Genomic DNA, 72,089 nt, shown 5'->3' with positions numbered 1-72,089 from the left:
GCTGTACGTGCAAGAAACCCCTCAAACATCTCACAGCTGAAAAAGTTCTGCATTGAGGAGTGGGGTAAAATTTCCTCAGACCGATGTTGAAGACTGGTAGATGGCTACAAGAACCGTCTCACTGCAGTTATTTCAGCCAAAGGAGGTAACACTCGCTATTAGGGGCAAGGGTGTCCTATCTTTTTCCTCAGTTAGAATAGGCATTTTTGTAGAATGACATTTACAGAAGATCTTGAAAAGACTTTTCTTCAGTTTTCTTTGTTTAGTTGGATTACTTTAATCTCTCTGTATTGTTGAAACGGAGATGAAATAACCTTTTATTAAAAATGTTACAAAAAACCACATGCTTTCAAAGGGTGTCCTAATTTTTTCACATGACTGTATGTTGGGGGACTTCTGGGGTCGTTTTCTTCTTTTTCTGATTTAACTTATACTGTGTCTTTTTCACAGATCTCTTTGACCCGCATAAAAATGGATTACAAAGCCAGGGAACTTTCTTGGTTATCCCAACTCGATGCTGTTTTCAGGGATGAGGGAGCAGCGGGTGGTCCCGGCGGTGGCACGATTAAGGAGACCCAGGGTTCACTCCAGCGGCTGCTACACAAGAGGGCACGGACGTGGTGGAACAAGGCCTTCCTGGAAAGGTACCTCCAGAGAGGCCTCATACCACGCGGCCTAAGGATACAGGTCTTCCCGTCTTTTCCCATTGAGGATGACACCTTCTCCTCTAAATGGGAGGAGATCTGCAATCAAAGCTCTTTCAAATTTATTGAGCTTTTGATTGGCCATGACAAAAAGAGCCTTGAACAAATAGATAATGACATTGATTCCCTCCAGGCGAGTCTATCCAGTAACTGTAGTGCTGAAAATTTGAAAAGCTTTCAAGAACACCTAAACATACAATACCCGATTTGGGAAAAGGAGATACAGGGAACTAAAATACTGAAATTTTCCAGGGATAACAACAATTTACAACAAAACCGTGTCTATAAATGGAAAAATAAGGAAGCTGGCAATCATAGATACAAGAACCGGTCACGCAGCAGATCTTCTTCAATGTCCTCCGTATCTTCTGCTGGGGATTCCCAGACACAGGACATCAACCCCACTCGCCTTACCCGCAATAAAAGAAAAATGGAGCATGGAAATGGTCCCGGTGGAAAGAGACAACCGGAATCTACCGCGATTACGAAACTACCTGATAACGAGCCTAAGGTAATTAACCTATCCGATCATGTGTTTTCTAGGACAGATGTCTCTCTTTTGGAGAAGGGCTTGTCATACGCACCCAGTTGCGGTTTTGACAGCTTCACTGCCGTCAAGGATTTACACCTTTTTGGGCGGTCCCTAATGATGAAGAGGTGGCATGCTAGAGGTGACTCTACGGGAATATTTAATACTGAGGACGAGCAACGGGCTTTACGTGTGTTGGAGGATTTATTGGCAGAACAAGAGGGACCAACTGCCAACGTCACTGATTTGATACCCTCTGAGATCAGAAAAAGATCTACCAAGTTTCCCCCCTTGTCTTTATGCCCGGCTATAGACCTTTTTGTCAAGGCTGTTAGTAGAGATTTCAAACAGATACCCTTGTCAATACAATATGACAACTTGAATAAGGATCAACGACACAGCCTTGGCAGGATAAAAAACATCAAAGACGTGGTCTACAAGCCGGCTGACAAGGGGGGAAATCTGGTGGTCTGGCCTCGGAGGATGTATCTGGCGGAGGCTTATCGACAGCTGAATGACCCAGTCTGTTACCAAAAATTAACATTTAACCCCTCCATCTCTTACAGAAATGAACTGATGAGACTCCTGGATATGGGTCTAGAGAAGAACATCATCTCCAAAAAATTATACGAGGCTCTCATTATCCAGGAACCCACCATTCCTACCTTATACCTTCTGCCGAAGGTTCATAAGAACATATCTGTGCCCCCAGGTAGGCCCATTATTTCTGGGTGTAACAGTATGGTAGAGGGGGTGTGTAAGTTGCTGGATTTTCACTTGAAGCCCCTTGTAGAGACCTTACCATCTCATGTTAGGGACACATCTGATTTCCTTAAAAGGATACAGGGAATCACACTTGAGGATGACAATATCATGGTGACATGTGATGTTGAATCTCTTTATACCAGCATTCAACATGTGGATGGGTTAAGGGCAGTGGAATTTTTTCTATCGACCAGCAACCTATCCAAGGAATTTTCCTCATTTTTGCTGCAGCTTTTAAGGTTTGTACTCACACGGAACTTTTTCTCCTTCAATGGGTCCTTCTTCCTACAGCTCCAGGGAACAGCAATGGGTGCAGCCTGCGCACCCGCATATGCCAACCTGTTCCTGGGGCTGTGGGAGAGGGACCTTTTCCTGTCAGACGGACACGTCGTCATGGACCGCGCCATTTTATGGGCGCGGTACATTGACGACGTCTTCATGATCTGGCAGGGCACGGAAGAACAACTCCATGACTTCTTCAGGCTCCTTAATACAAACTCCAGGAATATCAAATTAACATATACACACCATAAGTATAGGGTGGATTTTCTGGATGTGTCCGTCTTCAGAAACCATGATGGACAGATCGGAACTGATGTCTTCCGCAAGGAGACAGCCGTGAATGCCTACCTGCATGCAACCTCCCTACACCCTAGGAATACCATCTCCGCCATTCCCATCGGCCAATTTTTACGCATCCGCCGGATATGCTCCGACGATGCAACTTTTGAGAGGCGAGCCTGTGAGCTGAAAGATCGTTTCCTCAAGAGAGGCTATAGTCATCGCTCTATTAAAAAGGCATATCGGCGGGCAAAGCTGCAGGGACAGGCCCAACTTCTCCAAATAAAGGGAGATAAGACACCTGACAATAGGATCCGCTTTATAAGCAAATATCACTCCCAGTGGGACGAAATGAGGAACTGCTTGGCCTCTCATTGGCCGATCCTATTAACTGACCCGGTCTTGGAAAGACTTTTACCTCCACGACCTTTGGTCACAGCTCGCAGGGCTAACACCCTGCGTGATAATTTGGTCAGAGGTTACCTTCAACCAACTCTTCCTCCCCTGTTCTTTGGACAGGGTAGTCCCAAGACCGGCTTCAGACCGTGTGGCAAATGTTCTGCGTGCCCCAATATGGAGCGGTCTCTAGACTTCACAGACTCCTCGGGCACTAAGACATTCAGGATTAACCATGCTCTTACATGCTCCAGCACACGAGTGGTCTATTACGCCCATTGTCCCTGTCCCAAGATCTATGTGGGCCTCACGACGCGAGAACTTCGTGTCCGTGTGAGGGAGCATGTGAGGGATATCCTAAATGCACAAGAACAAAAGGATGGTGAGGTTCTTAAACCGATTGCAAGACATTTCAGGGAATTCCACTCTTGCAACCCGAAACTCCTCAAAATAAAGGGGATTGATTGTATTCAGGTGGACCTCCGTGCAGGATGTGTATCTAAAAGGCTAGCCCAGTGTGAAAGCCGCTGGATTTGGACCCTGGGGACACTACGTCCCGAGGGTCTAAATGAAAACCTGGGATTCTCTGCTTTTCTGTAGCCGTTGGGCCCACGACTGTGGACCCGATTTTTTCTTTTAACAGCATGTGTGTTATTTACCTTTAAATTTTATCATTTTTATTAACTTTCTTATCTCTTTATTTATTTTCTTGTCTTCCTCCACAGCACTTTTACATCGCTCTGTAGGGACGTCTGCTCTATTATTTTTCTACTTGAAGCAATTTTAGATTCCGCTATTGTGGTTGTCCACTTTTCCAGAAGCCTAGTTACGCCATTGTCGACTAACCCATTTGACATGATATTTTTGATATTTTTGATTATGGATGTTAATTGAGCATTATCACGTGTTTATGGATCTTGGATCGACTATCTATTGATTATCATCATCCTCTAGCACCTTATTCCTTTTCACCTTTTTCCTCCGCACTTTTTATTCTTTCCATCACTCTTCTCACCATCTCTCACCCCCTCACATTTATGCACTAGCACTTTAACTGCACCTTTGTCTTTATCGCCATTCATGAATTTCCTAAATGGCATGTCAACTTTTCCGTCACTTTATTATCCCTTTTTTTATTGAATCCTTTGATTGGTCCATTGGGTCTTGTACCCTGTTTCATTTTGTATATAGATTTTTATTGCATATCTAATATTCATATCTGTATATCTATTTATGTCATTATCATGCATCTTATTTTGGGTATTAATATGATTGTCATTTCTAACTTCATTGTTTATTTTTAATCATGGTTGACCCATCACACATGGCTTCTGCCGGAATCCACTCTATATTTGATTCATGTATTTTTTGTCATCTTCTATTTAATCATTGTTGGCATTATCTTAAATTGTGACGTGTCTTTCGCTGCCCATACCTTAACTCTGTTTATCATGCTAATGAATTGTACATTTATATATTTATATGTGATGTGTCTTTCGCTGCCCATACCTCAACTCTGTTTATCATGCTAATGAATTGTACATTTATATATTTATATGTTTATGCTATGCCACAGCATGATGAAATTGTATATATATGTGCTTATTATGTATATAATATACCCAGTGTCTATATTATCATATATCCATTCATACGTCACTATGAGATTTACATTATGTTATTTATTTGTAAAAATGTATGTCGTCACCTTCATATGTGCATACCTATGATGAGCGAATGTAGGGCTGTCCATATAATTGTAAAATTTGATATGCCAGCACATATGTTGCCTTTAAATTCATATACTACATTTTCTTTTGAGACACAGACGTCCCGTTCCTCCTCCCCTTCTGTGTTGCGTGCGCGCGCCGTCCGTCACCACCCACGGCATCTCGCGCTCGAGCGTCCGTACGTCACGCTGCCCGATCATGTGACTTGTCATGTGGTGTGGGCGTGTCGGCGGGACGCCGGCTGTGGGATTGCCGGAAGTGACAGTGCGGATTGCGCGCGCCATTCCACCAACACACCAGGAGATGAGTAAGTGCTGCTTTATTTCTATTGGTTGAAGGAGACATAAATACCTGGTCCGCAGTGATGGCGCTACCCCCTGACGAAGGCACGCCGAAACGCGCGTTGGGGTAGCGCCATCCTGGTTTGTCTGTTCACATCTGGTCCCATATCGGTGAGTCCTTGATCATAGGTTTCCAGCCATGGCTATGTGTTGCTAACGTTGAGCTATTTTGCCTGGTCCATTACTGCTGATCCATTTGGTACACTGTTTATACATAGTATTATCTATGTTGCTTGCACCATATACTATGCACTATAGCCATGGCGGTTAGACCATGTTTTGATCTCCACTCACCCTCTATAACAAATTATTCTTAAAGGTCTGCACCTATGGGTTGGTCATTGTACCATACTTTACTAGTTGTTTTTCCCACATCTGCAGTTACCCTACTGATAGGCCATTATATGTTGTGACCAGTGTGTCCATCTAGGATGGCGCTCGTTCTCTTTTCCCCTACTCCCTTACCCTGTCTTTGGCATTCACTATATGTGTGTTTTTTATCATGAATTTAATAAAAACGTATATTTTTCTAACTTATGGTACCCTAAGCTCTTTTTTTCTCCTGTTTTCTGCCGTCATGCTCGGAGCTTGTACCGAGTCATTTTCTTTCGGGTGTCCCCCTATATTTGGTTATTATACGGGCACTGCCCTTGCTATATATGTTGGGGGACTTCTGGGGTCGTTTTCTTCTTTTTCCTATATATCAATCTGTTCAGCTCCTTCTACTCTGTTTATGGGTTGATTTTAGAGGACCTTTTCATGAAGCCTTATCTGCAGGAATCATACTTTAAGACTTATTTCACACAAGCGATATGGAGTCAGGGTCTGTTCAGGGAAAAACCTGATGGTTTTGTGCACAAGTTTAAAGGTGTATTCCAGTTATAAAAAGTTATCCCCTATCCACAAGATGGGATCCACAACTATCAGATCAGTGGGGTTTCAACACTGGGACCCCCACTAATCACGAGAAAGTGGTCCCTCTACCTTGTGGAGCCCCCCTGAAATGGACGTAGAGGCTGGTCAGTAGTGTTGAGCGCAAATATTCAAATTACAAATTTTAAATCGCGAATATCAGCACTTTGAGAATTTGCGAATATTTCAAATACAGTGCTATCTATTCGTTTTTCGAATATTCATAATTTTTTCTATCTGAACACATTATTCCTCCCTGCTTCTTGCTTGTGGGCCAATGAGTCAATGGCCAACAAGCAACTTAAGCAGGGAGGAATCATGACTTCAAAAAGAAGAAAATGACGAATATTCGAAAAAACAAATATATAGCACCATATTGAATATAGTGCTATATAATAGTTTTTTTAGAATATTCGTCATTTTTTTCCATCTGAAGTCATGATTCCTCCCTGCTTAAGTTGCTTGACAAGCAACTTAAGCAGGGAGGAATCATAACTTCAGATGGAAAAAAAAATGCCAAATATTCAAAAAAAACCAAATATATAGCACTATATTCTTTAGTGCTATATATTTGTTTTTTAACCACGCCTGTATCGATCGTGTAAAATTCACATATTACGCGATCATTACCTTGCCGATTTTTGAGTAAAAAAAAAAAAGAATGTAGAATATAACGAATATTTTAATTCATATTCTACAAATATTCTACAAAATATCACATATTCGAATGACCCCTGCAGCTCATCACTACTGGTCAGAAAAGCACACTGTAGCCCCATTTATTTATTTTGTTATCATGATCGGTGGGGGTCCCAGTGGTAGGACCAACACTGATCTGATAGTTTATCCCCTATTCTGTGGATAGGGGATAACTTGTTATAGCCATAACACTAATTTAATAATTTTTGTCTGAAATTGCGCACAGTGTTTCAGTTTTTTACACTTGGATGCAATCAGTTTTGATGTGTTTTTCACATGTGTGACAAAAACCTGAAGAGTAATACTAATTTATTAGCAACCATAAGTGGAAAAACACATTGCATCTGGATGCCTCCAGTTATTCATGCAAGCCCCATTTACTTCTATGGGGCCAGGGCTGCAATTTTTCCTGAACGCAGAGATGGAAAGGAGGACTTCTACTAAAGGAAATGTGTCCAGGAACTGTACCACAATTTTAAAGTCAGTTGCACTATAGCTGTACCGTACAGTTGCCCTTGTCCCTTTCACATGCTCAATGACATTACCATATAATAGAAACTTTTATCTCTTTTCAGCAGGTCCCTTCTAAAAAAAAAAAAAAAAAAAAAATCACTCAATGAGGAACCTCATAAAATCTTCCCAACCATGACACACCAATAAAATGAGGCTATGCTTCAGCAATGGTGAATGCCAATAAAATAAATCACTCTTCTAATCAAAGTTTTGGCTCACAAAATGATATCTCTCTGGATGTTTAACAAGCTTCTTATACTGTATAAGCAGGGCACACAAAATACCTTTATGTTAGAATGTTAGACTGCAAGAAGCACTGCACTTTGAGGCCCTGTTTATGTGCCATATACATACAGTACCTAAATAACATTAGCAGGCAATAAAGACTCTGGATAATATCAGCATATGTTTTCCATACAGTTGTGTGAAAAGTGTGTTTCTGACATAAAATGGTGGTGTTCATTTTGGACACAAACTGAGGATAATGATAAACCAACAAACTATCTCTTCTTAATAAAACATACTAAAAATACTTTTTATTGGTGAAGATTGGAAACAATACAAATGACAAAAGTACAAAGACTAACATAAATACATAATAATGAAGAACAAGCGACCCAAAACGGATCAGTTCAGAATTCATCAATTTGGCTGCGTTTGGTCTCCGTACTGTTTTTTAGACAGTCACTAAAACGCAGCTTGCAGAGTTTTGGTGACGGTCTGACTATGCAGAGCCAAACGGATCCATCCTGACTTACAATGTAAGTCAATGGAGAAGGCTCTGTATTTCACTGACACAATATGGTGCAAATGAAAATGGATCCGTCCCCCATTGACGGATCCGTTTTGACTTAGACTTTTTTTTTATGAATAATGCAAACTGATCCGTTATTAATGGATACAAGCGTTTGCATTATTGGTGCGGATCCGTCTGTGCAGATACAAAACGGATCTGCACCAAATGAGAGTGTGAAAGTAGCCTTAGATGCCGGTTTTTATATCCCTGTGCTAACGCTTGATGGGCCAAAGCTATGTAGAGGCGTCGTCCTCTACATAAATTAGGCACTGACCATTAGACTTGCTTGCTGGCATAGATTTAAGTAATTTTCTAAGCTCAAAAGAGGCGTAGAAAATTATAAATGAGACGGGCCGGCCATCCTGCCCACTCCACGCCCCTTTTCTCCGCCACCTTGAAAAAGTTGCAGATTCGTCCGCAAATCCTCTTTATGACCAAATCTGCAACAAAAGTACGGCAAAATGTGGCATACTTCAGATCAAAAATGACCCCCCCCCCCCATTTCCCTAAATTAGAAACACATTCATACTTAAAGGGCAACTAAATCCTGAAAAATTAAGCAAAAGCTCTTCTGGAAAGTTTATCCTTTTTTCCTGGACATCTGCAAACTGCTGCATAAAGCAGTTAAACAGATATCCTGCAATCCGTAAAGGGTTTATTTGCTTCATGTTTGGCTGGAGATTGAACCGGAGCACTCTTATCTTCAATTCTGTGGAATTTATTTCACCAGCCAAAAATGTGACGTTTCGACCGTAATGATCTTTCTCAAGCAACATACAAAGTGAATAGTAACAAACATATATACACATCCGACCCCTCCCAGTAAGTCACATATCCCAATTACACATGCAAATGAAGTGAAAAATACACCAGTATTGTGGATCCTCTATCATCCACCCACCTGTGATTTAATCCAATAATACAATCCCCATCTCTATCAACACAGTGACACAATTGTATACCATTAAAATGGTGCTTACTCACAAACAATCATGGCAAAGTCTGGCTGGCAAATCATGGCGGGAACTTGCTTCAGCTTCCTGTGTAGTGTGATAAGTGCGCGCATCCCAGCATCCCCATGGATAAGGTGCGCATGCGCCATGAGCACATGCAGGCTCATGGAGGACGCAAACTGTCTAGCGCTCCTGCATGGTTAGTGCGCCTGCGCATCGAGTACAGAGCCGGACTCCCTATGCTGACGTGTTCCTCCTGCTGTTCTGGTGACGCCTCTATTCAAATCAGGTAGGCGTGCCACAGCTAGACTCCGGAGCAGTGATTCAGCACCCCTAAGTGTATCCAGTGCTGCCTATGTGTAGCGATTGTCTCTGCCAAGTAGAGAGTGCTTCAGCCTTAACCCTGTCAAGTCTATCTATTGGAGTTTTAACCCCTGCTGGTTGTCTGTGTTGTACTGGGCATTCCTTGGCCTCAATTTCTACCACAAAGTGTGTCCATTTTTATGGCCATGTTAGTTAGGCTCCATAAATACCATTCTAGTGCAAATATGCAAAATCACTTATTGTGGTTTAGTGCCAAAAGGGGCTTCACAGTGGTCAACATAAAGACAGAATTCAGCAGTATGTGTTTCACCGCTATTTCTGTATCCTTATTGCCAGGGTTACGCAAAAGTCCTCTCTCATCAAACGGCAGGATTGTAGGTCCAGTTATAATGCCACGTTTGAGGGCTCAGTCAGCCATTTGGGAGTCCCCATACCCCCAATCTTTTTTAAGAAAGAAGGGTTTATGTTGGGGTCTTCTCTTTAAAACACTTATGCTCAAGGTCTCCGTGTGGGATACACTCCCCCAGATACCATGTGGGGGAGGTCTCCACCCTCTCAGGACCCTCTGCATTCATTAGGCATGGGGCACATCCCCCATAAATGTGGAAGAGTCGCCACCACCTACAACACAGTCTCTTGATTCACTCAATAGGACTAGGGGGTCACCTGTTCCCAAACTCACCCCTCTTAATACTGGTGTAACGTCCCTATTGAGGTCAACCCATTCATGCCAGCCCATAGTTCAACTGTGGATAACATGGACCCTACAGTATTAAGTTAATAAGGGCCATTAATCAAGAGGAGGCTATCCATCACATGGCAGAGTTACAAAAAGAGGCAGTGAAAAAACGCACCATGAACATCATCTAGGCAACCATTGGTTCCCCCCTGACCCTGAGCCGTGAAGACATGTAGGCCTATAAACACACACACACACACACACACACACACACACACACACTACAAGGTAGTAGAGGGGTATACGTTACTCAGATGCTATTAATGTGGTAATCCCGCTGTCTGTATTCTCCCGGAGCAGAGGTCCCCTTGCTGATTGTGCCCCCAGACTTCACCAATAGTGCAAATTTCTGTGAAAATAAAGTTGAAGTTAAAAGAATGTATAAATTAGAAATTCATACATACATCTCAACCAACTATGTTTGGGTACATTACTTCACTAAAACAAATACTAGGATTATGTATAATAGTCCTATCTCAGTGTAGAGGAAAAACAAGTCTCTGTTCAGTTCAGTATAGTGTGCCTATTTTGAATTCCCTGTTGAGGCCTTTGGGTTCAAGTGTTTGTAGTTCAAATATCCACCTTAATTCCAACTTTTTCAATAGTCTCTCTCTATCACCTCATCTTCTTTGTGGTAATATCCCATCAATCACCCGGAACCGAAGTTGGAAAACATTGTGTCTATGCTTTAGGAAATGTTCTGGTACTGGCTGTTCATTTTTCGGGGTGTCCTCCAATCTCTCTCCTGAGAGTAGTTTACTTATACGGTAGTGATGTTGACACTGTAGTGTGTAAATAACGTATTCTGACCTGCATGTATAATAGCCCTTTATATGGTATACCTTACCTGTTCTAGGGTGTGTAAAGCTGCTACCATTTAACATATTATTGCAGTTGCAACAGCTCAAACAGGGGAATCAGCCCACTCTATATGATGCATCCAAGGGGGAACTTCTGACTGGCTCCTAACACGGCTGGCACCACCACAAGATAAGGCTTTAATTTTTTGTTGTGCTGCTATACGCAATTTTTTTCATGGCTGGAGATTGACTCTTTGCACCAGCAGAGCTCACAGAAATGCTGAGACTCGTAGCTCTCTCTTCATGTAATAACTATAATAACAGTCTGGACGTGCTGGGGATTGTAGTTCTCTACTATTATACTCCTCTCCATGTAATAATTAATTTTCTGGACATGCTGGGAGTTGTAGTTCTCTCCTCTTATACCTCCTCCCTGTAATGTAATCTAATATCACATAATAGCTTGGACATGCTGGGAATTGTAGTTCTCTCCTCTTCTATCTCCTCTGTCTTGTCCTCTGCTATCACATAGTAACAGCCTGGACATGCTGGGATTTGCAGTTCTTTTCTTGTATATCTCCTCCCTGTATTGTTCTCTGATATCAAATAATAAACACATGGATATGCTGGGAGCTTTAGTACTCTACGCTTATACCTCTTCCTGTAATTTCCTCTGATATCATATAATAACAGGTAAGGCTAGGTTCACATCACTGTTTCTTTTTCTGTTCTTCTAATCTATCAGAACAGAAAAAATAAATAGGATTCTGTAAAAAAATAAAACAATGGATCCTTTGCATCAGTTATGCACATTTGGCATTCATTTGAGCCATTTCCATCTCAGATACAATTTTTTGGATGAAAATAAAGTACTGCATGAAAAACTGCATAAACGACTATGATACTTTCAGCAAAGAACACTTACTGTCTGCAGGCTTGGGCAGCAGAATGAGGGGCATGAGCTGCTTTAACCACTAATATTTCTGGGGATTGGAAGCAGCTATGATTCTGATCTTATTTTAAAGCCTAAACTGTCAGCTTTCAAACAAGACCAGAACCACAAGCTCATGACCTTCTTTTGACACACTGATATCAGAAATGAATGTGTCTCATGGATTTATGCCCTTGGATATGTTGCAGGGAAATGATGAAAATTGAGATTTGATCAAATCCCTAAGGGAGATTTGATCAAATCATAGAAGATGTTTAAAATAACATCTCTGTGGGGTGATTTCCATAGAAAAAGTAAGTGATTTGGTTCAAATCCCTTAATTGTTATAGTGAAAAGATGAAATTAACAAGTAAGGAGTCCTGGAAAAAAAAAAAGCCGTCAAAGGACCTTTGATTACCTCATAGACATGTGACCAGTAATGTGACCAGTAAAATTGCTATGTTACTGGTCACATGGTGATGATGTCATCAAAGGTCCTTTATCCCATAGCTCTCACAGTTTGCTGATAAAAGGCCCTAGTGACGCCCCTGATTCTAGGTATATACTATTCTGGCAGGGGGAACTCCTGGCCATTGGTTCAGATATAGAAAAAAAAAAAAAAAAAAAAACTCTGACCGAAGTAGTATCAGAAGAACAGTTCATTGAAACTATCAGGACATTTTTTAACAAGCGGAATGATAAAGAAAAATCCTTGTGGACTCGCAAAAGGATAGAATAAGCTATCACAGTCATTGAGCAATTTAAATTAGCACCGCTACTTAAACTACAATGGACACATAAACAGTACTATTATGGAAAAAAAATATGATGTTATGGACTCTGATCCAAATATCTAAACAATATTATTTCATATTATTATTATTATAATAGCAAAAATATTAAACTTTTCACTAAAACAGTTAAGGGATTTGATGACCAAATCACTCACTTTCTTTAGGGAACATCATCTTCTGTGAATTGATCATTTCCCTTAGGGATTTGATCAAATCTCCATTTTCATCTTAGGGATTGGATCAAATCTCCTTTTTCATCATTTCCCTGCGACAGATACATTGCATTCATGGACTGGGTGTCATGTCTCCATACAGCTTCTCTCAAATGTGTGCTAATTAATTAATTCATATAGGGTTTGTCCTGTATTAAAACATTGTCAATTAGCGCCATCTTCTGACCACTTCCATATTGTTCTCTGTGTATGTTCAGCCTCTTTGTTACTCCTCCCCTTTGTGACCTCACTTATCTACAAGAAGGGGAGTAGTCTTCTAGAAGTTGCCATCTTTCTTCACATGCTCTGCTGTACAAGATTATCTAAACTTCTACTATAGGCTGCATAGCCGGTAAGGCATTATTTCTTGCTGTTCTTTCATGCCTATGTGATTATTACTAGCTATAGACATGCATTATGTGTATTTCTGTGTAGGCAGCTAGTTAGCAGTTCAGATGTAAAGTAAGGGCCTAGTCAGCTACCCCTTGCAGACATGTTGTATGCTGTTCTATGATATGTATCAGACATGTTGTATGCTATTCTATGATATGTATATTTGCAGTTCATGTACTTATTGCATTCTTTATGTTACTGGTTCACAGTTTCACACCAACTTACTTCGGCTCATTAAAGCTACAGATCATTACCTGGTCTCAATTTACTGAGTAGTAGGAGGGTGTTTATCTGCCTGCCAAGTCCATACACACCCCCAGGGGTACACGTGGTAACGAGGACAGGACAGTGAAACGGCTGCGACCTAGCCAGTGAAACGGCTGCGACCTGGCGAGTGGAAAATAACATACAGACTTCAGAGGCCGCTATCCCACCACGCAGCTACCTGCATATGAGAACACAGCAGTCTCTTCACAGTCAAGATCCTGAACAGCAGCATCATGTCACAAAGCCAAACTTCTTACAAGACAAGGTCTAAGGCCAGTCGCTCTGCAAGATCCTCAGCAGTCAGCAATGCCACCGCCATTGCACGTGCAGAAGCGGAGGCGGCAAAAGCACGCGCTGCCTTTGCAGAGCAAGAGATGCAACTAAAGCTACGTCAAGCAACATTTGAAGCTGAAAAGGCAAGTCAGCAAGCGGCACTGGAGAAGCTCTCAGCGCAGAAGGAAGCTGCCGCAGCCATTGCCAAAGCAGAGGCCCTGGAAGCACTCTTTTACCCAGACGACGAAAGATGCAGCGGTCCAGCCAACCTAGATCTCATCCATCAAGATTCCCTGCAGCGCACTTCAGAGTATGTCCATCGACATTCCAGAATGATCGACACTCTCCAGCCGACAGAAGATCTTCAACAAGACCTCATCGACGGATTTCATCGAACTCGCCTCACAGCAACCCCGGAAGTCCAGGATAAGTCTCTAACCCGCAGGCCAGAGGACAATCCAGGAAATGAACTAAGTAGGGACCACCCGCCTTCTCATCAGGAGTTCCAGCCTGCGCATAATGTTCCAGAAACATCCTTTTTCGTGCCTAGAAGGTATGATACAGTCCAACCTAAAAGAGAGACTACTGACAGGTATGATTATACACCATTTTCTCACTATCGCAACACACTGCCAGCTTACTCTCCTCCTGATCAAACCAGCATGGACATTGTTAAGTTCCTCACAAGGCGTGAGCTGGTTGCCAAGGGACTTGGGAAGTTTGATGATCACCCTGAGAGTTATAGGGCCTGGCGTTCTTCCTTTAAGAACACAATCAAAGACGTTGGACTATCCCCCAGCGAAGAGATAGACCTCTTAGCTAAGTGGCTAGGGACTGCATCTGCTGAGCATGTAAAAAGAATCAAGTCCATTAATATAAGAAACCCAGATATCGGACTAAAAATGGTTTGGGACAGACTTGACGAATGTTATGGTTCAGCAGAGGCAATAGAAAACTCTTTCTTTAAAAGGATAGAAGATTTCCCTAGAATAGCTCCTAAAGGCTTCCAGAAACTTAGGGAACTTAGTGACATTAATGGAACTACAAGTAGCCAAATCTGAAGGTGATCTGTCGGGACTCACATTCTTTGACACTGCCAGGGGTGTTAACCTCATAGTACAAAAGTTAACCCCCGGCTTACAAAATGAGTGGGTCAAATGTGGTTCTAACTATAAGAAAAAACACAATGTTTCATTTCCTCCATTTTCTGTGTTTGTAGACTTCATACGTGACCAGGCTAAGATAAGAAATGATCCTAGTTTTGATTTTACACTGGCATGTACTTCTGTTCCAGGTCTTCCTTCACGTAGGAGCTTCAGTGGCGGTTCACAAGACTGAACTGTTCCCTTCAGACTCTCTCCACAGGTCTGCTGGTTCCTACCATGCTACAAACAAAGTTAAAAACCCTGGTAAGCAGTGTCCTATACACCGAAAACCACATTCTCTTCTGACATGTAGGGGCTTTAGAGAAAAACCCATCGAGGAGTGTAAAGCCTTCCTTAGAGAAAATAACATCTGCTACAAGTGCTGTTCTTCAACCACTCATTTAGCCAAAGACTGCAAGGTTAGTGAAAAGTGTAAAGAATGTGATAGCACAGACCATAGTACAGCATTACATCCTGGACCAGCTCCATGGACTTTACAACACGCTTACAGTACTGTTCAGCATGGTGGAGAGGAGGGTAACACTGCTGTCGCTACCCTGGAGGTCACTCCACAGTGCACTGAGATCTGCAAAGGATCCATAAGTGGAAGATCCTGTTCCAAAATATGTCTAGTCCAAGTCTACCCGACAGGACAAAGAGACAAAGCAGTCAAAATGTATGCCATTCTAGATGACCAGAGCAATAGGTCTCTAGCCACCTCAACCTATTTTGACATATTCAACATTAAAAGCCCCAGCTTCCCATACTCACTAAGGACTTGTGCAGGATTTGTGGAGACGGCGGGGAGAAGAGCATCCGGTTTCCAAGTTGAAGCGATGAACGGCGAGATCAGCTTGCCCTTACCAACTCTAATAGAGTGCAATCAAATCCCTGATCACAGATTTGAAATTCCTACTCCAGATGTCGCAATGCATCATGCACACCTAAAGCATATAGCCCACCTGATCCCAGAACTTGACCCACAGGCTAAGATAATATTGCTACTCGGGAGAGACATTCTACGAGTCCATAAAGTGAGACAGCACATAAATGGTCCTGGCAACGCTCCTTATGCTCAAAGGCTGGATCTAGGATGGGTCTTAATAGGAGAAGTCTGCCTTGGGAGTGTGCACAAGCCAGAGTCAGTTCATAATATGTTTACAAGCACACTAGCCAGTGAACGCCCCTCACTTTTCCAACCATGTGTCAACAACTTCCTCAAAGGAGCTACCGTGTGCTTCGCATCTACCTTGTTCCTTTACAGATGTCTCTAGTGACAGCGACCAAGACCACTTAGGATGCACTGTCTTCCAAAGGACAAAAGATGACAATCAGGTGGCACTATCTATCGAAGACAAGCTGTTCTTGGAAATAATGGAACAAGATTTCGTGAAGGACAGCACTAACAGTTGGGTTGCGCCTCTTCCCTTCAGAACTCCAAGGCCACGCCTACCTAACAACAAGGTACAAGTACTTAAACGTTTCTCTTCTCTTAGACGTAACTTCCAAAGAAGGCCGGAGATGAGAGAACACTTCTTTTCTTTCATGCAGAGAATATTTGAGAACAATCATGCAGAGATTGCACCACCCCTTGAAGCTCATGAAGAATGCTGGCACCTCCCAATTTTCGGAGTATATCATCCCAAAAAACCAGGTCAGATCAGAGTCGTGTTTGACTCTAGTGCTAAATATGAAGGCATCTCCTTAAACGATGTACTCCTGACTGGCCCTGACCTAAATAGCAAACTGCTAGGGGTACTCCTCCGTTTCCGCAAGGATTCTGTCGGTCTGATTGCTGATATCCAACAGATGTTTCACTGCTTCCTTGTTAGAGAGAAGGATAGAAACTTCCTCAGATTCTTCTGGTTTAAAGACAATGACCCTTTAAAAGATGTCATAGAGTACCGCATGAGAGTACACATTTTCGGGAACAGCCCCTGACCTGCTGTTGCTATTTACGGACTCAGACGTTCTGCTCAGGAAGGAGAAAGAGAATATGGGTCCGATACAAGACAGTTTGTAGAAAAAGACTTCTACGTAGATGACTGTTTGAAATCTTTACCTTCCAGTGATTCTGCAATCAGTCTCCTCAAAAGAGCCCAGGACATGCTCGCCTGTTCCAATTTGAGACTCCACAAGATTGCTTCAAACCGCAAAGAGGTTATGGAAGCCTTCCCCACTGAAGACCATTCCAATGACCAAGAGATTTGGACCTGGGGTCAGATACTTTACCTGTCCAACGCAGCCTTGGACTTCTATGGGACTTGAAATCTGATACCTTCACCTTTCAAGTTAGCAAGGAAGAAAAGCCTTTCACCCGCAGAGGCGTCCTGTCTGCAATCAACAGCCTGTATGATCCTTTGGGTTTTGTAGCTCCTGTCACTATCCAAGGTAAGGCCTTGCTTAGAGATTTAATCCGTGAAACTACTGACTGGGATGTTCCATTATCCCCTGAAAAGAAGAATATGTGGGTAGAATGGAGAAACTCCCTGACAGCTCTGTCTAGCCTTAATGTCTCACGCCCATATGCTCCTGTGCCATCTACTGATGTCCAAGACCATACACTCTGCGTATTTTCCGATGCTTCTGTTAAAGCTATATCTGCTGTAGCTTATCTCAGAACCGTGGACACTAACGGACAATACCACGTTGGGTTTATCATGGGCAAGGCAAAACTCGCACCACAACCTGAACACACTATACCCAGACTTGAACTTTGTGCTGCAGTCTTGGCCGTCGAGATAGCCGAGCTAATCACGTCTGAGATAGACATTGATCTTAAAAAGGTTGAATTCTACACAGACAGCAAGGTGGTCTTGGGTTATATCTATAATGAATCCAGACGATTCTATGTTTATGTCAATAACAGGGTGCTTCGGATTAGGAAATCCACCTGTCCAGAACAATGGCATTATGTGCCTACTGACAATAATCCTGCAGACCATGCTACAACAGCTGTTGCAGCAAGCCGTCTCAAAAACACAACCTGGCTCACTGGTCCTGCATTCTTACGTAATCCAGGTTCAGCTGTTCACCAGAACAACATATGCGAACTAGTGGACGAAGACTCGGACATTGAGATCGTCCCAAAGTGTCTGCACTTCACACAGTGACATCATTCGACTCCCTTGGTTCTCATCGCTTTAAAAGATTCTCTACTTGGAAATCGCTTGTACGAGCCATTACTTGTCTAGCCCACATAGCTCGTGCCTTTAAAGAGACCAATTGTAATGATGTTAGGCAGTGTAAAGGCTGGCACCACTGCCAAGAGGTTTACACTGTGACAGAATTCCAGCAGTCAAAGAAAATCATCAATGCTAGACCTTTGACTCCAGTTCTGAGCGATCCAGAGGAACCATTCCTTCTCACTCCTGCAACCCTCCTTACCCAGAAGATTGGGAAAGTGAGTACTCCTCCTGGTGAGTTCAGCACCAAAGATCTTTATAAACGTCAATGGAGACAAGTACAGTGCCTTGCCAATACATTTTGGGACAGGTGGAAGAAACAGTACATATCCACTTTACAACCACGGACCAAATGGCAAACTGTCAGGCCCAACCTGAAACTTGGGGATGTTGTTCTTCTAAAGGACAGTCAGTTGCAAAGAAATGAGTGGCCCCTAGGACTTGTCACAAAGACATTTCCAAGCGAGGATGGGAATGTCCGTAAAGTGGAAGTAAAGGTCTGCAGATCACAAGAGACCAAGCTGTTCCTTAGACCAGTGTGTGAACTCATTCTCCTGTTATCTCCTGATGACTGATAGTGGTATTAATCAATACCAGACGGGGAGTGTCATGTCTCCATACAGCTTCTCTCAAATGTGTGCTAATTAATTCATATAGGGTTTGTCCTGTATTAAAACATTGTCAATTAGCGCCATCTTCTGACCACTTCCATATTGTTCTCTGTGTATGTTCAGCCTCTTTGTTACTCCTCCCCTTTGTGACCTCACTTATCTACAAGAAGGGGAGTAGTCTTCTAGAAGTTGCCATCTTTCTTCACATGCTCTGCTGTACAAGATTATCTAAACTTCTACTATAGGCTGCATAGCCGGTAAGGCATTATTTCTTGCTGTTTTTTCATGCCTATGTGATTATTACTAGCTATAGACATGCATTATGTGTATTTCTGTGTAGGCAGCTAGTTAGCAGTTCAGATGTAAAGTAAGGGCCTAGTCAGCTACCCCTTGCAGACATGTTGTATGCTGTTCTATGATATGTATCAGACATGTTGTATGCTATTCTATGATATGTATATTTGCAGTTCATGTACTTATTGCATTCTTTATGTTACTGGTTCACAGTTTCACACCAACTTACTTCGGCTCATTAAAGCTACAGATCATTACCTGGTCTCAATTTACTGAGTAGTAGGAGGGTGTTTATCTGCCTGCCAAGTCCATACACACCCCAGGGGTACACGTGGTAACGAGGACAGGACACTGGGTATTTGTTAGAGGACCGTAAAACTTTCACACTCCTTATCTATAATTTCTACAACAATTTACTGCTACAACTGTTTGTTTACTCCTCTAATCATATTGATCTGATTTACACCACTTGTCCTATCTACCTCATTATTTCTATGTACTTTGGTGTAAAAATATCTGAATCTTCATATATTGTGTTAAAAAATACCTGAGAAAGAGTAGTCAGGCATCTTTGAAGTAATCAATAGTGGTAGTGAGGTACTACTATTATAAGCAGTGATTATACACCTTTGTACATATAAATACTTATATACAGTTGCAAGAAAAATTTTGTGAACCCTTTGGAATTATATGGATTTCTGCACAAATTGGTCATAAAGTGTGATCCGATCTTCATCTAGGTCACAACAATAGACAATCACAGTCTGCTTAAACAAATAACACACAAATTATTAAATGTTACCATCAGTGGAGTAGCGTGGGTTGCCAGCACCCGGGGCAAGCCACGCTACGCCCCACAAGAATGTATATCATGGGAGGATACTACAGAGGAAGCCACTGCTGTCCAAAAAAAAAGACATTGCTGCATGTTTACAGTTTGCACAAGAGCACCTGGATGTTCCACAGCAGTACTGTCAAAATTTTCTGTGGACAGATGAAACCAAAATGGAGTTGTTTGGAAGAAACACACAACACTATGGCCCCTTTCACACGGGCGAATTTTCGGTGCGGGTGCGATGAACGTATTGCACCAGCACTGAATCCTGACCCATTCATTTCTACGGGGCTGTGCACATGAGCGGTGATTTTCACGCATCACTTGTGCGTTGAGTGAAAAATCGCAGCATGCTCTATATTGTCCGATTTTCACGCGACGCAGGCCCCATAGAAGTGAATGGGAAGCGTGAAAATAGCATAGCATCCGCAAGCAAGTACGGATGCGGTGCGATTTTCACGCACGGTTGCTAGGAGACGATCGGGCTGGAGACCCGATCATTATTATTTTCCCTTATAACATGGTTATAAGGGAAAATAATAGCATTCTGAATACAGAATGCATAGTAAAACAGCGCTAGAGGGGTTAAAAAAAATAAAAAAATAATTTAACTCACCTTAGTCCACTTGATCGCGAAGCCGGCATCTCCTTGTGTCTCCTCTGCGCTGAACAGGACCTGGGGACTGGGGTGAGCATTAAATAGAGGTTAAAGACCTTTGATGACGTCACTCCGGTCATCACATGGTACGTCACATGATCTTTTACCATGGTGATTCACCATGGTAAAAGACCATGTGATGACCGGAGTGACATCATCAAAGGTCCTTAACCTCTATTTAATGTTCACCCCAGTCCCCAGGTCCTGTTCAGCGCAGAGGAGACACAAGGAGATGCCGGCTTCGCGATCAAGTGGACTAAGGTGAGTTCAATTTTTTTATTTTTTTTAACCCCTCTAGCGCTGTTTTACTATGCATTCTGTATTCAGAATGCTATTATTTTCCCTTATAACCATGTTATAAGGGAAAATAATACAATCTTCTGAACATCAATCCCAAGCCCGAACTTCTGTGAAGAAGTTCGGGTTTGGGTACCAAACATGCGCAATTTTTCTCACGCGAGTGCAAAACGCATTACAATGTTTTGCACTCGCGCAGAAAAATTGCTCATTTTCCCACAATGCACGCGCCTCTTATCCGGGCCAAAAATATGACGCCCGTGTGAAAGAGGCCTATGTGTGGAGAAAGAGAGGCACTACACACCAGCATCAAAACCTCATCTCAACTGTGAAGTATGGTGGAGGGGTCATTATGGTTTGGGTCTGCTTTGCTGCGTCAGGGCCTAGACGGATTGCAATCATTGAAGAAAAAATAAATTCCCAAGTTTATCAAGACATTTTGCAGGAGAACTTAAGGCCATCTGTCCACCAGCTGAAGCTCAACAGCAGATGGGTGTTGCAACAGGACAACGACCCAAAGCATAGAGCAACAGAATGGCTTAAACAGAAGAAAATATGCCTTCTGGAGTGGCCCAGTCAGAGTCCTGACCTCAACCCGATTGAGATGCTGTAACATGACCTCAAGAAAGCCAGACATCCCAAGAATATTGCTGAACTGAAACAGTTCTGCAAAGAGGAATGGTCAAGAATTACTACTGAACGTTGTGCACGTCTGATCTGCAACTACAGAAAACGTTTGGTTGAAGTTATTGCTGCCAAAGGAGGTTCAACCAGTTATTAAATCCAAAGGTTCACATACTTTTTCCACCTGCACTGTGAATGTTTACATGGTGTGTTCAATAAAAACATGGTGACATTTAATTATTTGTGTGTTATTAGTTTAGGCAGACAGTGATTGTCTATTATTGTGACTTAGATGAATATCAGATCACAATTTATGACCAATTTGTGCAGAAATCCATATCATTCCAAAGGGTTCACATACTTTTTCTTGCAACTGTAGTTGTCTATAACTGTTTACACCACCTATAGACTTGCCACATTTAATACCTTATGATGCACCAATGTAAGGCTTTAAAGAAGAAGCCGTAAGCAAAGCCAGAAATCCCTTGGCCAATCCAATGTCACCTGATGCTACTTACAGCACTACATGCACATCTTTAAAGTTTAAAAATGTGTTTGTAAATTTTATTGATATGTTCTGTTGGCAAAATAATTTAAATAACATTAGCTGGTCAACAATAGCAAAGTTCTATTATTTCCCAAATAATTCTGGAGTATCATTTTTAGATATTTCAAGGGGTTATTCCTTTATTATTACCTACTGGAAATGCATGAATAAATTGACATGTTAGAGCTATTGGTTCCCTTGTCAATGTGTGTCTCTGCATATTGTGACGGGGTCCCACTGTGGGTGACAGTGTAATGGGAATACAAGTTGAATTATATTTGTTTTAGTAAGAAAAATAATAATAATGTAATTCTCTAGTCACTGTCAGCACTGATGGGACCAGGTAAGAGTACATGGTAATATTCTCAAGGAGAATAGTGGCATCTAGGTTTTCCGGGAGGAAATTACATAAAGGAATTGCCTAATGTAGAGCCAAAGAAAATAGGCTATAGAATTGTTATATTATGGGGACTTCCAGTATTTACTAACAGACATGTCAGGAATTGTAATAAGTCCTTTTTAGGGGAGTGCACAAAATGATATAATCCATACTCTGTAGAAAATATGTGTCTTTAAATCTCATTTTGCCTATTCATATTTATTTTTTGAACTATAATGTGTGTAAATTGGATATGTTAAGTGTATGTAAACTTTGACAGTTAGTGTAGAATTAACATAATGTTTCTCATTTGAAGGCTTTGCAGACAGCAAAATGCATCACAAATTACATATGCGGCTCAATAGCATTTAAAATGCACAATTAATGATGATTATAACATACATACAAATGCAATTACAAATAGGGTACAATTAATCAGGTGACAGATATATTCAAAGGTCTAAGAAATCTCTTTACACTAAATTTTGTTATTTATTAAATGTATATTTAATGTTTCTTTCAATTATGTTAGGTGCTCAAAATTTCATACAGATCTGTATAAACTTGAACTGTAGAAAAAAAATACATGATTTTAAGTGTTTAGGCTGGGTTCACACCTGAGCGTTTTACAGCGCGTTCCTACGCGCTGTAAAACGCTCAGCAAAGAGAAACCAATGATTCCCTATGAGAATGGTTCTCACCTTGGCGTTTTACAGCGCGTACGATCACGCTGTAAAATGCCCGACGCCCCAAGACGTACATGAGCTTCTTTGGGGCGTCTTGTCGCGCGTTCCTGTACATAGACTTTCGGGAACGCGCGACAATCGGCGTTCACTTGTCTCTGTATGTGCGATTGCAAACGCCGGTACAATCGCGCATACAGAGCGCTCCTTTCCGAATGCTCAGGTGTGAACCCAGCATTACTGTAATAACATATAGAGGGAAACATATAACTGAAAAATAGTTAAAATTAAAGGACATGCATCACCTATATTTTCTACCAATTTAAACTTGATAAGTGATATTCTGTTTTTCCCAATCATTTTGTAGCTAATCGGCATTTATATTTATGACTTACAGAAGCAATATGGACACTTTAGTGTGGTTTATACACATTGTCTCAATCTGCGTCTGATTTCCTGCTACCCACTCTCCCTCTTTCAATCCTGAGGCATAGTATCTGAAGGCATGCGTGCCAAAATGTTATACAAGATGAATATTGCCGCAAGTCAAATAAAAACTTGAATCAACATAATTGCAAACCTAATAAGCTGTAGTTGTATTCTTCATTGAAAACAGGGTTGGAACCCTACTTACAGCTCCTCATAGTGTGACAAAGATTATATACACACACACACATACATACATATATATATATATATATATATATATATATATATATATATAAATAATGTTACCTCTCAGCATAATACTGTCTGATGATAATGAGATGACTGCTATATCAAGTATCAAAGTATCAATGGCAAATTTGAAAACCACTGAATTTTACAATATAGATAGTTTCTAAACATATGTTCACCACAAAACATAATTCAATTAATATATCATTTTCTGATGACACATTCTGTATAAGGCACTGTTAATGCAAAAAAAATAAAAAATAATTCTATGAACTTACATTGGTTTAGTAATTTTTAATAACTTTAGAGTAGTAAGCTATTTTTATCACTGTGACAATTACCTGTTACAATGCAAAACGTGCAACGATAAGACAAATTCTAAATAAGCACTGGACGGTCCTACAGAAAGACCCTATTTTAGGGAAAAACATCCCAGAGGTTCCTAACATTACTTTTCGAAGAGCTAAAACACTAAAAAAACCATGATGGCACCTGACCCAAATTAAATAAAAATTCCTGTAGTCAGATGGTGATAGCTAAAAATAATCAGGGCAAGAAAGTCTCCTTTAAGTGTGGGGTAAAGAGATGTAAATGCTGTTATATCATCTCAAACGACATTAAGGAAGTTAGGATACTGATACTTAAAGGGGTTGGCCACCCTAAGTATCAAAAATCCAAAGTGCCCCAGACAATAGTCAAAACTATGAAGTATTAATATCTAAAGCTAAATGTACTGGCTATATATAATTTTTCTAACCTGTTTACCATGACACACTTCCCTGGAGGAGCTCCTCAGACCGGGGAGGAGCAGCTGTAAAGTGAAAGTAAAAATACCAGCATGCACTGCAGCAAGCATCTTCAGAGGAGTAGTCACATGACATCCCTGCCCACCTGTGTTTTCACATAGAGACAAGAGCCCCTTAGACATTATCAAAAACTGCTGTACAGACATAGTAATAGAAGGAACACCCCAATCCCAGCAGTAATCTGTACAGACATAGTAATAGAAGGAACGCGCCAGTGACGGCAGTAAGCTGTACAGACATAGTAATAGAAAGAACGCCCCAGTCCCAGCAGTAAGCTGTACAGACATAGTAATAGAAAGAACAAAGGAGAGTGATTCTTTTTGAGTTGGGTGAGAGGCCCTTTGTTTCACAAGAACTCTGATGAATAAATTTGTACAAATTGATCTGCTCACATAGCGAGGAGCCTCCTGTCTATCATCACACGACTTGCTCCCAGCGTACAAATCATCTATGAATATACGATTACCCTTCACCTCGGGAAAAAAAGAGAAATGATTGTAGTCCTACATCTCTGTATACAGTGTACAGGGGGTCACAGATCTCTATATACAGTGGTGGGGGTCTCACATCAGTATATACAGTATACAGTGGGGGGGGTCACACATCAGTATATACAGTGTATAGTGGTGGGGGCCACATATCACTGTATGGGGGTTATCATATATCACTATACAGTGTGCAGGAAGGAGAGGGCACACATTTACAGATGAGACCAGTGAATGTTGCTATCACTGACCTCAGCCATACTGGCAGCACAGAAGGGTTAAAGCTCCTGAACTATGTAGCTATAATGAACATGTGTGTGATAAACACACAGAGCAGAGGGGCCATAACCAGGAAAGACACTTGGATTCCTTACAGTTTTTGGTCCACAGCGTCATCCTGGCTCGGCTACATAAATCACACATAGATATAGCCTTATATGATAGATATATATGCACTACATTGGTGGTACAAAATGGGGGACATTGTACATATTATTACCCCCTTTTCCCTCCCCCCCCCCTTTTCTTCATTTTTAATGAACACAACATTTCTTTATGAATTTAATTGTATTTGTGTTTGCATTTTGCAAATTGTGAATTATGTAGTAACATTGTTTTGGATATTTTAAATTTGTTATTTGCACTAATTAAGGGCGTTACTAAATTGTATATGCACATGCCAGTTTTGTGATTCTGAGAGATATATATGTCTCCTGTTAATCATGTGATCTATTGATTATCTAACCATTTACAATCATCAAGGACTTATAATAAGTTATAACATCCTGACCTAGTTTCTCTATAGATGGTACATAGTAAGGAACAACACAGAGGGGTCCGGATGCCACCTGACCGATCATGTGACCCGCCTCGTGACCCGGTTGCCAGGAGATGGACCACACTGTGGGGGCATGGCTTGGTCACAGGGATGACGTCATCATTTGGCGCTACTGCCTCGCGAGACCGGAGCGTGATGCGGATCGCATGGCGGTCATATGAGCGGCATGGGACTACCCTCGTATCAAGATTCAACCTGGTATGCGTCCCTTTGTGGGGCGGCACCCATGCACGGGAGGAACAGGGGAGTAGATGATGATGCCCACTACTGGATGGGTGGCGCTACGTTTTGTAGATGCAGGTGGGCGGCACTTAGCGTACCGCCCCTAGGTCATGTGACAGATGACGTGACTGGGGGAAAAAAATTGAAAAAATGAGATCTGATTGGATGATTAGTTGGGCATTCCCCCTGTGTTAGGAGTAGCTGATCTGTTTGATTGAGCTGGGTAGGTGCGTAGTGATTGGTTGAAATCAAACTGAAGGAGTATATAGGAGGGCATTATGGATGAGTTGAGTATGCCCCAAGAGGAAGCGTGAAGCGAAACGATCGTCGGGCGGCTGCTTCAGACCAGGGTCAGAAAGGAAGTTTTAATTGTTGTACTTGCATTGTTTTTTCTCCCCCTGCAGTCTCTGCTTTGTGAGGGCTGCACCCAGGCTCACACTTCCTTAAGTGGTTGTAGTGCTTTATTTTGTATGTCCTGGGTGCATGCTTGCTATATGTGCCCCACTAAGTTGACACTGCCCTACCTTTGTATGGGGGGATACTAGTCCCTTTTTGGTTTGAAGCCTTCTCTGGTTTTATACAATTATTTGTAACACCGTCGTGTTCCCATGATTGCTGTTTTTCGTGTATGTTTTTATGATATACCATTTTTGGATGTCTAATAAAGGAATTAATTGATTATAATAATTCTCTGTGTGGATGCTTTTTGAGCAGTGTAGGTGATAATACAATTAACTCCATGTGAGATATTCATATTTTTTGTTTTGGTGTTTTATAGATATAGCCTTGCGGTTTGCCCGGCAGTCGTTTTGCGGTAAACTTTGCACGTTCGTGATTCGCCGAACATGCAAACATATGGTGATGTACGCCATTTTACATTCTGTGTTTTGCCAATGTAGAGATAGGTTGCTTTGTGGAGCAGGGACAGACTGTTAGGGAGACCAAACGATAGCTAATAGGGCCACAAAAGTCCTTTTAAGGACCGGTATAGGTGTGCTATCGATAGGTGTGACATACTGAGGGGTGTGACATAGTTATAATATACTTTCTAACATAGAAAGTATATTATAGTGCATTTGTATTGTGCAACAGTTGCGAGCGGTTCTGCTGCGATACCGCAGCAAAATAGAGGGACAAACGCTATTGAAAGAGACGATTACTCTTACCGGTAATTGGATTTTCCAATAGCCTCCACAACAGCACTTCAGGAGGGTGTCCTCCCCAGGACAGGAAACAAAGTAGAAGCTCAGATTAAAAGGCCCCCTCCCCTTACCTGCTTCATTTAATGATATAGGACTCAGTTAGTTAGTTCAAGAACTGTATTGATATAATGATAACATAACATAAAACTCCCTCAATAATTACACAACTTGGATAGGGAATCCAGTGCCGTTGTGGAGGCTATTGGAAAATCCAATTACCGGTAAGAGTAATCGTCTCTTTTCCCCGGCGCCTCCACAACGGCACTCCAGGAGGATTAATAGAGGAATAAAATCTGGGGTGGGACTACTGCAGATAAGACTTTTCTGCCATACAATAAATCATGATTTTGGAGTACATCTAATTTATAATGTTTAAAGAAAGTATCTGGAGTCTTCCACGTAGCTGCTCTGCATATTTGTTCTACTGAGGCAGAGGTATTTTCTGCCCATGAAGCCGACACGGCTCTGGTAGAGTGTGCTTTGATCCCTTTAGGTGGAGTCAAACTTCTCTGCAGGTAACAGAACTTTCGGATCCATCTGAATATGTCTTATAACTATACTCCTACCATATGAATTGCGAACTTGTCTCATACTAAAAGCTAAATCCAGTAACCCTAATGTGAACAGGTACCTATAAAATGCAGAAAATGCATCAGCAGAGTTCTTACCCTTTCCTTCTCTTTTATCTGTATGACAGTTTTTATTATGTCACAAGAGATAATGATTACGCACTGAATTACGTATGCATATTGTAATACCTGTAACCTATTTATACCTGAGAACACCAGACGCACACCACTGTTACGAATAAGAACTTTCAAAACGCGTCAACAGCCTGCATCAGAGAGTATTCGAGCCCTGTATTGTCTGTGAAAAACTTGCGAAATAAAGACAGAGAATTTGACACTTCAATATAAGTGAGTGCTGGAGTCTTAATCATTCTAATTGTTGCTGTACCTGTACAAGGAGGTTGAAGAACCAGGCACCGAGCACACGGATACATTTCAACCGAAAAAATAGTGAGCCGGTATTTCTACTTTACAAGCATAAATCTGGATATGGTACTCTTGCTTGCAGCTGATCCCTTATGCTGGCCTTGATACTGAAGGAGGAATTGGTCCGATTTTCTGAATGCTCCTGAGACTTCCAGGTAAGTTAGCAGACATCTTCTGACATCCAGATTATGGCATTTTCTCTCTAAGTTAGAGGCTGGATTTTAACAAATGGATAATACGCTCCCTCTAATACTGTGAGATAGGGTGCTTTACAGGAAAAGGCCTGAATCTCACCTACCTTTCTGGCCAATGTTATTGCCAGTAGAAAAGCAGTCTTTAGGGTCAGAAGCTTAAGTGAGATCTCCTTTAAGGGCTCAAAGAGTGCTTCCCTTAAAACCTCTAATACTAAATTCAGGTCCCAAGGAGGAATGGTAGAATGAATAAATGGACATTTCCTGAATGCTCCCTTTATGAATCGCTTTAATAATGGTAAGTCTGCCAGTTTCACATCAAGGAAGCGACTTAATGCTGAGATTTGAACCTTTATGGTGTTAGGTTTGAGACCTTTGTCAAGGCCTGCCTGCAAGAAATCCAGTATGAGTGGAATATTAGCTTCTTGATTGTGGTATAGCCTGTCTCCTGCAAACTCCAGGAATGTTTCCCATGTATCCGTGAGGTAGAGACCTTTTTACTACAAAGTAGGCTAGATATTATGGATTCTGATAGGCCTCTTTGTTGTAAGAGGACCCGTTCACTTTCCATGCTGTTAAATAAAGCCTTGCTACATCTGGATGGAGCACTGTGCCCTGGCGTAGTAGTCCCGGATGCGACGGGAGAGACCAGAATTGATCTGCCGACAGATTGTAGAGGAGGGGAAACCAGGACCTTTTTGGCCAGAATGAAGAAATCAATATCAATTGTGCTTCTTCTATTATCTTTACTAGCACCTTTGGAATTATACTGTAGGGGGAAAGGCATACAGGAGATCTGTCGGCCATGGACAGGACAGAGCGTCCACCATTAGAGGGCGATCCCTGCTGGAGAGGGAACCAAATAACTTGAGTTGTTTTGTTATTTTGTTATTTTGATTTGCAAAGAGATCCACTTTTGGTAACCCCCATTTGAGAGATATTTGCTTGAACATGTTGGGATCTAATGACCATTCTCCCACTCTTAGAACATCTCTGCTGAGATAAGCCACTATTCTGTTTTCCTCGCCTACCAGGACCGCTACCAGGGACTTTATATTCCTTTCTGCCCAACTGAAGATTTTCCATGACAACTGTAGTAATTCTTTGCATCTGGTACCCCTTGTCAGTTTAAGTAGGCTACTGTGGTAGCGTTGTCGGACAGTATCTTTACGTGATGGGATTTTACATACGGAAGAAGATAAGTAAGAACTTCCAGTACTGCTGACAGTTCCCTTATGTTTGAAGAGGCTGCTGACATCTCTGGGCTCCAGGTGCCCTGAAGTACCTGATTTCCTGTATGGCCTCCCCATCCTCAGCTGCTGGCGTCGGTTGTTATAATGATCTGATTCGCTGGTCGCCAGAGAACTCCTCTTTGGAGATTTTTCTTTATCTTCCACCAGAAGAGAGACATTTTCACTCATAATGGAACTTCTATTTTTTTGTTTAAGGAGCTTTGGTCTCCATCCCAGGATTCCAGGAGACATTTTTTTAATGTCCTTGTATGATGCTGTGCCCATCGCACTGCGGGGATGGTGGATGTTAGATGTCCTAACAGTCTCATGATGTCCCTTATGGCCACTCTTTTGGCTTCGCAGAAATGGGAGATTTTTTGGGACTTATGATTATCTGTTTTTCTGGAAGTAAAAAGGACATGAGGTTGTAAGAATCTAACACGATTCCTAGAATTTTTTTCTTCTGACTGGGAACCAGGTCGGATTTCTGGGTATTTATTAGCCAGCCTAACTTGGTCAGTTTTTCCTGCACCGTCTGCAGATGCCCCTGGAGAACCTGAAGAGATGAACCTGCCATCAAGAGGTCGTCTAGGTATTGGATCCACTATTATTATTATGATTATTATTATAAGGTGTGTTAAGTAGTACTATTCCTATCAGTTTAATCCCCGTTACGTCCCCTATCAGGGGACGTGTATGGAATAGAGTTTAGACAATCACAAAGAGTTGTCAATAGTTGACACACTCATGACATACATTTTATTTCTCTATGTGTTAATCTTGTTGTAGTGATGACTGTGCTCGTGCGCACGTTTGGGAGATTGCAGGCGATGAGGTTTTTTCAAAACCTATGGTCGTGCTGAGGTAGTTCAGTGACAGTTAAGTGACCCAAAAAACAATGATTCTGCAGTGTGGGCGCATTGTTGGCCTAGTAGGCTTTAATAATCACCTTAGATGATCACAAAGAAAATGTTTTTTCTATGCAAAATTATCCAGCCGATCGCTTTTGGTCTGTTCACAATGAAGCAACGACCTTATCATCTGGGGTGTGCCAACACACTCATAGAGGTGGTCGCTTCATTGTGATACGCAAGCCCCTTCACCACAACAAGGTAACATTCACGAAGGGGAATTGACACATGTATGTACCTTTTTTTTTTTTTATTTGTTTTTTGCAGCCACAATGCAGCACCAGAGGCCCGAAAAATTAGGCAGCAAAAAACATGCCTGAAAAATTAGGTATTGTTGCAGCCACTGCTGTAGAAGCAGCCAGAAAAGTGCCCTAAAACATTGCGGCTTGAACCCTAGTTGGTGGCGAATAAGACACGCAAGCCATCCGGCATTCAGAGATAAAATACAGAAGCGTGTGGACCATTTTTAGCCCAAGGCAGCTCATCTCAGTCATCAGGCCTTTTTTAGACGAATGTATCGCCCACTGTCAGTTCCTTCGGTGAGGTGAGGTAATCTCACCTCACCGAAGGTGAGGTAATCTAGACTTTTTTGACCTAGGCGACTTCTCTTCTCGGTGACAATACCTCCTGCTGCACTGAAGGTCCTTTCTGACAGGACACTTGAAGCGGGGCAGGCAAGAAGTTCTATCGCAAATTGGGATAGCTCAGGCCACAGGTCAAGCCTGCACACCCAGTAGTCAAGGGGTTCATCGCTCCTCAGAGTGTCGATATCTGCAGTTAAGGCGAGGTAGTCTGCTACCTGTCAGCCGAGTAATTTTCTGAGGGTGGACCCCGAAGGGCTGTGGTGATGCGTAGGACTTAATAAGCTCTGCATGTCCTCTATCAACCACAAGTCTGTAAAGCAGGGATGTCAAACTCGTGGCCCTCCAGCTGTTGCAAAACTACAACTCCCATCATGCCTGGGCATACTACAGCTATCAGGGAATGATGGGAGTTGTAGTTTTGCAACATCTGGAGGGCCATGAGTTTGACATCCATGCTGTAAAGCATCCTGTTCTTGGCGGCGTGGTCGTGGTAGGAGGAGGATTACTTTCACCTCTTCCCCTGTTAGATTCCCGTTGTGCTGTGATATTACCCTTATACGCTGTGTAAAGCATACTTTTTAATTTATTTTGGAACTGCTGCATCCTTTCTGACTTCCGGTAATTTGGTAACATTTCGGGAACTTTCTGCTTATACTGGGGGTCTAGTAGCGTGGCCACCGAGTACAGGTCGTTCTCCTTCAGCCTTTTTATACAAAGGTCCCTCAACAGGCACAACAGCATGAAAGACCCCATTTGCACGAGGTTGGATGCCAAGCTCCTGATGTCCCGTTCCTCGTCCTCACTGATCTAACTGAAGGTCTGTTCTCCCCCCCCCCCAGCCACGTACAACACCATGGGTACCAGATAGGTGACAACGAGCACCCTGGGATGCCTGCTGTTGTTGGTCTTCCTCCTCCTCAGAGCCACATTCCTCCTCTGACTCCTCTTCCTCAGACTCCTCTTCCAGCATTGCCGCAGGTCCAGCAAGCGATGCCGATAAGGCCGTTTCTGGTGGTGATGATGGTGACCACAACTCTTCCTCTTCACGCTCATCTACGGCATGATCCAGAACTCTTCGCAGGGCACGCTCCAGGAAGAAAACAAATGGGATGATGTCGCTGATGGTGCCTTCGGTGCAACTGACTAGGTTTTTCACCTCCTCAAAAGGACGCATGAGCCTACAGGCATTGCACATGAGCGTCTAGTAACGTTGCAAAAAAATTCCTGACAAGGATCTTGATGTACATGTAGCAGCTATACTGGGCATAAGCATGGCTGTGTTTGTCTCCCATGCACGTTTTAACCACCTCAGCTCCCCTAGCTTAAACCCCCTTAATGACCAGACCACTTTTTACAATTCTGCACTACACTACTTTCACGGTTTATTTCTCGGTCATACAACTTACCATCCAAATGAATTTTACCTCCTTTTCTTCTCACTAATAGAGCTTCCATTTGGTGGTAATTCATTGCTGCTGACATTTTTACTTTTTTTTGTTATTAATCAAAATTTAAAGAATTTTTTGCAAAAAAAAAATGACATTTTGAACTTTCTGTTATAAAATTTTTCAAATAAAACTATTTCTATAAAAAAATTCTCAAAATGTATTTTTCTACATGTATTTGATAAAAAAAATGCAATAAGTGTATATTTATTAGTTTGTGCAAAAGTTATAGAGTTTACAAACTATGGTACAAAAATGTGAATTTCCGCATTTTGAAGCAGCTCTGACTTTCTGAGCACCTGTCATGTTTCCTGAGGTTCTACAATGCCCAGACAGTAGAAACACCTACAAATGACCCCATTTAGGAAAGTAGACACCCTAAGGTATTCGCTGATGGGCATAGTGAGTTCATAAGAACTTTTTATTTTTTGTCACAAGTTAGCGGAAAATGATGATTTTTTTATTTATTTTTTCTTACAAAGTCTCATATTCCACTAACTTGTGACAAAAAATAAAAACTTCCATGAACTCACTATGCCCATCACGAAATACCTTGGGGTGTCTTCTTTCCAAAATGGGGTCACTTGTGGGGTATTTATACTGCCCTGGCATTTTAGGGGCCCTAATGTGTGAGAAGTAGCTTGAAATCCAAATCTGCAAAGAATGCCCTCTGAAATCCTAAAGGTGCTCTTTAGAATTTGGGCCCCTTTGCCTGCAAAAAAGTGTCACACATGTGGTATCGCCGTACTCAGAAGAAGTAGGGCAATATGTTTTGGGGTGTATTTTTACATATACCCATGCTGGGTGAGAGAAATATCTCTAAAAGTCAACTTTTCCCATTTTTTTTTATACAAAGTTGTCATTTTAGAGAGATATTTCTCTCACCCAGCATGAGTATATGTAAAAAAGATACCCAAAACACACTGCCCAACTTCTCCAGTGATACCATATGTTTGACACTTTTTTGCAGCCTAGGTGCGCAAAGGGGCCCAGATTCCTTTTAGGAGGGCATTTTTAGACATTTGGATTCCAGACTTCTTCTCACACTTTAAGGCCCCTAAAATGCCAGGGCCATATAAATACCCCACATGTGACCCCATTTTGGAAAGAAGACACCCCAAGGTATTCCATGAGGGGCATGGCGAGTTCATGATTTTTTATTTTTTTTGGGCACAAGTTAGCAGAAATTTTATTTCTTTATTTTCTTACAAAGTCTCCCTTTCTGCTAACTTGGGACAAAAAGTTCAATCTTTCATGGACTCAATATGCCCCTCAGCGAATACCTTGGGGTGTCTTTCCAAAATGGGGTAATTTGTGGGGTGTTTGTACTGTCCTGGCATTTGAGGGTCTCCGCAATCATTACATGTATGGCCAACATTAGGAGTTTCTGCTATTCTCCTTATATTGAGCATACGGGTAATGAGATTATTATTTTTTTTTCGTTCAGCCTCTTGGCTGAAAGAAAAAATGAATGGCACAGATTTCTTCACTCGCATCGATCAATGTGGATGAAAAAATCTCTGCCAAAAAAAAAAAAAAAGAGAGGAAAGGCGTCTGCCAGGGCATAGGAGCTCCGCCCAACATCCAAACCCACTCAGCTCGTATGCCCTGGCAAACCCGATTTCTCCATTCACGTCAATCGATGTGGATGAATAAATCATTGCCGGGATTATTTATTTATTTAATTTTTTTATTTTTTTTATATAAAAAAATAAACAGGCCGCAACGCAATACATTTATTAACATTAACTTTATATAACATTTGAACAGAATATTTACTTTTATCAACTTTATTGAACTTTTGGAACAGAACATTAACTTTTTTGCTTACCGGTGGTTTTTGTTTTGTTTTGCTTTTTTTACCTTTATGGGACAAACCTCTCCTTCCCCATGGGACAATGTGCAAAGCGCCCAGAGATGTGGCGAAGTACATTATGCACTTTGTCCCAGGTGAAAGGAGTGGTTTGCAGCAGCTCTGAGTGAAAGTGGCCTAAGAGCCCTGTGTGCCTGTCCTGTGTGACACAATACCTATGCTAATAGTGTACCTGTGTGTGGTACTTCCGGAAACACTCCCCTAAGCATAGGGCAGGGTGGTCAGGGCAGTCAGGACAGAAATAGCTGGTGTCACGCCTTATTCCACTCCTGCTACAGACACGACATCTTTTTCGGGGTGGCGATTGGGTTGAGGTACCAGCAACGACATTGGGGAAATGTTGTTCGTGTAGACGGCTCACTACACTGGTGAGATACAGGAGGTTCTCGATGACCTCTTCCTGAAATTTGAGGAAGGATCCTGTTCTCCCAGCCTTACTGTAGAGAACAAAACTATTGTACATAGCCAATTGAATTAAATATACAGACACCTTCTTATACCAGCGTCTGGTGCGGCGGGACACTAAATAAGGAGCCAACATCTGGTCATTGAAGTCCACCCCTCCCATGAGCGAATTATAGTCGTGGACCGAGAGGGGCTTTTCAATGACACTGTTTGCTCTTTTAATTTGTATTGTCGTGTCTGCTTGTATGGAGGAGAGCATGTAAACGTCACGCTTGTCTCTCCATTTCACCGCAAGCAGTTCTTCGTTACACAAGGCAGCCCTCTCCCCCGTTGCAAGACGGGTGGCAACGAGCCGTTGGAGGAAGCCCCAGCGACTAGGTCGCACGGTGCCACAGCAGCCAATCTGTTCTATAAACAAATGCCTGAAGAGGGGCAAACTTGTGTAGAAATTGTCCACATAAAGATGGTACCCCTTGCCAAATAAGGGTGACACCAAGTCCCAGACTGTCTTCCCACTGCTCCCCAGGAAGTCAGGGCAACCGACCGGCTCCAGGGTCTGATCTTTATCTTCATAGACTCAAAATTTGTGCGTATAGCCTGTGGCCCTTTCACAGAGCTTATACAATTTGACCCCATACCGGGCGCGCTTGCTTGGGATGTATTGTTTGAAGCCAAGGTGCCCGGTAAAATGTATAAGGTACTCGTCTATGCAGATATTTTGCTCAGGGGTAGACAAATCTGCAAATTTGGTGTTAAGGTGGTCTATGAGGGGCCGAATTTTGTGGAGCCGATCAAAAGCTGGGTGGCCTCTGGGATGAGAGGTGCTGTTGTCACTAAAGTGCAGGATGGTCTCAAATAGTGTCCTGGACATGGCAGCAGAGAACATGGGCATGTGATGAATTGGGTTTGTGAACCAATATGACCGCAATTCATGCTTTTTTGTCAGGCCCATGTTGAGGAGAAGGCCCAGTAAAGTTTTAAATTCGGAAACTTGGACGGGTTTCCACCGGAAAGACTGGGCATAAAAGCTTCCCGGGTTGGCGGCTATAAATTGAGTGGCATACCGATTTGTTTCTGCCACGACTAAGTCCAAGAGCTCCGCAGTCAAGAACAGCTAAAAAAAAAAAAAAAAAAAAAAACTGTGCCGATCCGATCTGACCTGTCTCAACCCGAACTCCAGACTGGGAGGTCAAAGGGGAACTACTGGTGCGGCTGAAGTTGGGGGCTGCCAATCAGAGTTTGCCAGCACCTCAGGGACTCTAGGGGCTCTACGTGCCTGTCTGTGCGGCGGCTGCGACGGGGGAACTAATGCGCGTGCCACCGTACCAGCTTCAACTGCCCTTCTGGTGCTCGCCACTTCACCATGTTGTACGGCAGTGCTGGTACTAGGTCCAGGATGGACTGCGCTGCTGGTGTATGCCTCACCACGTAATCCGACAGCGCCAGCCCCACTCTGCTGCCCTTGAAGCGGATCCTGTGCAACCTGTGGTCTAGCAACACGTGGACGGTTACGCCTAGTGGTATCAGGGACCTCAACCTCATCGTCCGAACTTTGGGTCAGACTGCCACTGCTTTCTACAGGTTCATATTCTGACCTGCTGGATTCGTCAGATGAGGGTTCCCTTTCCTCAACCGATGGGGTTAGAAGCCTGTAGGCCCCTTACTTTCCATTTGGTCAACTAAATTTAGGGGGTATTCCCTGAGACTACCCAAGAAAATAAGCAAGCCTGTCTTACAAATGGGAGGCTAGCAAAGTACCGGAAGCCGATGCGATTGATAAAAAAAATATCAAAACTGATTTTTTTTTTATCGCCGCAGCACTTGTAAAGTGATTGTGCAGTGATAAAAAATAAAATAAAAATGTTGTCACTGCGGTGGGGCGAGTGTGGGTGAACGCACTTGTGGGCGACCGATCAGGCCTGATCGGGCAAACACTGTATTTTGGGTCGAGGGCGAGCTAAGGTGACACTAATACTATTATAGATCTGACTGTGATTAGTTCTGATCACTTACAGATACTATAAAAGTACCAATGCTGGTTAGCGATACACTATTCAGCGAATCAGTGATGTTGCTGCAGTGGGCTGGGCGCTAACCGACGCTAACTACCTAACAAAGGGGCCTAAACTAACCTAAAACCTAACTGTCAATACTAATGAAAAAAAAAAAATAATGTGACAGTTTACACTGATCACTTTTTTTCCCTTTCACTAGTGATTGACAGGGGTGATCAAGGGGTTAATTGGGGTGATCTGGGGCTAAATGTGTGGTGTTTGTGCACTTACAGTGATCTGTGCTCCTCTGCTGGGACCAACCGACAAAAAGGAACAGCAGCGGAGCACAGAAGCCATTTAACACATTATATTTATAAATATAATGTGTTAATTGGCTTGTGATTCGTTTTTTTGAAAATCACCAGCCTGCCAGCGATGATCATTGGCTGGCAGGCTGGTGACGAACTCCTCCTGCGACTTTTGCCAGCGCGCAATGCGCGTCATCGAGGAATGAATAGACCGCCTCCGGACCACAATCCTGCGTTAGGCGGTCCGGAGGCGGTTAATAGCCCGTTGCGTTTCTTATCCATGGGATCTTTTAGCAGGCCCATGTCTTCAAAAGGGAAGAGACGTCTTCTTAGATAGTCTGGCGACAGGCGCATCAATCTTATCCTAATATGTTCTGTAGGACAAGTCGGCTATTTAAAATAGGAAATTACTTTTAAAGGAGGCCAAGATTAAATTATTTTTCTCAGGATCTTTCCATTCCTTTTTAATCAATGTTTTAATGTTACTATGGACCGGAAAGACCTTCCTCTTCTTTTCTCCTAGCCCCTGGAATAGTCTGTCCCGCACGGACTGAGGCTCCTTAGGCTCTTCTATTTTCATTGTGGCCCTAATGGTCTTTAACAGCCTTTCAGTGTCTTCTGGGCCACAAAGGGGTCTCCCTGATTCCTCAGAGGATTTGGTTTCCTCAAGGGATAATACTTCTCCCTCAGAGTCAGGCTCCGGCTGATGGTACGACACCTGAGATCTTTGCGAGGTGGAGGGCTGAGGAGAACACGGAGGGAGTCTTGTATCAATTGCTGATTTTTAACCTCTTCTTTAATCATATCTCGTATTAATTCAAGAAAAGAGGGTGATTCCTCCGAAACTATCTCGTCCGTACATTTAGGACATAGTGATTTATTGGATTTAGAGGGTAGGGATTTTCTACATATTGCACATCTTTTATTAGATAAAGACTCCTCAGATCTTCTGGTGCTGGTGTCCTTGCCCTGAAAGATAATATTTGAATCCTTTCAGGGCTTTGTAATAGGGCTACTCTTATAAACACCAGCACCACACCAGTGAGGGAATAGTAATGTGCTCTCCCCCCCCCTTTAGCAGGGTCAATATCATACAGGAAGGAGGCTTGCGGGACTCAGGAGCTTCCACTGGAGCCGACATGTCACGGTCAGTGATGCAGGACGCAGAACTCTACGTTCCCAGCCCTATATCCGCCAGTCCTCTGACGTCACCCGCCACCAGAAGTGACGCCGAGGACTGACAACTTTAACTTCCGCCTGTGTGCGCGCGCGCTTGCGCGATCCCTCATTCCCCAATGAAGACAGGGAACGGAAGCCCGTGGCTGCCTTCACAGAAGGACTTATGCCGAAAAGGAAACAGGGACAGGACCTGTTAACCCCCGACCTCTGCACGGCCCTCCCGGATGGGGCAAGCTCTCCAGGCCGTGCGCGATGAACCCCTGCCATAGCAGGAGCGTCTTCCACGCGATCCCGAGGACAGGAAACAACAAACTGAAGCAGGTAAGGGAGGGGGCCTTTTAATCTGAGCTTCTACGTTGTTTCCTGTCCTGGGGAGGAGAGGACACCCTCCTGGAGTGTTGTTGTGGAGGCGCCGGGGAAAATAACTAATTGCAACTGGTGTGATATACCTGTTGCCCCCCCAAAAAATTATTGAGTGGTGTGATATACCTATAATATACTTTCTTACATAGAAATGATATTGTGAATTTGTATTGTGCAGCAGTTGTGTGCGGTTCTCCTGCGATACTGCAGGTATATAGAGGGACAAGCGCTATTGGAACAATTATTTGCAATGGGTGTGATATACCTGTTGCCCACCAAAAAATGGATTGAGGGGTGCAATATAGCTGCTTCCACAAAATACTGAATATGGGGTTTGCTATACCTGCTTCCACAAAATACTGATTGAAGGGTGTGATATACCCGCTTCCACAAATACTGCTCTTCTCTGGGGACTTTGGCACACGGTCATTTTAAAAATTACAGGCAGAGGAAGAGGCAGGCCATTCCATAGGGGTGGTTAGGGTGATGAGGCCCTTGCTCCACCCCTTCCAATTTAGTGCAAATGGGGGCCTTTATGCTCCACTGTTTGAAGAGGGACTCCAGTATAAAAAGCATAAAGGGCAAGGACCAGTACTGAGTGGCAATGTACTTAGACCCCAGGCAGACACAAAATGGCGGATGCTGTCAGAATGCAGCATTTTCAGGCCTTGCTGCAAGAGATGCTGCATTCTGCTGTTGCGGGCTCTGGCAGAGGAATTTCCACCCACAGCGAAACAGGTGTGGGTACCAATCCTTCCGCGCCTGCAAGAAGAGGGTGGTATGAGCTCATTCTAGCAGCCAACCCATCGATAGCCGTCCTCCGAATCCATCATCAGGGAACGCCTAGACCGACAGGTGTCCGACTACATCGGGTTAACGGCCGATGTGGACGCTCTGAGAAGCGTCGAACCCCTGGACTACTGGGTGTGCAGGCTTGAGCTGTGGCAAGTGCTGGCACAATTTACCATGGAACTCTTGGCTTGCCCCTTGTAAAGTGGCTTGTCCGAAAGGACGTTCAATGCAGCAGGGGAGGATAATGACCGATAAGCGCACTTGCCTAGCTCACGACAGTGTGGACTACCTCACATTTCTAAAAATGAATGAGGCATGGATTTCGGAGGAATTCAGCACCTGTGACGACCACTTGTAGTTGAATTTCCTCATGCCAGGCCACACATATCCGCCACTTGTTTTTTTTAAAGAATTGAGAACCGCACTCTATTGTTTTAGCGTACAGGTGCCAACCAAGGGCTGTAAACAGCCAATATATATATGTAAATTTGAGGCACACTATTTCCAGTACTTGCAAAGCAGAGAATGTATTTATTTATTAGCATATAGTGCTATCATCCATTTGCCCAATCTGCTTTAGGGTTTTGAACATAAACAGGATCTTCATCTGCGGTTTTATCTACAATATAATGATCAACAAGAGCAGGATTATAGCTGATAATCAGAGGCATATATCGCAGTATACATTGGCTTGCTCTGGAGTCTTGCAAGATAAGAGACCTGAAAAGAAAACAACCTTATTAGAGTTGTATAGTAGTCAGTACCTGTTCAGACGGATGTGGGTTAGTGGGGCGCTGGATGCGTGGCGTCTGGGTTGAAGGAATGGAAGATATAGGTTAAATGATAGCGGTTAATATTCTATAATAAATCAGGTAGAGGGAAATTATAACCAGGGATGGGTGGTGGAGTAAAGAAGGGGGCGAGGAGGGGGGGGGGGAGGGGGAAACAAAGAATGGTCCTTGTCTTATGTATATACAGTGGCATAAAAGGCCTTTTCTGTCAGGTGAATGCCTAATTTTTTAAGCCTCTACTCCAGTGGCCGACAGTAAAATAGCTATTCAGTGACCGCCTAATGTACCTCCAGGCACATAATCGCAAGTTCTTTTCTGTCAGGTGAATGCCTAATTTTTGGGGCCTGTACTAGCTTACATAAAAATCTGTCATCCACTGACCGTCTAATATACCTGCAGCCACATAATCACTTGTTCTTTTCTGTCAGGTGAATGCCTAATGTTTGGGGCCTGTACTCCACTGGCCTTCAGTAAAATTATTATTCACTGACCGCCTAATATACCTCCAGCCACATAATCACTTATTCTTTTCTGTCAGGTAAATGCAAAATGTTTGGGGCCCGTACTCCCGTGGCCTGAAATTTATTTTTCCTAGGCTCCAGCAGGGCACATTTTTGAGAGTTTCCTTTTAGACGCATAAAAATGGCCCCTGATTAAAATGCATATTTTTTGCAATTTTTTTTTTCCATTGATCCCCCTCTGGCATGTCACTTTCCATGTTGTTGGACTATTTGTGCACTTCTAGTAAGTATTTGGTGGCTGCAAATATGACCTGAAGGTTTTTCAGGTTCGCTTGCCATTAAAGTAATTGGAGCCCGCCCCGAACACGCATTTGCGAAATCTCACAGCCGATGTTCATCCATCACTACCACTATTTCATTACATTTTACCATATACTGTATTAGCATTTTACTGCAGGTTCAATATAATTATATATATATATATATATATATATATATATAAATAATTTCAGGAAAAATGGCGGCACTGGTTCAGATGAATACAAAATTTGGGTGCACGTCCCAAGGGGAATAGGCTTCTTACCCCAATGTACAAATCCGGAAAAACGAGCGGTACTCCAATGGATAAAAGTGAACCTTTATTCACCCAGGTGGTGCAACGTTTCGGCTCTACACTTGAGCCTTTTTCAAGTACATATAGCAAACTGTATATATAGCAAAAAATAGAGCAGCAAACCCATAAGTGCCGTGATGTTTCGGCTCCAACATGAAGCCTTTCTCGAGCCAAAATCTTGGAGTGCTGCTCTATTTTTTAGCTAAACAATTTGGGAAAGCCTCTCATTTGGAGCTAGCACCCATTCCCAATATTGGTTGGTGCTGTCATATTTTCACTTCCGTGAATGTGTTTATTCACCCAGTATCATGCAACGTTTCAGTCCTCTCAGTGGGACTATTCTCAAGCAATGGTTACATAGTAATGGTGCTCAATACACATATAAATAGTGACCCCATCATTATGAGGGAATTAAAATAATACATAACGGTAATGTCAAAAATTGTGTTGCATTAAAACAAGTGCTGACCATGAACAATTCATTAACATACACCAATATTTTTACATTCACACATGTTATATTGTGCAAATAATGTGATAAAATATACACTTCAGTATTAATAAGCTAATTAAAAACACCTGTATACAACCAGTGCTTTAAATATAGAATAACTTACAGCTGATGGGAAGGAAGGGAGAATACTAACTGCCCAGCGTGTATAGGGAAATATGGCTCCCAGAGCGTCTGCGAGTACAGACTGCACATGTCAGAAATATCCTTAGAGAAAAACCAGGGAATGTGACGTCCAACTGACAAATCACATGATGCTCACATGATCGCAAGCATCATCACAGACTTTCAGGGAACCCACAGGTCCTGGAAGGTCCAGCTTTCCAAGAAGACATAACCAAAGCTATGTATCACATTTGAATCCACAGGTCCTGGAAGGTGCAATTTTCCAAAGCCACATGATCAAAGATATAGATATTTAGACAGTAAATTAGTGTAGATCACAAAAATCCAATGTTCTAAACAGGGATAAGTTTAAGAATATACTGGAATCTAAATCATTGTATGTATATTCGGAACTACGGTACTGGCAACCGCAGACGACATAGAATCAAGTACCAAAATAAGTAATAATGTGTCAATATCATCAAAATCAAAAATGTGAATTCCATCCATTCTAATGCGTATACCAAATGTATACAAATTAATATCATTATTATTAAAAAGGGATTGCCCTTCAGCCGCTGGCACTCCAGCATTTGCTTGTTTTACAGAGGTGCTCCCTGATTTATAATAAATAAATATATATATATATATATATCTATATATATGTATCTCCAGAAAATGGACGGCACTCTGGCTGGATGAAAATAAGTGTTTCCTTTTTTCAACCATACGGTGCAACGTTTCGGCTCCAAAAATTAGCCTTTTTCAAGCAGAGATACAATGCAAGTGAAAGCAAATATATAAGTGAATCAATCAATGTGCAGGTCATGTGACCCCACCCCACCACACCCAGTGGGTGTGTTACAAAAATGTCAGTGACAAAATAGCAAACAAAAAGAAATAATAACAATAAAAGTACAATGTGAAACAAGTAATAAGGCAAAGGACAAGATTATACATGTCACATATTTGCATACATCATGTAGATACAAGGACGGACCCACCGATCAGGCACAGAAGACTAATCAATGGATGCGTCCAGTGTGCATAAGGCATACAGGGGGCAGAGCAGGGAGACGATCATGTGGACATACCAGGCCGGCGAGGGGCACATTCCATACGGTCATTCAGCATTGTATACGCACCAATGCACAGGCGCAGCGCTATGCCAATCAGGGACCAGTGGCAGGAAGACGTCGAGCATCATCAAAGCTAACCAGTGCTCATACATCATCACAACGCGTTCATTGCAGCCTCGGTGTATTGCAGCGCATGCCCAGTACTCATCTGTTCTCAGAGTGCCATCTTAGAAACTGGAGAGATGCCTATACCCCATGTATCACTGCATGCAAGCATCAGACCTGTTGCAAAATAGAGTATAGCAATATAGACCAGTAGGGACAACCTGAAAACCAGAGTGCCAGCATACTATACCCAGGCAACAACCAACAACCCCCACGGCGAACCGCGGTATAGGAAGGGGTGTTTGTCAAGGGTGTCATACAGCAACCATACTCAAGAGGGTTCTCCTCCTACAGGTACACAGATGCCACAGGGGGCAAATCTAACCAGATAGAATGAAAAGTCTGGGTGACACCATCAAAACTGATATGACAGAATATATATATAGGTCCCAAGGTGTTCGCCGGGTCCGACAGTGCAAAATGTGCAAATGCTTAAAACGAACAAAAGATAAATACATAATAATTAGGGACGAGTGAATCCGAACTGTATAGTTCGGGTTCGTACAGAATTTTGGGGTGTCCGTGACATGGACCCTGACATTTTCGTAAAAGTCCGGGTTCGGTGTTCATCGCTTTCTTGCTGCTTTTTGAAAGGCTGCAAAGCAGCCAATCAACAAGCGTCATACTACTTGCCCCAAGAGGCCGTCACAGCCATGCCTACTATTGGCATGGCTGTGATTGGCCAGTGCAGCATGTGACCCAGCCTCTATTTAAGCTGGAGTCACATAGCGCCGCCCGTCACTCTGCTCTGATTAGCGTAGGGAGAGGTTGCAGCTGCGACGTTAGGGCGAGATTAGGCAGTGATTAACTCCTCCAAAAGACTTCATTCAGAGATCGATCTGCAGCTGTGGATGATTGAACTGCTGCTATTGAATTGCTCACCGTTTTTAGGCTGCCCAGAGCGTTTTTCAGTCACTTTTTTCTGGGGTGATCGGCGGCCATTTTGTGTCTTGTGGTGCGCCAGCACAAGCTGCCACCAAGTGCATTTAACCCTCAATGGTGTGGTTGTTTTTTGGCTAAATCCTACATCAGGGTCAAGCTGTCACACCAAGTGCATTTAACCATCAATAGTCTGGTTATTTTTTGGCCATATACTACATCAGGGGCAAGCTGTCACCAAGTGCATTTAACCCTCAATAGTGTGGTTGGTCAAGCTGTCGCACCAAGTGCATTTAACCATCAATAGTGTGGTTATTTTTTGGCCATATCCCAGTCTAATTCTGTCAGTAAACGTATACCCGTCACCCAGCGCCTAAATAATAGGCCTCAAATTTATAGTCAGCTAAATCTGTGGTTATTGCTGTGGCTGGTCAAGTTATTTAGTGTCCGTCAAAGCACAGTTTTTGTTCTGGGTTGAAATACAATTCCCAATTTAGCAATTTGCTAATTTAGTGGTTTCTGCTGTATCAGAGCTATTTTAAATCTATCCCTAAAAGGGTATATAAGATTCAAGGTGCACATAGGGTCATTCTGAATAACTTCACACACACGCTACTGTGCATTTCCAAGTCAAATTCTGTCAGTAAACCTATATCTGTCACCCAGCGCCTAAATACTAGGCCTCAAATTTATATCCAGCTAAATCTGTCGTTACTGCTGTGCCTGTATTAGTGTAATACGGTACCCAAGTAGATAGCCAGATAGTGTTAGGTGTCTGTAAAAAAAGGCCTGAATTTGAATTCAATACATTGGGCCAAATAATATTTTTCTTATTGTGGTGAACAGTAACAATGAGGGACGCGGACATGGTCGTGGTGGTGTTAGTGGAACTAGTGGCTATTTCGAAAAAGTGACTTTTAAAAATACCTTTATTAGTGATATTATGGGTATAGGTATGTATATACCAACAAAAGTGTTCTACAGTTTCAAAAGGGATTATATATAAATTTCTTTTGATAGGGGAGTAGTGACCCCTACTAATGATACAACAAAATCCATAGACTAGGATGGTTCGAGTAAAAAGGGTCTGAGGAAAGGGCAGGGCAGACACAATGCTTACCCTAATTAGCCCTAAAAACTGCTCAGCCCAGGGTAACCTCCTAATGGTGGGGGTTCCCTGTCCCCGAACCTAAGGCTATCAGTTCCCTAAATTGACCCTAGCCAAAAATACATTAAACAATAGGATAAAAAGGGGATGGAAGGTAGTACAATATATGGAATCACCACCCACCCTTATCCAACAATCAAAGATACACAAAATAGGAGTGGAAGGAAGCCTGGATACTGTCTAATACCACTCCACTATATAATACGTACGTTTTTTGTATAACAAACACATCCTATTATACACACCTCAACGCGTTTCGCCTGTATAGAATCAGGCTCATCAGGAGGTAGGTAAACACTAGGACAGAGTCCAATTAGGATAGAGATGTGAAACTGATACAAGGGCGATAGTATGAAAACAAAGATACTTAGCTACAGATGTTCAGAGGTGAGGGCGTGGATACAGCATTACCAAGAGGCATGATGATTACATCCAACAGGAAAGATACCTAAAAAGATGTATAGGTAAGGCGGACACTTAGGTATTAAATAACTATTTACAGCTCTAGAGAATAACAATCACAATGGTTTCCACTGCAAAAAAAGAGACTTACATAGTGTTGATGCTGGTCATTACTTCACCCAGTAGCCTGCTTTGGGCCCAGGTGTCATGCCAGTAAACGTTTACCCCATTTATAGGGTCAGATCGAGACGCCAGGAAGACACTTCCGGTATCCTGGAACGCATAGGTGGAACGCATTAGGGTTTCCGGCCTGCGTCACTTCCGGCCCCGTGAGACGCATCATGAGCCGCAAATGGCTCGATGCCGGCGCCGGAGGACTGTATAGAGAGGACACATCTCGATTTCCGGCCTACGTCATTTCCGGCACCGTGGAACGCATCGTGAGCCGCAAGAGGCTAGATGCCGGCGCCGGAAGACTGCAGGAGCCCCAATGTTGGAGCAAGTTTGAAACCAATAAGCTTTTTAGATAAGAGGCCAATGATTGTGATTGGGACACAGAGCTGTGAATGTCCATGTTCAGGATCAGAATAAACCAGCAGGTAAAAAGATATAGCCTGAGGGCACAAAATGGGCCTCGCTGATCGCCCCCATAAGACTGAACAAGTATCACATAGAAAACAATATATAAACTTAATAAATGAAGTATTTAGAAACACCTGCCTCTGTGATAACAATAAATTTAAGAGGTATCAGGTAATACTTAGAGATATGGGGAATCAATTTTATATGCCCCATTAATAGCGTCGTGCTTTACGCACTGATCAGCACAGGACCTCTGGGTCACATACCAAAAATACTGAAACAATTTACTTCGGAACGTCAATATTAAACACAGACAAGGAGGAATTTAAATGAAGCAGGCGAAATTAAGTCTTTCATCGAGACCGAGGGGGGACTGGGATTGGAAACGATAAATCCAGGAGGATTCTTTTTGAAGAATCCTTTTATCCCAATCGCCCCTCCTCTCAGACGAAGGGACCACCTCCAATACTGAAAAACGAGCCAACCTTATATCACCTTTGTGGCAACTATTAAAATGAAGGGCCACTGGAGTGTCTTTCGATTTTTTAATATCGTTTAGGTGTTCGCAGATTCTTCTCCGTAATTCCCTCTTAGTCTTGCCAATGTAGTCTAATGGACAACTACATTGGCAGATATATATTACGCCTTTAGTTTTACAATTGGCGAAGTCACGGATCACAAAAGATTGTTGCATCACTGAACAGATTACTGATTTAGATGGATTAATAAAATTACAGGCTTTGCAGGAACCACATTTGAAAACACCGAGGGGCCTACGATCAAGCCAGGTGCCTTCTCTCTTTGGGCTCACCTTTTTGGACGTGGTGGTGACCAAAGTAGACGGTACCCTGAATACCTCTGTGTTCCGGAAACCCACGGCAACCAACAGCATCCTGCATTGGGAAAGCCATCATCCTACCGCGGTCAAAAAGGGGATCCCAAGGGGACAGTACCTGCGGGTCCGCAGAAACTGTTCCTCGGGAAGCAACTTTCATCAAGAATCGGGAAAACTCAGAAAGAGATTGAGTGAAAGGGGCTACCCTCCAAAAATCCTGAGGGACTCCTTTCAGTTCGCAGAGTCAAAGAAAAGAGAGGAGTTGTTAATACCAAGAGTAAGAGACACAGATGATAATCCAATACGTCTCATCTCCACCTTTGGCTCTGGGAACGGGGAAGTGACATCCATACTCAGAAGGCACTGGGCAATTCTGACTATGGACCCTGACCTTACACAGGCAATTAGGCATTATCCTCAGGTAACCTACCGTAAAGGGAGAAGCCTACGAGATAGATTAGTCCATAGTCATTATGAGGGCCCAAAGAGAGAAGGCACCTGGCTTGATCGTAGGCCCCTCGGTGTTTTCAAATGTGGTTCCTGCAAAGCCTGTAATTTTATTAATCCATCTAAATCAGTAATCTGTTCAGTGACGCAACAATCTTTTGTGATCCGTGACTTCGCCAATTGTAAAACTAAAGGCGTAATATATATCTGCCAATGTAGTTGTCCATTAGACTACATTGGCAAGACTAAGAGGGAATTACGGAGAAGAATCTGCGAACACCTAAACGATATTAAAAAAATCGAAAGACACTCCAGTGGCCCTTCATTTTAATAGTTGCCACAAAGGTGATATAAGGTTGGCTCGTTTTTCAGTATTGGAGGTGGTCCCTTCGTCTGAGAGGAGGGGCGATTGGGATAAAAGGATTCTTCAAAAAGAATCCTCCTGGATTTATCGTTTCCAATCCCAGTCCCCCCTCGGTCTCAATGAAAGACTTAATTTCGCCTGCTTCATTTAAATTCCTCCTTGTCTGTGTTTAATATTGACGTTCTGAAGTAAATTGTTTCAGTATTTTTGGTATGTGACCCAGAGGTCCTGTGCTGATCAGTGCGTAAAGCACGACGCTATTAATGGGGCATATAAAATTGATTCCCCATATCTCTAAGTATTACCTGATACCTCTTAAATTTATTGTTATCACAGAGGCAGGTGTTTCTAAATACTTCATTTATTAAGTTTATATATTGTTTTCTATGTGATACTTGTTCAGTCTTATGGGGGCGATCAGCGAGGCCCATTTTGTGCCCTCAGGCTATATCTTTTTACCTGCTGGTTTATTCTGATCCTGAACATGGACATTCACAGCTCTGTGTCCAAATCACAATCATTGGCCTCTTATCTAAAAAGCTTATTGGTTTCAAACTTGCTCCAACATTGGGGCTCCTGCAGTCTTCCGGCGCCGGCATCTAGCCTCTTGCGGCTCACGATGCGTTCCACGGTGCCGGAAATGACGTAGGCCGGAAATTGAGATGTGTCCTCTCTATACAGTCCTCCGGCGCCGGCATCGAGCCATTTGCGGCTCATGATGCGTCTCACGGGGCCGGAAGTGACGCAGGCCGGAAACCCTAATGCGTTCCACCTATGCGTTCCAGGATACCGGAAGTGTCTTCCTGGCGTCTCGATCTGACCCTATAAATGGGGTAAACGTTTACTGGCATGACACCTGGGCCCAAAGCAGGCTACTGGGTGAAGTAATGACCAGCATCAACACTATGTAAGTCTCTTTTTTTGCCGTGGAAACCATTGTGATTGTTATTCTCTAGAGCTGTAAATAGTTATTTAATACCTAAGTGTCCGCCTTACCTATACATCTTTTTAGGTATCTTTCCTGTTGGATGTAATCATCATGCCTCTTGGTAATGCTGTATCCACGCCCTCACCTCTGAACATCTGTAGCTAAGTATCTTTGTTTTCATACTATCGCCCTTGTATCAGTTTCACATCTCTATCCTAATTGGACTCTGTCCTAGTGTTTACCTACCTCCTGATGAGCCTGATTCTATACAGGCGAAACGCGTTGAGGTGTGTATAATAGGATGTGTTTGTTATACAAAAAACGTACGTATTATATAGTGGAGTGGTATTAGACAGTATCCAGGCTTCCTTCCACTCCTATTTTGTGTATCTTTGATTGTTGGATAAGGGTGGGTGGTGATTCCATATATTGTACTACCTTCCATCCCCTTTTTATCCTATCGTTTAATGTATTTTTGGCTAGGGTCAATTTAGGGAACTGATAGCCTTAGGTTCGGGGACAGGGAACCCCCACCATTAGGAGGTTACCCTGGGCTGAGCAGTTTTTAGGGCTAATTAGGGTAAGCATTGTGTCTGCCCTGCCCTTTCCTCAGACCCTTTTTACTCGAACCATCCTAGTCTATGGATTTTGTTGTATCATTAGTAGGGGTCACTACTCCCCTATCAAAAGAAATTTATATATAATCCCTTTTGAAACTGTAGAACACTTTTGTTGGTATATACATACCTATACCCATAATATCACTAATAAAGGTATTTTTAAAAGTCACTTTTTCGAAATAGCCACTAATTAAAAACCCAGGTGACACTAAAATCTAATAAAAATCTAATTACTAGTCAATTGGTGTTAGTGGAACCTCTGGTGCTGGGAGAGGACGTGGCCGTTCTGCCACAGCCACACGTCCTAGTGTACCAACTACCTCAGGTCCCAGTAGCCGCCAGAATTTACAGCGATATATGGTGGGGCCCAATGCCGTTCTAAGGATGGTAAGGCCTGAGCAGGTACAGGCATTAGTCAATTGGGTGGCCGACAGTGGATCCAGCACGTTCACATTATCTCCCACCCAGTCTTCTGCAGAAAGTGCACAGATGGCGCCTGAAAACCAAGCCCATCAGTCTGTCACATCACCCCCATGCATACCAGGGAAACTGTCTGAGCTTCAAGTTATGCAGCAGTCTCTTATGCTGTTTGAAGACTCCGCTGGCAGGGTTTCCCAATGGCATCCACCCAGCCCTTCCCCAGCGGTGGAAGACATAGAATGCACTGACGCACAACCACTTATGTTTCCTGATGATGAGGACATGGGAATACCACCTCAGCATGTCTCTGATGATGACGAAACACAGGTGCCAACTGCTGCGTCTTTCTGCAGTGTGCAGACTGAACAGGAGGTCAGGGATCAAGACTTGGGTGGAAGACGATGCGGTCCTAGACCCCACATGGAATCAAGGTTGTGCCCCTGACTTTCACAGTTCGGAGGAAGAGGCGGTGGCGAGACCGAGCCAACAGCGTAGCAAAAGAGGGAGCAGTGGGCAAAAGCAGAACACCCGCCAAGAGACTGCGCTTGCTACTGACCGCCGCCATCTGGGACCGAGCACCCCAAAGGCAGCTTCAAGGAGTTCCCTGGCATGGCACTTCTTCAAACAATGTGCTGACGAGAAGACCCGAGTGGTTTGCACGCTGTGCCATCAGAGCCTGAAGCGAGGCATTAACGTTCTGAACCTTAGCACAACCTGCATGACCAGGCACCTGCATGCAAAGCATGAACTGTAGTGGAGTAAACACCTTAAAAACAAGGAAGTCACTCAGGCTCCCCCTGCTACCTCTTCTGCTGCTGCCGCCTCCGCCTCTTCTGCTGCTGCCGCCTCCGCCTCTTCTGCTGCTGCCGCCTCCGCCTCTTCTGCTGCTGCCGCCTCCGCCTCCGCCTCTTCCTCCGCCTCTGGAGGAACGTTGGCACCTGCCGCCCAGCAAACAGGGGATGTACCACCAACACCACCACCTCCGTCACCAAGCATTTCAACCATGTCACACGGCAGCGTTCAGCTCTCCATCTCACAAACATTTGAGAGAAAGCATAAATTCCCACCTAGCCACCCTCGATCCCTGGCCCTGAATGAATGCTGTCATTTAGGCTGGTGGACACAGACAGCTTCAAACAGCTCATGTCGCTTGCTGTCCCACAGTATGTTGTTCCTAGCCGGCACTACTTCTCCAAGAGAGCCGTGCCTTCCCTGCACAACCAAGTATCCGATAAAATCAAGTGTGCACTGCGCAACGCCATCTGTGGCAAGGTCCACCTAACCACAGATACGTGGACCAGTAAGCACGGCCAAGGACGCTATATCTCCCTAACTGCACACTGGGTAAATGTAGTGGCAGCTTGGCCCCTGGCGGAGAGCTGTTTGGCGCGCGTCCTTCCGCCGCCAAGGATCGCAGAGCAACATTCTTTGCCTCCTGTTGCCACCTCCTCCTACTCAGCTACCTCCTCCTCTTCTTCCACCTGCTCATCCAGTCAGCCACACACCTTCACCACCAACTTCAGCACAGCCCGGGGTAAACGTCAGCAGGCCATTCTGAAACTCATATGTTTGGGGGACAGGCCCCACACCGCACAGGAGTTGTGGCGGGGTATAGAACAACAGACCGACGATAATGTGGTGTGCGATAATGGGCGAGATCTCGTTGCAGCTCTGGGACTAGCCGGTTTGACGCACATCCCTTGCTTGGTGCATGTGCTGAATTTGGTGGTGCAGAAGTTCATTCACAACTACCCCGACATGTCAGAGCTGATGCATAAAGTGCGGGCCGTCTGTTCGCACTTCCGGCGTTCACATCCTGCCGCTGCTCGCCTGTCTGCGCTACAGCGTAACTTCGGCCTTCCCGCTCACCGCCTCATATGTGACGGGCCCACCAGGTGGAACTCCACCTTGCACATGCTGGACAGACTGTGCGATCAGCAGCAGGCCATAGTGGAGTTTCAGCTGCAGCACACACGGGTCAGTCGCACTGCGGAACAGCACCACTTCACCACCAATGACTGGTCCTCCATGCGAGACCTGTGTGCCCTGTTTCGAGTACTCCACCAACATGGCCAGTGGCGATGACGCCGTTATCAGCATTACAATACCACTTCTATGTCTCCTTGAGAAAACACTTAGGGCGATGATGGAAGAGGAGGTGGCCCAGGAGGAGGAGGAGGAAGAGGGGTCATTTTTAGCACTTTCAGGCCAGTCTCTTCCAAATGACTCAGAGGGAGGTTTTTTGCAACAGCAGAGGCCAGGTACAAATGTGGACAGCCAGGGCCCACTAATGGAGGACGAGGATGAGGAGGAGGTGGAGGAGGATGAGGATGAAGCATGGTCACAGCAGGGTGGCACCCAACGCAGCTCGGGCCCATCACTGGTGCGTGGCTGGGGGGGGAAACGCAGGACGATGACGATACGCCTCCCACAGCTTGTCCTTACCCCTGGGCAGCCTGGCACACATGAGCGACTACATGCTGCAGTGCCTGCGCAACGACAGCAGAGTTGCACACATTTTAACGTGTGCGGACTACTGGGTTGCCACCCTGCTGGATCCACGGTACAAAGACAATGTGCCCACCTTACTTCCTGCACTGGAGCGTGATAGGAAGATGCGCGAGTACAAGCGCACGTTGGTAGACGCGCTACTGAGAGCATTCCCAAATGTCACAGGGGAACAAGTGGAAGCCCAAGGCCAAGGCAGAGGAGGAGCAAGAGGTCGCCAAGGCAGCTGTGTCACGGCCAGCTCCTCTGAGGGCAGGGTTAGCATGGCAGAGATTTGGAAAAGTTTTGTCAACATGCCACAGCTAACTGCACCACCACCTGATACGCAACGTGTTAGCAGGAGGCAACATTTCACTAACATGGTGGAACAGTACGTGCGCACACCCCTCCACGCACTGACTGATGGTTCGGCCCCATTCAACTTCTGGGTCTCTAAATTGTCCAAGTGGCCAGAGCTAGCCTTTTATGCCTTGGAGGTGCTGGCCTGCCCGGCGGCCAGCGTTTTTTTTCTGAACGTGTATTCAGCATGGCAGGGGGCGTCATTACAGACAAACTCAGCCGCCTGTCTACAGCCAATGTGGACAAGCTGACGTTCATAGAAATGAACCAGGCATGGATTCCACAGGACCTGTCCATCCCTTGTGCAGATTAGACATTAACTACCTCCCCTTAACCATATATTATTGTACTCCAGGGCACTTCCTCATTCAATCCTATTTTTATTTTCATTTTACCATTATATTGCGAGGCTACCCAAAGTTGAATGAACCTCTCCTATGCCTGGGTGCCTGGGCCTAAATATATGACAATGGACTGTTGCAGTGGTGGCTGACGTGAAGTCTGATTCTCTTCTATGACATGCAGACTGATTCTCTGCTGACATGAAGCCAGATTCTCTGTTACACGACCTCTCTCCTCTGCCTGGGTCTAAATATATGCCAATGGACTGTTCCAATGTTGGGTGACGTGAAAGCCAGATTCTCTGCTATGGGACCTCTCTCCAATTGATATTGGTTAATTTTTATTTATTTTATTTTTATTCTTATTCATTTCCCTATCCACATTTGTTTGCAGGGGATTTACCTACATGTTGCTGACTTTTGCAGCCTTCTAGCTCTTTCCTGGGCTGTTTTACAGCTTTTCTAGTGCCGAAAAGTTCGGGTCCCCATTGACTTCAATGGGGTTCGGGTTCGGATCCCGAACCCGAACATTTCCAGGAAGTTCGGCCGAACTTCTCGAACCCGAACATCCAGGTGTTCGCTCAACTCTAATAATGATTAAAAAATGTCCATAACTTATAGGAATGACACCCCCTTCAATCCCTTTTGTCTACTGAGGACTTCACTAAATATATGGAGGACACATCTGTCCAAATTAAGCTTTTCCAAACCGATTCTGAGGAGAACAAAATAATAAAGTGGTGTAGAGACACTGAAGACTACAAAAAGGGTAACATTTACAACTGGCAGTCAGAGAGACAGTACAGTACACAACAGAGGGACGTCAGGAAGAGGAGGAAGACCACACAGATAACTCCAAATGGCGAACAGGCTTTTTTTAGACAAAGCTCCACAGATACCAGAAAGACGCGGCGTCGCACCAAGATAGGCGGTCGTGGACACAGAGGGTCCAGGCAGGTTACACAGCAAGATCCGACCTGCAATAACCAAGAGCAACGTGGGGAAGAGAAAATGACCGTTGTCAATCTGTCTTCCAAGGAATTTACTTCCGCACAAGTGAGTGTCCTATCGAAAGGATTTTCATTCTGTCCCAGTTCCCCTGTGAACTGGTTTGAACTGGAGTCTAACCTATTTTGGTTCTCTCAATTTATTTCAGAAGAGCAATTTTACACCCAATATTATTGAACCCACTGTTGAAGCTTATATCAGTGCTGTCCGAGGGGGCTGTCTGAGCTCAGGTCTTCCGCCCAGGGGGATCTGGACTTTAGCTGCCCCAACCTGACCAGCACTGAGATTGAGGCTCTTGACACACTTAGGTCTGACCCCACCCTTACTCTGAAACCAGCAGACAAGGGTGGTGCAGTCGTAGTTATGGATACCAATAAATATATTCATGAGATCATGTGACAATTAGGGGACCCACAAGTATACAGAGTTTTACACTCTGCCTCCAAATTCAAGATAGCTGGCATCATCCGCAAGTGCTTGAGGGATGCTATGGTTGCTTTAAGCATTTGCACATTTTGTACTGTCAGACCCGGCAAACACCTTGGGACCTATATATATATATATATATATATATATTCTGTCATATCAGCCTTGATGGTGTCACCCAGACTTTTCATTCTAGCTGGTTAGATTTGCCCCCTGTGGCATCTGTGTACCTGTAGGAGGAGAACCCTCTTGAGTATGGTTGTGGTATGACACCCTTGACAAACACCCCTTCCTATACCGCGGTTCACCGTGGGGATTGTGGGTTGTTGCCTGGGTATAGTATGCTGGCACTCTGGTTTTCAGGTTGTCCCTACTGGTCTATATTGCTATACTCTATTTTGCAACAGGTCTGATGCTTGCATACAGTGATACATGGGGTATGGGCATCTCTCCAGTTTCTAAGATGGCACTCTGAGAACAGATGAGTACTGGGCATGTGCTGCAATACACCGAGGCTGCAATGAACGGCGTCGTGATGACGTATGAGCACTGGTCAGCTTTGATGATGCTCGACGTCTTCCTGCCACTGGTCCCTGATTGGTGTAGTGCTGCGCCTGTGCATTGGTGTGTATACAACGCAGAATGACCGTATGGAATGTGCCCCTCGCCGGCCCGGTATGTCCACATGATCGTCTCCCTGCTCCGCCCCCTGTATGCCTTATGCACACTGGACGCATCCATTGATTAGTCTTCTGTGCCTGATCGGTGGGTCCGTCCTTGTATCTACATGATGTATGCAAATATGTGACATATATAATCTTGTCCTTTGCCTTATTACTTGTTTCACATTGTACTTTTATTGTTATTATTTCTTTTTGTTTGCTATTTTGTCACTGACATTTTTGTAACACACCCACTGTATGCATTGTATCTCTGCTTGAAAAAGGCTCATTTTTGGAGCCAAAACGTTGCACCGTATGGTTGAATGAAGGAAACACTTATTTTCATCCAGCCGGAGTGCCGTCCATTTTCTGGATACATTAATTGGGGTAAGAAGTTGATTCCCCTGGAATGTGCACCCAATTTTCTCTGAACACAGCCAGTGCGCCATTTTTCAAGGCTAAAATACGAACTCAGGCAGCGCGCCTGCCTGCAACCTAAACCGGCTGATGTGTGCCTGGAGCCGGGTATAGCCTAAAAGGGGGCAAAAATGACAATATAGTTAAGGTGCAAGACTTTATTACCTTATAACACCAATAACCGAAACGCCAGCGAAATCTCCACCTGTGGGTTAGGTATGTATCTGGTGAAGCAAGACGAACGCCATCTCCCCATCTTTCAGATGACATGGGCGGGGACCCCCGCCGGGAATCCGCGGAAGGAATGGCCGGATATAGCGCCAGAGTCTAATCCTAAGCCAGCAGCAACCGTGCAGATGTGGCTGATGAACTGTGCCGTGGTGAGAGCTCCATTGAGATGGGGCAGCAGAGGGCTGTGAGGTGGCGCATTCCGGAGGGCGAGCCTCTAAGATAGTATTGGGCCAACGATCCGCTAGCCAATGGGGACCCCAAATGGCCACGTAGCCGCAAGATGCAGCAGCGTCTGAAAAAATGGTCGGGCAGGAGGGAGACCAAGGTGATACAAAAAAGGAGACGCCGTTCCATCGGGACAGGAACAATTCTCACATGGCCAGGTCTGCCATGGCCTGGCCGTCCAACCGGATGACGCTGTCCTGTTCGGGTGCCGAGGGAAGAAGCTGGAGCAGCCTTGACACGAAAGTCCTCCCTTGGGGCACAATCCTGGAGGCAAAATTGAGCCGCCCAAGAAGAGACTGCAACTCGACTCTAGTGAGGCACCCCGTGGCAGCCGCATGGGAAATGACCTCCCGACACTGAGCGAGTTTCTCTTCTGGTAGGCTGGCCTGCAATAGAACCAAATCCAGGACGATTCCCAAGAACGAGACCCTCGTGGCGGGACCTTCAGTCTTTGACTCAGCGGTCGGAACAGCCAGAATGGCGAACATCCCGAGGAGGACGGTGAGAATGCCGGACCCGCCCTGCGGATCCTCGACAACTAGAAAGTCATCGGGGTAGTGGATGACTGACCGTAGGCCCCCGTGATGGACCAGGATCCAATGTAGCGCCTTGGCCAGCTGGTCGAATAACCATGGGCTACTCTTAGATCCAAACGTGAGCCTGTTGGCAAAAAAATACTGCCCGGCCCACTCGATGCCGTAGAACTGCCACAACTGAGGTTGGATGGGGAGGAGTTTAAACGCATCGGCGTTGTCAACCTTTGCCAACCAAGCGCCCCTACCATGCAACAGGATGGCCTGAATTGCGTCGTCCACCAAGGAGTAACGCATGGCAAATTCCTCTGAGGGAATCAGGGAATTAACCCCTTAAGGACACAGGGCGTACAGGTACGCCCTTGTGCCCTGGTACACTTCTTCCTCACCCTCTGCCTTCGCCTTGTGCTTACACTGTGCCCCCGCTGTCAGGTGGGAATTCCACCAGCAGCGCATCTACCAGCGTGCACTTGTACTCGTGCATCTTATGATCACGCTCCAGTGACGGAATTAAGGACGGTACGTTGTCCTTGTAATGGGAATCCAGCAGCGTGGCCACCCAGTAATCAGCACAAGTTAGAATGTGGGCAACTCGGCGGTCAATGCGGAGACACTGCAGAATGTAGTCGCTCATGTGTGCCAGGCTGCCCAGAGGCAACGAAAAGCTGTCCTCTGTGGGAGGTGTATCGCCTGTGTCCTCTGTATCCCTCAATCCACGCACCAGTAATGGCCATGAGCTGGTCTGGGTGCCACCCAGCTGTGAACATGGTTCCTCCTCCTCAATCTCCTCCTCCTCCTCCTCATCCTCCAGAACTGTGCCCTGGCTGGAAAATTGTCTACCTTGGGTTTGTGGGTGCAGGAACCCACCCTCGGAGCCACTTGGGAATGACTGGCCGGAAACCCTACAAAATGATCCCTCTTCCTCCTCCTTCTCCTCCTGTGCCACATCCTCTTCCATCATCGCCAGGAGCGTTTTTCAAGGAGGCATAGAAGTGGGATAGTAACGCTGAGAACGGCGTTATCGGCACTGGCCATGTTTGTGGGGGTACTCGAAACAGCGCAACAAGGAAAACAGGTCTCGCATGGAGGCCCAGTCATTGGTTGTGAAGTGGTGCTGTTCCCCCGAGCGACTCACCCGTGCGTGCTGCAGCTGAAACTCCACTATCGCCTGCTGCTGCTCGCACAGTCTGGCCAGCATGTTTAAAGTGGAGTTCCACCTTGTGGGCACGTCGCATATGAGGCTGTGAGCGGGAAGGCCGAAGTTACACTGCAGAGCTGACAGGCGAGCAGCAGCAGGGTGAGAATGCCGAAAGTGTGCACAGACGGACGCACTTTATGCAGCAGCTCTGACATATCGGGGCAATTTGCACCACCAAATTCAGCACATGCGCCAGGCAAGGGATGTACGTCAAACCGGCTAGTCCCAGAGATGCTATGAGATTTTGCCCATTATCGCACACCACCAGGCCGGGCTTGAGGCTGACTGACACAAACCACTCATCGGTCTGTTGTTCAAGGCCCGTCCACAGCTCCTGCGCGGTGTGGGGTTTGTCTCCCCAACAGATAAGTTTCAAAACTCCCTGCTGTCGTTCAACCCCGGCTGTGCTGAAGTTGGTGGTGAAGGTGTTACGCTGACCGGATGAGGAGCTGGTAGAGAATCAGGAAGCAGAGTAGCAGGAGGAAGCAACAGGAGGCAAACTGAAGCGCCCTGAAATCCTCGGTGGTGGAAGGACATGCGCCAAACTGCTATCCGCCTCAGGCCCAGCCGCCAGTGCATTTACCCAGCATGCTGTTATGGAGATATAACGGCCCTGACCGTGCTTGCTGGTCCACGTATCTATAGTCAGGTGCACCTTGACACAGATGGCAGATGACAGATTTTGTCCCCTATTTCGTTATGAAGGGAAGGGATGGATCGCCTTGAAAAGTAGTGGTGGCTAGGCACGACGTACTGTGGGACAGCCAACGCCTTAAGACCTCTAAAACTATCCATCTCCACCAGACGGAATGACAGTATTTCAAAGGCCAGTAATTTAGAAATGCTGACTTTCAGAACAAGGGATCGTAGGGGGGTACTTTCTCTTCCTCTCCAGCTTTTGGGATATGGATAGCTAAACGCTTCTGTGGGACATAGTGGAGATGCCTGAACGCTTCCGTGGGACATTGTGGAGATGCGTGGAGACCCAGTTGTTGGTGTTGCTGGCAGATCCTCTGTTTGCGGGGTGCCAAGTGGCACTGTCACCCCTGTATGAATATTTATTTGGCCAAAATTGCTGTATTTCAAATCCCTGAATCAAACCCCTGTATGTAGAGCGAGTATCTCACAGGGCCTGAACCAGTGTAGGCCAGAAGTTAATATTTCTTTGCACAAAATGGCTGTATTTCAAATGCCTGTATTTCAAATCCCTGAATCAAACCCCTGTATGTAGAGGGGGTATCTCACACGGTCTGAACCAGTGTAGGCCTAAAGTAAATATTTATTTGGCCAAAATGGCTGCATTTTAAATGGCTGTGTTTCAAATCCCTGAATTAAACCCCTGTATGTAGAGGGATTATCTCACAGGGCCTGAACCATTGTAGGCCTGATCTCACACAGTCTGAACCAGTGTAGGCCTGAAGTAAATATATCTTTGAGCAAAATGGCTGTATTTCACACAGGCGGCGCGTTGACGGGGGCACTTATCACTGACGCATGATGGGGGCACTTATCACTGACGCATGATGGGGGCACTTATCACTGACGCATGATGGGGGCATCTACTGAGGCCACACAGAAGGGGTATTTTATATGGGGGGGGGGGCTCTGTACAGTAGCATTTTATACTGGGACACATTATGGTGGGTACTATGGGGAAGGGGCGAGAGGAGTACTATGGAGTCATCTACGGGAGCACTAAGAAGGGGTATTTTATACTTGTAGATTATGGGAGACACTGAGGGCATCTACTGGGGCATTTTATACTAGTACATTATGGGGGGCACTAGGAGGAAGGGGGAGAGGAGCACTAAACTGGGGGCACTATATAGGGGTATTTTATACTGCCACATTATGGGGACATTAGCTCAACTGGGGGCATTACAAGAGGGTATTTTTTGCATTGTCACATATATATATATATATATATATATATATATATAAGGAGAATTATTTCTACTGTGGGGGAGGCATTATAGTGGGCTTTATTACTCCCCATTGTATGACCCCCTAGTAGCAGCACCATCCTCTCCCTGCTCTGCTATCCATCTGCCCCTTCTCCAAATCATTATTATGAAATCTTTCTCATTAGGAAAAAACACATCATCATCATCTCTGCCGAGCCCCCCAGCCTAAGTGTTGAAGTGGTGTCCAAGATCCCCAAGGGTCAAACCAAGTAATTGTACGTTTTCATGTGAAATATGTTTGTTATAAACATATAGCATACACTATGCCACACATAATACATCTACACTGTGCCACACAATATACATCTACACAATATACAGTATACCTCCACACTGAGTAGTCTGTTCTATAAGCACCCTTGTTCTGTGGCGGCAGACAGAAAATAATCTGGAAGTGCCCCTCCCGAGACCAGGCTCTGGATCCACCACTGGACCGCTCGGTAACAACTCACAGGCAGTGCCTGTAGGCTGTAGCCTGGCCCTGTTACCGAAGCTGGCCGAGTGGTGTAAGGTTAAGGTACTAGTAGAGATGAGCGGCCACTAAATCCTGATTTAAAGTTAAAGTTACTGCAGGATATGGATTATAGTTTAGAAATGTCAAATGTACAATCCTGTGAGAGGCGAGGAGGGAGATCTGTGGATGACCCTGTTATGGAGGGGGATCTGTGGATGACCTTGTCATGGTGTGGATCTGTGAATGACACATATAACATAAGATGCTATATACGGTATGTGTCATCCACAGATCCCCCCATAGCAGTGTCATCTACAGATCCCCCTCCCTATAAAAGTGTTATCCACAGACAGCAGGACTTTTCTTCCCTGTTGTGGTTTTAGGTATTCAGTAAAGTATCACAGCATTTCTAAGCATACTTGTGTAAATGTATCGTTGTTATAGCTGCCCCCCCCCTACTTTTGTCCTGGCCCCCAGTGTGCCCCCCCTAAAATGTGAAAGCTAGAGATGCCACTGCCTGCAAGCGTGTGTGTCAGGCCTACAGCGTGTACTGTGCCCACTACTGCCAGTGCCACCACTCATATCTGGTTTTACAGTAGCTTGTATTTAATAATACAAAACACTTTTTTCACTGTAATATAAAATTGTGCAGTTGCCTGCAAGAGTGTGTGTCAGGCCTACAACGTGTACTGTGCCTACTACAGCCATTTCACAGTTGCACCACTCATATCTGGTGTCACAGTAGCTTGCATTTAAAAAACAACAACAATTTTTTCACTGTAATATAATTGCAGTTGCCTGCAAGCGTGTGTGTCAGGTCAAAATCATGTACTGTGCCCTCTACTTCCAGTGCCTATTGCCACCACTCATCCGGTGTCACAGTAGCTTGCATTTAAAAATATATATATATATATATATAATTTTTTTCACTGTAATATAATTGCAGTTGCCTGCAAGCGTGTGTGTCAGGCCTACAGTGTGTACTATGCCCACTACTGCCAGTGCCACCACTCATCCGGTGTCACAGTAGCTTGCATTAAAAAAAAAAAAAAAATATATATATATATATATATATATAATTTTTTCACTGTAATATAATTGCAGTTGCCTGCAAGAGTGTGTGTCAGGCCTACAGCGTGTACTGTGCCCACTACTGCCAGTTCCAATTGCAACCACTCATATCTGTTGTCACAGTAGCTTGCATTTAATAATGAAAAAAACACTTTTCTCACTGTAATATAATTACAGTTGCCTGCAAAAGAGTGTGTGTCAGGCCTACAGCGTGTACTATGCCCTCTACTGCCAGTGCACCACTCCAGGGGCGTAGCGTGGGGGGGCAGAGAGGTCGTTGCCCCGAGCACCAAATTGCAGGGGGCGCCAGGCAGCAGAAAATTCAATGAGGGCTACGGGAGCCTATGGCTCCCGTCCCCTCTGTTATGCCTCATAGGCTTCAGGCCACTAGGCCTAAAGCCTATAAGGCAGTAGAGCGATGCAGGACTCGGTCACAATAACCTCACTGTGACCTCCTGCGTCGGATCTCGCGAGATGACGCGATGACGCGAAGTAAGTATTTTTTTTTTATGTTACCTTACCCAATTGCAGAGGCACTGGGGGCAGTATGGGGGGTGGGAGAGGACTGGAGCAGAAAGAGGATATCCTTCTGAATGGCATAGTAATAAGAGTGGAGAGGCTGCCATTATACCAATAACAAAGAGGGGGACATTATGATAATAAAGAGGAGGCCATTATATTATAATAAAGAGTTACCATTACATTAATCATAAAGAGGGGGCCAGTACATTATAATTAATGTAGAGGCCCCCCTCTTTGCTAATATAATGGCCCCCTCTTTGCTATTAAAGAGGGGGCCATTGCATTAATAATAAAGAGGGACCATAATATTAATTATAAAGAGGGGGCCATTATATTAATAATAAAGAGGGGGCCATTATAATATACAGGGGGAATAATATGGGGAATGCAAGCTGTCTGTCTGGCTCTAGCACAGTATTGGGGGCAGCAGGATGACAATGTTGAGACACCAGGAAGGAGAGCATGATAGTAAAGTGAGGAACCTAAATTTTTTTCTGTGAAACTCTGCAGAGACGAGAAGCGGCTGAAAGAAGTTATCATGGTGGTCTTATCTCTGAATGAAGACGTCTAGGAGAGTCTACATCACAGGAGACGTCACTGGATTTAACAGGTTTGGTTCGGTATTATACTGTAATAATAATGTCGATGCATATATCTGTTTCATGGTAGGGTTGCGGGAGGAGATTGAAAATATGGCCCACCCTGCCGCATTCTGGCCCTAGACTTCAGTTCACACTGTGTTCTGAATTCTGGGGCCTCACACCCACCTACTACATTATCTGTACTCAGAGTTATCTCTGTGTTATCTGAGGTGTTACATAGGACTGCTAGTGATCTACTACAGTATCTGTTAAAAGTGGCGTGCCTGGGGTAGGTGGGGGGATGCAATTTTTGGCTTGCCCCGGGTGCTGGCAACCCACGCTACACCACTCATATCTCGTGTCACAGTAGCTTGCATTTAATAAAAAAAAAACTTTTTTCACTGTAATATAATTGCAGTTGACTGTAAGCGTGTGTGTCAGGCCTACAGTGTGTACTGTGCCCACTACTGCCAGTGCCCATTGCCACCACTTATATCTGGTGTCACAGTAGCTTGCATTTAACCACCTCAGCTCCCCTAGCTTAAACACTCTTAATGACCAGACCACCCAAATGAATTTTACCTCCTTTTATTCTCACTAATAGAGCTTTAATTTGGTGGTATTTCACTGCTGCTTCCAGTATTACTTTTTTTGTTATTATTCGAAATTTACCGAAAAATTTGCAAAACAAAAAAAAAGACATTTTTAACTTTCAGTTGTATTTTCTTTCAAAAAAGAACTGCATTTCTATATAAAATTTTCTCTAAATTTATTGTTCTACATGTCTTTGATTAAAAAAAATGTTTGGGTAAAAAAAAAAAAAAGTTTGTAAACGCTATAACTTTTTCCCAATCTATGTTACAAAAATGTGAATTTCCGCATTATGAAGCGGCTCTGACTTTCTGAGCACCTGTCATGTTTCCTGAGGTTCTACAATGCCCAGACAGTAGAAAAACCCCACAAATGACATTTCAGACAGTAAACACCCTAAGTTATTCATTGATGGGCATAGTGAGTTCATAGAACTTTTTATTTTTTGTAAATGATGATTTTTTTTTTTTTTTTTTAATATTTGTTTCCCTTACAAAGTCTCATATTCCACTAACTTGTGACAAAAAAAAAAAAAAAACCTCCATGAACTCACTATGCCCATCATTAAATACCTTAGGGTGTCTTCTTTCTAAAATAGGGTCACTTGTGGGGTAGTTATACTGCCCTGGCATTTTAGGGGCCCTAATGGGGTGAGAAGTAGTCTGGAATCCAAATGTGTAAAAAATGCCCTGTAAAATCCTAAAAGTACTCATTGGAAATTGGGACCCTTTGCCCACCTAGGCTGCAAAAAAAGTGTCACACATGTGGTATCGCCGTACTCAAGAGAAGTAGGGCAATGTGTTTTGGGGTGTATTTTTACATATACCCATGCTGGGTGAGAGAAATATCTCTAAAAGTCAACTTTTCCCATTTTTTTATACAAAGTTGTCATTATAGAGAGATATTTCTCTCACCCAGCATGGGTATATGTAAAAAGACACCCCAAAACACATTGCCCAACTTCTCCTGAGTACGGCAATACCACATGTGTGACACTTTTTTGCAGCCTAGGTGTGCAAAGGGGCCCAAATTCCAATGAATATCTTTTAGGAGGGCATTTGGATTCCAGACTTCTCACGCTTTAGGGCCCCTAAATTGCCAGGGCAGTATAAATACCCCACATGTGACCCCATTTTGGAAAGAAGACACCCCAAGGTATTCCGTGAGTGGCATGGCGAGTTCATCGAAGTTTTTTTTTTGGCACAAGTTAGCAGAAATTGATTTGGGTGATCACCCCCCTGTCATTGATCCCCCCCCCCACCGTAAGGATCCGCAAAACACATACGGCCCTCTGAATGGAGCCAGCTTTACAGGGGGGTGATCAATGACAGGGGGGTGATCAGGAAGTCTATATGGGGTGATCTCCCCTCTGTAAGGCTCCATTCAGAGGTCCGTATGCGTTTTTCGGATCCACGGATCCATGGATCGGATCCGCAAAAGACATACGGATGTCTGAATGGAGCAATACAGAGGGGGTGAACAATGATAGCGGGGTGATCAGGGCGTCTATATTGGGTGATCACCCCCCTGTAAGGCTCCATTCAGAGGTCTGTATGTGTTTCGCGGATCCACGGATCGGATCTGCAAAACACATACGGACGTCTGAATGGAGCCTTACGGGGGGGGGGTGATCAATGACAGGGGAGTGATCACCCAATATAGACTCCCTGATCACCCCCCTGTCATTGATCACCCCCTGTAAGGCTCTATTCAGACGTCCGTATGTGTTTTGCGGATCCGATCCATGAATCCGCAAAACACATACGGACCTCTGAATGGAGCCAGCCTTACAGGTGGGTGATCAGGGAGTCTATATGTCATTGATCACCCCCCTGTAAGGCTCCATTCAGACGTCTGTATGTGTTTTGCGGATACGCGGATTCATAGATCGGATCTGTAAAACACATACGGACGTCTTAATGGAGCCTTACAGGGGGGTGATCAATGACATGGGGGTGGTGTAGTGTAGTGGTGTTTGGTGCTACTTATTACAGAGCTGCCTGTGTCCTCTGGTGGTCGAGCCAACCAAAAGGGACAAACAGAGGACCAGGTAGCAGGTATAATAGACGCTGATATCAAAACAGTGTCTAATATACCTTTTAGGGGTTAAAAAAAATTGCGTCTACAGCCTGCCAGCTAGTTTACCTTCCTTTCCTGTGAACGTGTTCGCCTGCGTGTGCGCGTTCACAGGAAGTCTCACGAAATGACGCCCCGGTGCGTCCAGGAGGAATAACAGAGCCGCCGCAAAGACGCAATCCTGGTGCGGCGGTCCTGTACTGGTTAAAAAAAACAAAACTAAAACTTTTTTCACTGTAATATAATATCAGTTGCCTGCAAGCGTGTGTGTCAGGCCTACAGCGTATACTGTGCCAACTACTGCCTGTGCCTAGTTCCACCGCTCATATCTGGTGTCACAGTAGCTTGCATTTTAATAAAAAAAACGTATTTCAATGTAATATAATTGCAGTTGCCTGCAAGCATGTGTGTCAGGCCTACAGCGTGATTTGTGCCCACTACTGCCAGTGCCCAGTAGCACCACTCATATCTGGTGTCACAGTAGCTTGCATTTAATAATAAAAAACACTGTTTTCACTATAATATAATTGCAGTTGCCTGCAAGAGTGTGTGTCAGGCCTACAGTGTGTACTGTGACCACTACTGCCAGTGCCCAGTTGCACCACTCACATCTGGCGTCACAGTAGCTTGCATTTAAAAAACAAACAATGTTTCCATTGCAATATAATTGCAGTTGCCTGCAAGCGTGTGTGTCATGCTTACAGCGTGTACTGTGCCCACTACTGCCAGTGCCACCACTCTTATCTGGTGTTACAGTAGCTTACATTTAAAATAAATGTAAATTTAATTTTCATTGCAATATAATTGCAGTTGCCTGCAAGCATGTGTGTGTCAGGCCTACAGCATGTACTGTGCCCACTACTGCCAATGAGTGGTGGCAGTGGGCACTGGCAGTAGTGGGCACAGTACACGCTGTAGGCCTGACACACACACTTGCAGGCAACTGCAATTATATTTCAGCAAAATTTTTATTTTATTTTTTATTTTAAATGTCATTTTCTCTGACACCAGGTATGAGTGGTGCAACTGGGCACTGGCAGTAGTGGGCAAAGTACACGATGTAGGCCTGACACACACGCTTGCAGGCAACTGCAATTATATTACAGTGAAAAAATTGTTTTTTTAAATTAAAATGCAAGCTACTGTGAAACTAGATATAAGTGGTGGCACTGGGCACTGGCAGTAGTGGCCACAGTACACGCTGTAGGCCTGACACACATGCTTGCAAGCAATTGCAATTATATTACTGTAAATTTTTTCTCTCTTTTTTTTAAATGCAAGCTATTGTGACACCAAATATGAGTGGTGACAATGGGCACTGGCAGTAGAGGGCACAGTACACACTGTAGGCCTGACACACACGCTTGCAGGCAACTGCAATTATATTACAGAGAAAAAAGATTGTATTTTTATTTTTTTTAAATAAAAGCGACTGTGACAACAGATATGAGTTTTGGCACTGGCAGTATGGGGTACAGTACATGCTGTAGGCCTGACACTGTAACACACCTAGTTGATCAGTTAGGATCTCAACTGCGGAAGCAATGGACATCCACCATTATCCCACCACCCTTGTGTTTGGCTGTGGGATTCGCGGTTACTCAGTATGTACCCCAGGCGTCACTCTCAGTCTTAGGCGGAGAGTTTGGGGTAACAAAATCATTTACCGCTATCCATCTAATTAGTTTTACTGATGGTAAGGAGGGACTCTCAGAATTACAGGAGTCACAAGTTAGTATAAGTTGTGCAACATTCAGAGTTAGCATCTAGTATGCAATAGCTTCAGAGTTAGTATATAGCATGTCCTCAGTTTAGTATATAGTATGTCATAGGTTCAAGGTTAGTATATAGCATGTCCTCAGTTTAGTATATAGTATGCCATAGGTTCAGAGTTAATATAGCATGTCCATAGTTTAGTATACACTATGCAGTAGGTTCAGAGTTAGTATAGCATGTCCACAGTTTGATATATACTATGCAGTAGGTTCAGAGTTAGTATAGCATGTACACAGTTTGATATATACTATGCAGTAGGTTCACGCTGAGTTCCAGGACATTAATCAGAGCAGGTAACAGGCATATACTTGTGGTTAGTTGGTCCTGGCTAGAAAGCCAGTGGCAAGAAGGTAGACAGTCCTTCACGATGTAGTTAGGCATCTGCAGTGTCCCAGGGGGTCAGTAGTGTGTGCTGGGCTTTGTAGTGCAGATTGACCACTAACCTGGGATCCACTGTCGTCTTCAATTGGGGCAAATACTGGAACAGGCAGGTATTTAACAGTTCGTGACTAGAGTTGAGCGAACACCTGGATGTTCGGGTTCGAGAAGTTCGGCCGAACATCCCGGAAATGTTCGGGTTCGGGATCCGAACCCGATCCGAACTTCGTCCCGAACCCGAACCCCATTGAAGTCAATGGGGACCCGAACTTTTCGGCACTAAAAAGGCTGTAAAACAGCCCAGGAAAGAGCTAGAGGGCTGCAAAAGGCAGCAACATGTAGGTAAATCCCCTGCAAACAAATGTGGATAGGGAAATGAATTAAAATAAAAATTAAATAAATAAAAATTAACCAAAATCAATTGGAGAGAGGTTCCATAGCAGAGAATCTGGCTTCCCGTCACCCACCACTGGAACAGTCCATTCTCAGATATTTAGGCCCCGGCACCCAGGCAGAGGAGAGAGGTCCCGTAACAGAGAATCTGTCTTCATGTCAGCAGAGAATTAGTCTGCATGTCATAGCAGAGAATGAGGCTTCACGTCAGCCACCACTGCAACAGTCCATTGGCATATATTTAGGCCCAGCACACACACAGGCAGAGGAGAGAGGTCCCGTAACAGAGAATCTGGCTTCATGTCAGCAGAGAATCAGTCTGCATGTCATAGCAGAGAATCAGGCTTCACGTCAGCCACCACTGCAACAGTCCATTGTCATAAATTTAGGCCCAGCACCCAGGCAGAGGAGAGAGGTCCCGTAACAGAGAATCTGGCTTCATGTCAGCAGAGAATCAGTCTTCATATCATAGCAGAGAATCAGGCTTCACGTCACCCACCACTGTAAGAGTCAATTTTCATAAATTTAGGCCCAGAACCCAGGCAGAGGAGAAAGGTCCCGTAACAGACAATCTGGCTTCATGTCAGCAGAGAATCAGTCTTCATATCATAGCAGAGAATCAGGCTTCACGTCACCCACCACTGTAAGAGTCAATTTTCATAAATTTAGGCCCAGAACCCAGGCAGAGGAGAAAGGTCCCGTAACAGACAATCTGGCTTCATGTCAGCAGAGAATCAGTCTTCATATCATAGCAGAGAATCAGGCTTCACGTCACCCACCACTGTAAGAGTCAATTTTCATAAATTTAGGCCCAGAACCCAGGCAGAGGAGAAAGGTCCCGTAACAGACAATCTGGCTTCATGTCAGCAGAGAATCAGTCTTCATATCATAGCAGAGAATCAGGCTTCACGTCACCCACCACTGTAAGAGTCAATTTTCATAAATTTAGGCCCAGAACCCAGGCAGAGGAGAAAGGTCCCGTAACAGACAATCTGGCTTCATGTCAGCAGAGAATCAGTCTTCATATCATAGCAGAGAATCAGGCTTCACGTCACCCACCACTGTAAGAGTCAATTTTCATAAATTTAGGCCCAGAACCCAGGCAGAGGAGAAAGGTCCCGTAACAGACAATCTGGCTTCATGTCAGCAGAGAATCAGTCTTCATATCATAGCAGAGAATCAGGCTTCACGTCACCCACCACTGTAAGAGTCAATTTTCATAAATTTAGGCCCAGAACCCAGGCAGAGGAGAAAGGTCCCGTAACAGACAATCTGGCTTCATGTCAGCAGAGAATCAGTCTTCATATCATAGCAGAGAATCAGGCTTCACGTCACCCACCACTGTAAGAGTCAATTTTCATAAATTTAGGCCCAGAACCCAGGTAGAGGAGAAAGGTCCCGTAACAGACAATCTGGCTTCATGACAGCAGAGAATCAGTCTGCATGTCATAGCAGAGAATCAGGCTTCACGTCAGCCACCACTGCAACAGTCCATTGTCATAAATTTAGGCCCAGCACCCAGGCAGAGGAGAGAGGTCCCGTAACAGACAATCTGGCTTCATGTCAGCAGAGAATTAGTCTGCATGTCATAGCAGAGAATCAGGCTTCATGTCAGCCACCACTGCAACAGTCCATTGGCATATATTTAGGCCTAGCACACAGGCAGAGGAGAGGTTCATTCAACTTTGGGTAGCATCGCAATATAATGGTAAAATGAAAATAAAAATAGGATTGAATGAGGAAGTGCCCTGGAGTCCAATAATATATGGTTATGGGGAGGTAGTTAATGTCTAATCTGGACAAGGGACGGACAGGTCCTGTGGGATCCATGCCTGGTTCATTTTTATGAACGTCAGCTTGTCCACATTGGCTGTAGACAGGCGGCTGCGTTTGTCTGTAATGACGCCCCCTGCCGTGCTGAATACACGTTCAGACAAAACGCTGGCTGCCGGGCAGGCCAGCACCTCCAAGGCATAAAAGGCTAGCTCTGGCCACGTGGACAATTTAGAGACCCAGAAGTTGAATGGGGCCGAACCATCAGTCAGTACGTGGAGGGGTGTGCACACGTACTGTTCCACCATGTTAGTGAAATGTTGCCTCCTGCTAACACGTTGCGTATCAGGTGGTGGTGCAGTTAGCTGTGGCGTGTTGACAAAAGTTTTCCACATCTCTGCCATGCTAACCCTGCCCTCAGAGGAGCTGGCCGTGACACAGCTGCCTTGGCGACCTCTTGCTCCTCCTCTGCCTTGGCCTTGGGCTTCCACTTGTTCCCCTGTGACATTTGGGAATGCTCTCAGTAGCGCGTCTACCAACGTGCGCTTGTACTCGCGCATCTTCCTATCACGCTCCAGTGCAGGAAGTAAGGTGGGCACATTGTCTTTGTAGCGTGGATCCAGCAGGGTGGCAACCCAGTAGTCCGCACAGGTTAAAATGTGGGCAACTCTGCTGTCGTTGCGCAGGCACTGCAGCATGTAGTCGCTCATGTGTGCCAGGCTGCCCAGGGGTAAGGACAAGCTGTCCTCTGTGGGAGGCGTATCGTCATCGTCCTGCCTTTCCCCCCAGCCACGCACCAGTGATGGACCCGAGCTGCGTTGGGTGCCACCCCGCTGTGACCATGCTTCATCCTCATCCTCCTCCACCTCCTCCTCATCCTCGTCCTCCTCGTCCTCCAGTAGTGGGCCCTGGCTGGCCACATTTGTACCTGGCCTCTGCTGTTGCAAAAAACCTCCCTCTGAGTCACTTCGAAGAGACTGGCCTGAAAGTGCTAAAAATGACCCCTCTTCCTCATCCTCCTCCTCCTCCTCCTGGGCCACCTCCTGTTCCATCATCGCCCTAAGTGTTTTCTCAAGGAGACATAGAAGTGGTATTGTAACGCTGATAACGGTGTCATCGCCACTGGCCATGTTGGTGGAGTACTCGAAACAGCGCAACAGGGCACACAGGTCTCGCATGGAGGCCCAGTCATTGGTGGTGAAGTGGTGCTGTTCTGTAGTGCGACTGACCCGTGCGTGCTGCAGCTGAAACTCCACTATGGCCTGCTGCTGCTCGCACAGTCTGTCCAGCATGTGCAAGGTGGAGTTCCACCTGGTGGGCACGTCGCATATGAGGCGGTGAGCGGGAAGGCCGAAGTTACGCTGTAGCGCAGACAGGCGAGCAGCGGCAGGATGTGAACGCCGGAAGCGCGAACAGACGGCCCGCACTTTATGCAGCAGCTCTGACATGTCGGGGTAGTTGTGAATGAACTTCTGCACCACCAAATTCAGCACATGCGCCAAGCAAGGGATGTGCGTCAAATTGGCTAGTCCCAGAGCTGCAACGAGATTTCGCCCATTATCACACACCACCAGGCCGGGCTTGAGGCTCACCGGCAGCAACCACTCGTCGGTCTGTTGTTCAATACCCCGCCACAACTCCTGTGCGGTGTGGGGCCTGTCCCCCAAACATATGAGTTTCAGAATGGCCTGCTGACGTTTACCCCGGGCTGTGCTGAAGTTGGTGGTGAAGGTGTGTGGCTGACTGGATGAGCAGGTGGAAGAAGAGGAGGAGGAAGCCGAGAAGGAGGAGGTGGCAACAGGAGGCAAAGAATGTTGCCCTGCGATCCTTGGCGGCGGCAGGACGTGCGCCAAACAGCTCTCCGCCTGGGGCCCAGCTGCCACTACATTTACCCAGTGTGCAGTTAGGGAGATATAGCGTCCCTGGCCGTGCTTACTGGTCCACGTATCTGTGGTTAGGTGGACCTTGCTACAGATGGCGTTGCGCAGTGCACACTTGATTTTATCGGATACTTGGTTGTGCAGGGAAGGCACGGCTCTCTTGGAGAAGTAGTGCCGGCTGGGAACAACATACTGTGGGACAGCAAGCGACATGAGCTGTTTGAAGCTGTCTGTGTCCACCAGCCTAAATGACAGCATTTCATAGGCCAGTAGTTTAGAAATGCTGGCATTCAGGGCCAGGGATCGAGGGTGGCTAGGTGGGAATTTACGCTTTCTATCAAATGTTTGTGAGATGGAGAGCTGAACGCTGGCGTGTGACATGGTTGAGACGCTTGGTGACGGAGGTGGTGGTGGTGGTGTTGGTGGTACATCCCCTGTTTGCTGGGCGGCAGGTGCCAACGTTCCTCCAGAGGCGGAGGAAGAGGCCGAGGCGGCAGCAGCAGAATAGGCCGAGGCGGCAGCAGCAGAAGAGGTAGCAGGGGGAGCCTGAGTGACTTCCTTGGTTTTAAGGTGTTTACTCCACTGCAGTTCATGCTTTGCATGCAGGTGCCTGGTCATGCAGGTTGTGCTCAGGTTCAGAACGTTAATGCCTCGCTTCAGGCTCTGATGGCACAGCGTGCAAACCACTCGGGTCTTGTCGTCAGCACATTGTTTGAAGAAGTGCCATGCCAGGGAACTCCTTGAAGCTGCCTTTGGGGTGCTCGGTCCCAGATGGCGGCGGTCAGTAGCAGGCGGAGTCTCTTGGCGGCGGGTGTTCTGCTTTTGCCCACTGCTCCCTCTTTTGCTACGCTGTTGGCTCGGTCTCACCACTGCCTCTTCCTCCGAACTGTGAAAGTCAGTGGCACGACCTTCATTCCATGTGGGGTCTAGGACCTCATCGTCCCCTGCATCGTCTTCCACCCAGTCTTGATCCCTGACC

The sequence above is a fragment of the Bufo gargarizans genome, chromosome 2 (genome assembly GCF_014858855.1).
Source record: "Bufo gargarizans isolate SCDJY-AF-19 chromosome 2, ASM1485885v1, whole genome shotgun sequence".
Classification (NCBI taxonomy): Eukaryota; Metazoa; Chordata; class Amphibia; order Anura; family Bufonidae; genus Bufo; species Bufo gargarizans.
The sequence above is the reverse complement of the archived record's forward strand: the minus strand, read 5'-3'. Positions refer to the sequence as shown.